Source organism: Lolium rigidum, chromosome 1 (assembly GCF_022539505.1).
Source record: "Lolium rigidum isolate FL_2022 chromosome 1, APGP_CSIRO_Lrig_0.1, whole genome shotgun sequence".
Classification (NCBI taxonomy): Eukaryota; Viridiplantae; Streptophyta; class Magnoliopsida; order Poales; family Poaceae; genus Lolium; species Lolium rigidum.
Window position 1 is genome coordinate 131,029,799 of NC_061508.1, and position 62,403 is coordinate 131,092,201.

General features: G+C 46.6%; 1 protein-coding gene and 1 long non-coding RNA gene across 2 annotated transcripts; one reads left to right on the top strand and one right to left on the bottom strand.

Annotated features, from left to right (window-relative positions):
* Window positions 1–7,713: 7,713 nt before the first annotated feature.
* Window positions 7,714–12,857, bottom strand: LOC124673724 (nitrate reductase [NADH]-like). Its single transcript, XM_047209795.1, has 4 exons — window positions 11,756–12,857; window positions 11,533–11,673; window positions 9,459–9,691; window positions 7,714–9,355 (listed from the first exon to the last, which is right to left on the bottom strand). The coding sequence occupies exons 1-4, from the start codon at window positions 12,762–12,764 to the stop codon at window positions 8,015–8,017; spliced, it is 2,724 nt and encodes a 907-aa protein (XP_047065751.1). The 5' UTR covers window positions 12,765–12,857; the 3' UTR covers window positions 7,714–8,014.
* Window positions 12,858–38,872: 26,015 nt separating this feature from the next.
* LOC124682395 lies at window positions 38,873–42,393 on the top strand. Its single transcript, XR_006996269.1, has 3 exons — window positions 38,873–38,985; window positions 40,642–40,724; window positions 42,280–42,393. It is a non-coding gene; the product is annotated as an uncharacterized LOC124682395 (long non-coding RNA).
* Window positions 42,394–62,403: the final 20,010 nt, after the last annotated feature.

Sequence of the window (62,403 nt, forward strand, 5' to 3'; positions counted from 1 at the left end):
ACTACATACAGCTTGTTAAAATTTGGTTTGCATGACTGTTCTCTAGAGTCTAGATATTTTCTGGTTAAGGTGTTTGAACAACAAGGAGACAATGTAAAGTCTTATAATAGTTACAATATGTTCATATGTAAGCTTTGCTGCACTATTTTATACTTGAGTTTGCTTCAAACAACCTTGCTAGCCTAGCCTTGTATTGAGAGGAATTCTTCTCGTGCATCCAAATCCTTGAGCCAATAACCATGCCATTTGTGTCCACCATACCTACCTACCACATGGTATTTCTCCGCCATTCCAAAGTATATTACTTGAGTGCTACCTTTAAAATTTCTATTCTTTGCCTTTGCAATATATAGCTCATGGGACAAATAGCTTAAAAACTATCGTGGTGAAGAATATGTACTTATGTGTCTTATTTCTTAATAAGTTGCTTGTTGAGCGGTAACCATGTTTTCTGGGGACGCCATCAACTCTTTTACCTTTGTTGAATATCATGTGAGTTGCTATGCATGTTCGTCTTGTCTCAAGTAAGGGAGATTTTCATGATCAAATGGTTTGAGTATGCATACTGTTAGAGAAGAACATTGGGCCGCTAACTAAAGCCATGATTCATGGTGGAAGTTTCAGTGTGGACAACTAATCCTCAATCTCTTATGAGAATATTAATTGTTGTCGAATGCTTATGCATTAAAGAGGAGTCCATTATCTCGTTGTCTATGTTGTCCCGTATGGATGTCTAAGTTGAGAATAATCAAAAGCGAGAAATCCAATGCGAGATTTCTCCTTAGACCTTTGTACAAGCGGCATAGAGGTACCCCTTTGTGACACTTGGTTGAAACATATGCTATGCAATGATAATCCGTGTTAATCCAAGCTAATTAGGACAAGGTGCGAGCACTATTAGTAAACTATGCATGAGGCTTGCAACTTATAAGATGTCTTATACATAACTCATATGCTTTATTACTACCGTTGACAAAATTGTTTCTTGTTTTCAAAATGAAAAGCTCTAGCACAAATATAGTAATCAATGCTTCCTCTCGCGAAGGGCCTATCTCGCTACTTTATTGTTGAGTCGGCTTTGCCTATTCTTTCTATCCCGAAGCAAACACTTGTATCAACTGTGTGCATTGATTCTTACATGTTTACTTATTGCACTTGTTATATTGCTTTGTGTTGACAATTATCCATGAGATATACATGTTGAAGTTGAAAGCAACCGCTGAAACTTTATCTTCCTTTATGTTGCTTCAATGCCTTTACTTCGAATTTATTGCTTTATGAGTAACTCTTATGCAAGTCTTATTTGATGCTTGTCTTGAAAGTATTATTCATGAAAAGTCTTTGTTATATGATTCGTTAGTTTACTCATTATCTTCATCATTGCTTCGAATCGCTGCATTCATCTCATATGCTTTACAATAGTATGATCAAGATTATGATAACATGTCACTTCAGAAATTATCTTTGTTATCGTTTACCTACTCGAGGGCGAGTAGGAACTAAGCTTGGGGATGCTTGATACGTCTCAAACGTATCTATAATTTCTTATGTTCCATGCTACTTTTATGATGATACTCACATGTTTTATACACATTATATGTCATATTTATGCGTTTTCCGGAACTAACCTATTGACGAGATGCCGAAGTGCCAGTTCTTGTTTTCTGCTGTTTTTGGTTTCAGAAATCCTAGTAAGGAAATATTCTCGGAATTGGACGAAATCAACGCCCAACATCCTATTTTTCCACGAAGCTTCCAGAACACCCGAGAGCCACCAGAGGAGGGCCCTGTGGGCCCCAGATGATAGGGCGGCGCGGCCAGGGCCTGGGCCGCGCCCCCCTGTTGTGTCATCGCCTCGTCAGCCCTCCGACTCCGCCTCTTCGCCTATTTAAAGGTCCCTGACCTAAAACCTCGATACGAAAAAGCCACGGTACGAGAAACCTTCCAGAGCCGCCGCCATCGCGAAGCCAAGATCCGGGGGACAGAGTCTCCGTTCCGGCACGCCGCCGGGACGGGGAAGTGCCCCCGGAAGGCCTCTCCATCGACACCACCGCCATCTTCATCACCGCTGTCTGTCTCCCATGAGGAGGGAGTAGTTCTCCCTCGAGGCTAAGGGCTGTACCGGTAGCTATGTGGTTAATCTCTCTCCTATGTACTTCAATACAATGATCTCATGAGCTGCCTTACATGATTGAGATTCATATGAGTTTTGTATCACTATTAGTCTATGTGCTACTCTTGTGATGTTATTAAAGTAGTCTATTCCTCCTCCACGGTGTAATGGTGACAAGTAGTGTGCATCGTGTAGTACTTGGCGTAGGCTATGATCATAATCTCTTGTAGGTTATGGAGTTAATTATTACTATGATAGTATTGATGTGATTTATTCCCCCTTCGTAGTGTGATGGTGACAAGTGTGCATGCTATGTTAGTACTCGGTTTAAATTGCAAAGATCTATTATGCTCTAAAGGTTACTTAAATATGAATGTCGAATGTTGTGGAGCTTGTTAACTCCGGCATTGAGGTGCTCTCGTAGCCCTACACAACGAATGGTGTTCATTATCAAACAAGAATATATGTAGCACAAAGGAAGAGAACTTATTTATTTATGTGATCAATGTTGAGAGTGTCCACTAGTGAAAGTATGATCCCTAGGACTTGTTTCCAAATACTGCAATCATCGCTTGTTTACTGTTTTACTGCATCTTTACTTCCTACAATATTACTACCATCAACTGCACGCCAGCAAGCACTTTTCTCGGCGCCGTTACTACTGCTCATATTCATTCATACCACTTGTATTTCACTATCTCTTCGCCGAACTAGTGCACCTATACATCCGACAAGTGTATTAGGTGTGTTGGGGACACAAGAGACTTCTTGTACTGTGATCGCAGGGTTGCTTGAGAGGGATATCTTTGACCTCTTCCTCCCTGAGTTCGATAAACCTTGGGTGATCCACTTAAGGGAAACTTGCTACTGTTCTACAAACCTCTGCTCTTGGAGGCCCAACACTGTCTACAAGAATAGAAGACCCGTAGACATCACGCATCCCGCTTGATCTTGATGATAACTCTTCAAGCTCTACTCAAACCGGAATGCCTCACTTGATCAATGTTGCTTAGTGAAGACTCACAAATGCTCCCCCATACACTATGATGGGAAAGCTCCATTGATGCACATCTTCACATGTCCATTATCACCAAATGGACGGCAATCTTCAAGCATGTGATCCACTCAAGATGCTCATCTTGAACTTGCCCAACTCAACCTTGTATCTTCTCATACTCACTTAAGATAGAGCATGGCTAATATTGAGTTCCACATAAGAACTCCATCTTCATTTCTTCTGCTTGATCATATCACATATATCTTCATACCGATGATCTTGATGCCAATACACAAGGTATACCTTTATCTTCATGGCATACATACTTGAATCCAACACATGGAGTACAAGTAGTACCTATGGAGTATTCCTTCATATAAACTCAATGAAAACATTAGTCCATAGGGGTTGTCATTAATTACCAAAACCACACATAGGGGCAATATACCCTTACAATAAGGGAGGAAGAACAAATAAGAGGAGGGACACCAAATTTCTCCAAGATCTAGATCTAGTGGATTTCCCTCACAAAGAGAGGGATTTGATTTGTAGAGATGTAGATCTAGATCTCCTCTTCTTTTTCCCTCAAAAAGATTCAATAAGCATATGAGGAGTAGATGGATATGGCAAGCTCTCAATGTCAACAATGGCGGAGAGCAAATGGGGGAAAAGCTCACAGCCCAAGGAGGAAGAAGGGGGCTTAAGTACCCCCTCCCATCGAAATATGACCGTTTGGGTAGGCTCAGGCCGGATTATCCTTGGCCGGATATTTGCAAATATCCGGCCCCCAAAAAACGGCTAAGGACCAGAAAAAACATGCCCCTGGATGGGGGGCGGATATTTGGCCGGATATTTTGTTTGGGCCGGATAATCCAGGGGCCGGATAATCCGTCCCAAACTTGGGCCGGAATATCCGCCCCCTCGAAAACTGGCATAAACAACAAACTGAAACGGGTATAACTTTAGCATCCGAACTTCGATTTTGATGATCTTGGGCTTGTTTTGAAACTAGGAACAAGCTCTACAAGATCATGCAGGGAACCATCATAGTACAACAAGATAGGATATAAATAAATGATGAAAGGTTTGACCTATCTAAAAAGGACATACCGGTAAAACCTCCAACCTTGAAAATGGAACAAGTTGCCCGTGCAAAAAACCATTCTCGATGAACTAGAGCTTGTCATTAGAATAAGCACAAGCTCTAAACCATCACATGGATAAGATCCAAATAACAACCAAGAAAGATGATGCAAGGATGCAAATGTTTGAGCTCTCCGAAGGATACGATCAAGTTACTCACTCGAGAGCCCTCTTGATAGTACGGCAACTAAACTATAAACCGGTCTCCAACTACACCATGAGACCGGTGAGAAAGAAACCCTATCAAGAGAAAATCTTAACCTTGCTCATTTCATTTGAGCTTGATGATAACGGTCTTGACCGCAACAAGATGGAACACCTTTTTTGAATGTGCTTGCTTGATGAAGTCATGCGAAATGCTCCTCCGTACTTCACTATGGGGGAGAGCTTCTTCTTCGACGCATCTTCACATATCCATGATTACCATATGGATGGCAAGCTTCAAGCATATGATCTCTTCGAGTTGGCTCATCTTGAACTTGCACTTCATTTCTTTATTCTTCATCATGTTGATATCCTGAAGTAACTTGAGGGCTCACTTCATTTTCATCCTTCATCAATTTCTTCTTATTTCAACCTTGAAGCCAACATATGGTTCAAGCATTGTCTATGGACAACTCCTACAAATATAACTCAATGCAAATATTAGTACATAGGGATTGTCATTAATTACCAAAACCGCACATGGGGGCTCCATGCACTTTCACTACCAAACAATTTAGAGAAAAATTCCCGTAAATAGCAACATGCGAAGAATCAGCAACTCCGCATATGTGTTATCAATTTCATTATCTAAACTGGGTAAAATTCGGTAATTTATTTGAGAACTCTAAAAAATAAAACTTAATACTATATTCTAATAGAGACATAAGCTAATAAAACAAAAAGCGAAATGAACTCATGGTTCCATTAGAAAAACTTAAAACTACATTCTAATGAATAAATGAAGCATATGAAAGTGCTAGATTATTCAAAGAAAAAGATATAATATTTGGCATGACAAGAAAATCATTAAAAGGAAGTTCAAAGTGGGTGACAAAATTTTATTGTTAAACTCTTGAGTTAAAATCACAATGGGGAGGCCTAAAAGTCATAGAAGAGGTTTACCGCTCCGGAGCCATTCGACTTCATGGAGATACTAGAGGTAAATCACTTGTTAATGGGAAACATCTTAAGCATTATATTGCATGTCAAAAAATCGTAAGGCTAGTGGAAGAGTTCCATCTCCAAAGTTCCGAGAAGGAAATCTCAATGAAATACAACCTGCCAGAAACTCAAAATCAATAAAACGTAACTTTTTTGTTCATAACTATTTCGGAAAGTCCTAAAACTTCTAGAAAGTTATTTTTATGGAAAATAAGCCGATAAAGGATGCAATGATGTGCAGTAGGAATGACACTGTAGAAATTACGGGCATGGAAAAGTGTACCCACCTATTATTTAATTTCTTGGTCGTAATAAAACAGAAAACCTCCGAAAACATTTTTTTTACGAAACACAGTACAATCATAGACGCTCATAAATACGTATATACACTCGCCTCTATGAAAGCATACATTTACAACCTATCCATATGAACACCTTCGAAAGCCTATGTCCAAGAAATCGATCATTTGAAGGGTCTTAAGATTGACGAAGTTATCACGTGCATCCCGCTATCGATGGGTTGTTGCTTTTCACTAAAAAACATTTCACCTTTATGAGGCATCAAATCTGAGATTTAAACGTTAATAGGTTTGGGGTGTCATTGCCCTCCTAACCGTCCAACCATAAGTTAATTCTCAACCTTTGAAAACATCCCTTTTTTGACAATCAATACCATATATATTCATAATAATAAATAGTACATGATAGAGATACACGAGCTGTCTCCAGCGATTACAAAATAAAGTCTAAAAGATACTAGCAAATCTTCGAGGTCTTCAAACTCTTCCTTCTTCCAAGACATAATCTTGTACTTTTCTGAAGGCAGCCAAAGATAGATAACAAACCATAGACCTGTAAATACCAACGAAGGTTCTCCCATAATTTTAATTTGAGCCGCAATGCCAAGGCTGCGTGCACGCGCGCAACCATTAAAATAGTCAATCAACATCGGCAAGAGTACCAACACCAGTATGTCGGGGAATAAAACCGATCTCGCCTTGTCGATGTTGATGGAGAGTCGAGAGTACGAATCACCATTGTCGAGGACGTAGCAACCGGGACAAAAACTGCGAGGATAATCCTCCTCGCGGCAACCATGAGAAAAGATCCAAGATCGATCTGGCGAAGTAAGATCTGAACACCCATACCTAGATAATTGTAATCTTTCAGCATCACCATTGACGTCGGGAAGGAGATCTCGTCGTCGAACGAAAGGCCGAAGATCACTTATTGCAGACGATGCCATCTCCATTGTGGGGAAATCAACAAGAAAACGGCGACCAAAAACCTAACATAGACTACTGAAAAGACTACTTTTATTGAAAACTCCACTCATAGATCGGGTTCCCCACTCCTCCCGACGCCGGCGAAGCCGGCCGGCGGAGGGGGAACCGATCTATGAAGGAGGCTGAGTCGGGGCGGCTAGGGCTTTTTCTCAAGAGGCGGCGGCTACAGGGACTCTTGAAAACATCCCTTACTTTTCAAACGATTTTATGCAATTTATGTCACCTTCTGCAGGAAAACAAACAAAAGGAAAACCTGCAAATGGGCCGCGCAGGAGCTCTTTGGGCTGAACTGGGCCTACTGCAACCTGGGCCAGCCGCAGAGGAGAGGCCGCATGCCCGCATCGTCACCTCGCTCGCTCGCACACGTTCGCTCGTTCCCCTCCTGGCTTGTCTCCTCAGACCTCGGGCACGCTCAGCCAAACCAGACGCCGCCGGCCGCCGGCCGCCGCCCCTGCTTGCCCTCCTTCCGAGCGGCCGCCAGCCAAGCGTGCGTGCGTGCCGGGTGACCCTCCTTCTCCTCCCGAATCCCCTCTCTCGCCCCTACCCCTGGTCTTCAACATCACCCGGCCGGCGGCTAGGTCTCCATCCGGCGAGGCGGCGATGATTGGGCGGTCGGGCCACTTCTTGGTGGCGATTTCGTGGTAGCAATGGGCATGAAGGGGAACAAACGTGCTGCTGCAAAGGGTAGAGGTAAAATTTCTTGATTGTGTGGTCAATTGGATAAATTATTGAATTTGTGAATTGTGACTTTGTGAGCCATAACCATTGTACTAACTGGTTATATTTAAGATCATACATATAAAATATCAATGCATCGAGACTATTTTTTTTTTGCGTCAATCTTTTTTACAGTACTTTAGAGTTTGTCGGACCATGATTTTTTCCATCCTTGCCACTGAGTGTATGCAAAGTTTCCACCACAGAAAAACACTTATGTGAGAGCATAATAATATAAAAATAGACAGACCATGAACATGATGTGTATGCTAATTATTCAAACAATTACCAATGCATTCCCCTCTCAAGGCTAACAAACCAATAACCTTAATTATTTACATACTACTCCAGTATACATGAAGATGAAGGAATAATCATACCCTCATTTGGAGCTGCATGAACACATCCAGACATCCTGAGAGCAAGACACACGCCCGACGTACTCTAGCAGAGGAAGAGTACATACTAGTGTCCAACCTATTATTAATGTCGTATACTCCTTATTGTTCCCCGTGCAATCATGTGTGGTTCTCTAACAAATACAGCACGTACGATATATACATACACCCAGATGTGTCGACGAAGTAGGTAGCTGCATGCCACTACGGTGTTTTAGAATGAGATGAAAGAATTGGCCATGTCGTACTTCATCTTCTCCAGGTTGGGCGATATGGCGAACTTGATCATGGGCGGCGGCCCGCAGGCGAGCGCGAGCGTGTCATCGCCGCCCTCCGGCACGTGCGCCCGCAGAATGTCCTCGGTCACGAACCCGACGCTGAACTTCCAGCCATCCTCCGGCCTCTTCACCTGGTCGATGACATACCACACCTTGAGCCTGTCCGGGTACTCCGCCGCCCACCGGTCCAGCTCGTCGCGGAGCAGTATGTCATCCTCCGTCCGGTTGGCGTACACAAGGTGCATCTCTGTCTCATCCTCTGGCTGGTCGCGCAACACGGCCTGGATCACCTGGTACATGGGCGTGATCCCGCTCCCGCCACAGATCATCGCTAGACGCCGTGCATGCCGCTGCTTGCCGTTGATCACGAAGTTGCCGCGGCCGGTGTACTCCACGTGTCCGAGAGGGCCCTTGACGTCGATGTAGGAGCCGATTTGAAGCGACTCCAGGTGTTGGGTCATGAGGCCGCCGTTGGGGAACTTGGGGTGCTCGTCCTTGAAGTAGACCTTGATGAGGAGCTCGAAGTGACCGATCTCATCCACCATGCTCGTGGGCGTGTAGGCGCGCATGCATAGCTTCCCCTCGATGGTCGCGCACACAAAGATGTGCTTGCCGACTGACAGGCCGAGCACTTGGTCGGAGGAGGGCAGCGCGAAGCGGAAGAGGCGGACGTCGTGGGAGAGCTCCTTCTTGTCGATGAGGCGGCATGGGACCTTCTCGCGCGGGCTGGACAACGCGATGGGTGCGGCCAGGGCCTTTGTGGCCTCGCGGATGGGGGCGAGGTGGGAGAGGTTGGAGCCGCCATGGACGGAGTTGTCGGAGTTGTAGCCGGTGCCGGTGGTGATGAGCTCGCCGATGCGGTACGTGTCGAGGAGCGCCTTGGCCTTGTCGGAGTGGATGGCGTCGAACTCCTCCGTGCAGTCGGAGCCGGCGTTGATGAGGATGCTGTCGGCGCCGCCTGGGTGGTCCTTGAGGAAGGCGGTGCAGTCGTAGACGTGGCCGTGGACGACGATCCATGCCGAGTCCTTCGACCCGTGCTTGCGCACCTCGGACATGGTGAACTGCTTGTCGAGAGCGGCTTGCAGGAAGGGCGTGGAGGTGCTGCGCTTGAGCCCCGGCGCGGCGGCCTCGGCCGTCTCCAGGTGCTTCTGCCGTGCCATCCAGCCGCCCGTCTGGTTACCTGGCTGTGTCGGGTGCTCGAAGACGAGACCGATCTCCCCCTTGTGTGGCCGGCACACGTTCACCTTCACCTTGAACCAGCAGTTGTTCATCATCCCCTGCCAGCACACAGAAAAACCCATCAGAATTCTGAACGATCAATCACATTTGTACATGCTTCGGCTGTATGCATTTGCGAATTACTGCAGCAGGGGTACGCACCATGAGATTCCATATGAGCTTCTCGGGCTGGGTGTTGTGCGTCTGGTCCCAGGCGCGCACGGCGACCTCCTTGGCGCCGAGGAGGTCGAGGACCTCGATCTCGACGGACCAGAAGCACCAGCACCAGTACCGGCCGTACTTGGTGGGCTTCTCCGGGATGTCCAGCGTGCACACCAGCCATGTCTCGCCGCCGTCCAGCGTCACCTCCACTCTTGTGATCTTCTTGCCACCACCTATACCAAAACACAACAACAAGAGTCGTCAAACTCGTGACCTCACTAGCTTAATTACCGCCCATTAATTACTGCAGTAAAAAGGCAGAACACGGCAGTTGTTAGCTTAATTACCACTTGCTAGGTTAATCTACCATCCACTAAAACCAACAAGATTCGATTTAGCAAGCGACCGTATTAGCAAGCGACACGCTAGTTCCGTCCCTAGAATATTCAGTATCCATGTTCCTGGATTCCAGTGGCCGCCGCCCGGCGCCCACTTGTCCATGATTGGCTGGCGAGTAAGAATCCCAAGGACGCATCATGCTTGTTTTTCTTCAATTTGAGTCGCTTTTGGTTTCCATGTTTGTCCAATGAGACTCGAGGTAGATGACAATGGCATCCGTTGGATTATTGGTGCCATTAGCCAAGGAACATGCATGTCCCCCTTTCTACCTTACATGCATTAGAATACTCCGATGCTGCTGCTCTACTTACTGCTAATGGTAAGACTAGCCCCAATGGGAGTATCATAAGTAGTATCATAGTAGATGCCATGTTGGCAAAAATCTGATGTGTCAGTATCAATTAAAGAGGTGAGAGATGAGAGTACTATCATAATATGATACTGTATCATGACACATAAACCTAGAAAACTTCATGAAAAATACATCATGTACACACATTTGCATTGAAATTCTACAAAACATTAAATATGACATAAATATGATACCATGTTATGAGTACTATGCATTGTGGATGTAGTATCACAAACTAGTATCATGTACATGATACTAGTGTATGATACTTCCCATTGTGACTAGTCTAATCCCACAGTGTTGAACTATTTGCCAGGGAAAAGATCTTCCTTGTGGCTGCGGCTGGCCACAGGAATTCAGGCTCCATCGACCAATAATGAACGGGGTTGAATTTTTCACCAGCTACTACAAGCATACAGCCATGGAGCGACCTGCTAGACTGGTCCAAGAGCAACGTTTCAGTACTGCTACTCCATGTCTCCATCAACAAGCAGCTCCTGGATGTCACGAAGCGCTAACGCCCCCAGAACCACCCGATTGTCCATGCTTTCCTCGGCAGGAAAGCGCACAGGAAAAACTACTTAAAGAACACATGGTATCTTGCACCCAGTTTCGGAGCTAGCTAGCCTAACATGACATGACGCATTTCATCTTTGTCAACGGTGGTGAAGTACTCCGCTACTACTACTAATTAAGAGTACAATAATCAGGAGTTGCTGCTACTTGCTTGGTCTTTTTGGTTGGTCATCCTGTAAGAAGGCCTTTGTTTAACTCCAATTGTAGATTTTCTAGTGTCCACAAAAGAATTCCTTGCTGTAGCATAGATATATTTCTAGGCACACAAGTAGTTCTTTGTGAATCTAGAACTAACTTAATTCCCGGTCTAATAATTTCATGTGCAATTTATGTGTAAACTGGATGTGCAATTGCACACCCATATACACAGTTCTCATTTACACAAATCACAATACGAATTTAGCGGTTTTATTGTTTGATGTAGAACTAGGAAGAGGGTGTTTTAAGATCATCAGTAGTGCATGGTTCAGGAGATATATGTTCTGAACAAACGAAATACTTACAGACTCGTAGATGGCTTAGCTACTACTACTATAAGCATAAACTATGCACTGCGTTTATGCGTTGTCCCAAAAGTAGATTCCCGATCCGTTTATAAGAAATCCGTGTGTGCTCCGGTTTCAGCGTTGGTTTTTTCAAAAGAGCACAACTAGCTAGCTAGTCTATGGCACAGCAAGCTGAAAGCGTGTAGTTAAACAGTTAAACAAGGTACGACAGCGTCAGCGTGGATGGAAGCCATGTACTCACCGGAGTAGGCGTATCCCTTCATGGTGTAGGCGCGTTGCGTGGTGAAGGCGTTGATGGGCAGGATCTCGTCGTGCCCCGGCGTGGTGATCACCGAGTTGGTGTTGAGCTCGTTGATGATGTGCTCCGGCTTGTACCACCACGCTGCACAATCCAAGCATTTCGTCAGACATCAATCCACTTAAACGGCCAGGACAATCTTGGCGTGTGGAGATGGATGTGTTACCTTCTGCGTTGGCGAGCTCGGCGTCGACGTGCGAGGGCAGCACGCGGTTGTCCTTGAAATGGTAGTAGTTGTCTGACTCGGCGGCGGTGACGATGATGCGCTTCACCCACTTGACCATGCGGCCGCCGATGCATCCGGGGATGATGGCGCGCACGGGGAAGCCGTGGTCCGGCAGCAGCGGCTCGCCGTTCTGCATGTAGGCGAGCATGATGTCCCGCGACGGGTCCAGCGCCCACTCGCGCGTGATGCTGGTGCCGTACTTGGAGCCGCCGCCGCCGGGGAGGTCCTCGGCGCCCTCGAAGCACACGTTCAGGGCCTGCCCCTTGACGCCCATCATGCCGCACCGCCGCAGCAGGTCCCGGAGCCGCACGCCGCGCCACACGGAGGTGGACACCCCCGCGGCGCCCCAGTTGAACCCCACCGTCTGCTGCACCATGTTCTGCTCCTTGCGCCGGTTCCCCGCGCACACCAGCGTGGCGGCCACCTCCAGGGCCGGGAACTCGGTCGCCAGCTCGTCCATGGTGAACCGCGCCGGCCGCTTCACCAGGCCCGTCACCTCCACGGTCCACGTCGACCAGTCGCCGCGCGGCACCGCGCCGTGGTTGCGCACGTAGTGCAGCGGCGCCGGGGTGATGAAGCCGTGGTGCATCAGCCGCGCCAGCGGCGGCTCGCAGTTGAGCGGGTGCTTCCCCGTGAGGCGGATCAGCGACGGGTTGCGCTCGATCCACGCGTCCGCCGTGCCCTCGTCGCGCAAGTCGCGCACCGACGGCTCCACCTCGAACTGCAGCTGCGACCCGTACAGCTCCCGCCAGTCCTCCTGCTCCTCCTCGTCGTCGTCCGACGCGTCGTCGTAGACGCGGGCCTTCCGCGGCGGCGATATCAGAGCGGGGAAGCCGCACCCGCGCACGGGGGAGTCGGCGCGGCGGCGGATGCCGCTCGAGGCGCCGCGCACCGGCGGGGAGACCGGCTCGAGGCGGCCGAACTGCCGTGGCTCGACAGAAGCGGCCATGTTAGCTGCTATGTTGCCGGCCGGAGAGAGGTGTTGGGTTCTAGGTGTGGCGGCGTTCTGCTTTGCGGTCGTGGCAGGCAATGAGGGAGCCAAGCCAGTAGTGGCGCGGAATTGTTGCCAGGAGAAGAAGTGCAGGGCAAGATATATATACACACGCAAAGCCGACCTCGCGGATGACATGGCGCCTCGAAAGCCAGCATGGCTCCACTCTTCTGCTACATGTGGCAAGATGTTCTTGGCGCTATGCTTGGACTTTGGAGTCGCGCGATTCAGCGCCACATATTTTGCTGATATTTTCTCTTTTAGGCTAGCCAATCTTAGCTATTAGTATCATGCATATTGGATCCACAAAAATGCTGATGTAGCAGTTAATTAAGGAGGAGAGATAAAATTAGAGTATCATAGTACCTATACGGCTATACCGTATCATAACGCATATAAAGAGAAAAGTTAATGCCAAATAAATCTTGTACTACATCAATTTGCACTGAGATTCTAAATAGTAATAAATATAGCATAACTATGATACTACTACATGATACTACCCACTATTAAGATAGTATCATACACATATATTATATGCATGATACTACTATATATAATACTAAGCACTATGGCTAGCCTTAGGACTCGCAAGTTCCACCGATTTAATACGACATACTACTTCTTATCTTCTCCACTTTGTGAAAATTATTAGCATTACCATTTCATTCTATTTGGCAACTGCTTGTAGTTTTCTTTCTGCAGGCAAACAGAAGCCCACATGTGTATTCTAATTGTCCAATTCAACGAATATTATATAGAGCCAACATTAAGATTTTTATTTGTCCAATTCAGCTCCTTTTCACTTATGCGTCATTCTGTTCACGGTATGGCAGCAACTCACTTTCAATTCAGCAATGTCATGCAAAAGATAGTAGTGCTGAAGAAGTAAAATGGCTTCAAAGATCAAGGGGAAAATTTTGCTTGAAGGTGATAACAACCAAATATTATCACTCGAAGGCAAGTGGTAGAAAAAGGGAAAAGATCCCAAATAGTTTAAACCAGGAAGATGGTTTGATTGAAGGTCAAGACATCTGTAAATTTATTTCACAATTTTCAACAAACAACTTTTGGAAGATCGGAACACTCAAATGTGTCTTTAAATTGCATGATAGTTAGTATATTTTCTAAGAGGGTATAGATTTCCTAACTCGGAAAATCATAGTGGAACAAATCAAAGAAGCTATTTTTGGAATGACAACTAGAAAGTTGGAAGAAATCATAAATTCTTGTATCTTTTTTACCACAATATTTTTCATTTAATTGAACCTTTCTATGAAGTAGACCCATATGTTTTTGGACATTAAAATACTTAACATGGGTGTAATCACTCTTGTGTGTAAGGGCACATATGTTGATCAAATTCAAAAAAAAGTAGACCCATATGCCTTTTTTGACATTGTTAACATTACTTCCAAGGTGCTAGTTAGCCGACTAATTCATAATGTTGGGGGGGGGGGGGGGGGATTTTAATTAGGGGCTATCAACATCCTTTTGTTAGAGGTAGGTACATTTTAGAGGGTGTTGGGATACTTCATAAAACCATCGATGATATGCACAATATAATAAAAATCAATGGTTTGACAAGGCCATTGATAAAATCAAATGGTCTTTTTTGCTTATAGGTCTTAAAGATGAAAGGGTTTCCTAGTAATTAATTGGTTTGGGTTTTAAGAATTGTTTCTAGAGGGAAAGTAGCATCTAAATTGAACAATTAAATTTTCCCTTATTTCTACACTCATAAAGGCCTAAGGCAAGAAGATCAACTTTCTCCTCTACTTTCTGACCTTGATACAAATGCTGTCTCCACCATCATTGACAGAATAAGACTTAACTATTATAACTGATTATACTGAAAATGGATGTGCCATTTGACAATATGCACATTCCACGATCCTTGTCATTCAATATGAGTTGGAGCAGGACAAGTAACTTAATGTTCTTATATTCTCCACTTTGCAAAAATTATTTGCATTGCCATTTCACTCTTCTTAGCGACTACGTCCAGTTTTCTTTCTATTAGCAAACACCAGTCCACAAGACTTAATGATGCCCTTTTGAACCTTTCTATATATGAAGGGAATCTGGACATTAAAAGCCTTAATATGGGTGTAATCACTCTTGTTTCTAACGGCAAATGTGCTGATCAAATCTAAAAATGTAGAACCATATGTCTTTTGAATGACATTGTTAAAATTATTACCAAGGTGCTAGTGAACCGATTAATCCGTATTATTTGGGGGATAATTAGAGCTTATCAACCTTCTTTTCATATAGCGAGAGATACATCCTAGAGGTGTTGTGATACTTGATGAAACCCTCGATGATTTGCACAATAAAAAAGGAATGGGTTCTAATCAAAATTGGTTTTGACATAGTCTTGATAAAATGAAATGATTTTTTCTCTTGTAGATCTTAAACATGAATTTCATAGTAAATTGAATGATCTGGATTTTATGAATTATTTCTAGAGGGAAAGTAGCATCTAAATTGAACAGTAAAGTTTCTCCTTATGTCTGCACTCATCAAGGCGTAAGGCACTAAAATCCGGAAACCACAAGTGTAGCTCGAGCTACACGTAGCTCGTTTTTTCAAAAAATTTAAAACAACATTTTAAAGTTTCAAAAAAATCTGAATTAAAATCTACATGTAGATAATACTGTGATCTACAAACGTGGAAATTTTCGATCGGAAATACCTTATATTCGGACCTGTGCAAAAATGAAAAATCATGATATCAATATTAGTGAACAGATTTCAAAATCTCAAAATCTGTCAGAATTTGTCATTTTTCTGCAGCCTAGAATATGAGGTATCTCGAGTTCAAATTTTACATATTGGTAGATCCCATCATTGTATACATCTGGATTTTTTTCCAGATCTTTTTGAAATTTTAAAATCCCATTTTCATTTTTTGCAAAAAAAGGAGCTACATGTAGCTCGGGCTACAAAAAATTGTCATTTTTCTGCAGCCTAGAATATGAGGTATCCCGAGTTCAAATTTTACAGATTGGTAGATCCCATCATTGTCTACATCTAGATTTTTTTCAGATTTTTTTGAAACTTTAAAAATGAGCTACATGTAGCTCGGGCTACAAAAATTCACTCTCAATAAAATCAGCTTTCTTCTCTACTTTTTAACCTTATACAAATGCTCTCGCCACCATCATTGATAAAACAAAGCCTACTTACAGGTTTTCCTACAAATCATATTGAAAATGGATGTGTCATTTGACAATATGAAGATACCGATGATCGTTGTCATTTTTTTGCGACAGAAAACTTATATTATTCAAAACGTCAGGAATTACAATCTGTAGAGCATAAGCTTACTATATCCTCTTGACCAGAGGCATGCCAAACTGCTGTACTAGCACTTGTTCTAGCTAAATTTGCCAAAGGAAAAATGACTACTAGAATTATGACATTTTTTAACGTGAGTAATTCAAGTCTGACGGACCTTTAGCAAGGTCATCGGTGCATAAGCAGACTGATAAATACCTTCACTCTTCATCATTTTCACTACCTCTAGACAGTCTGTCTCGATGATCAAAGGCGAGCTACACTATTGATAAGCCTTCATATACTAAAAAAAATCAGATTCTAGGGCATCTTTGCAATTGAGGATTTGGTGACATGCAGAAAAGACAATATAGCAACATCACTGCCTCTGACTAACATGCATGCGCTTGCACTTGCGTCATCGCCAAAGGATCCATCAGTATCCAGTTTACACCACCCAGAACTAGGCGGAGACCAGGAGATAATAGGTGCTTGTTCGTGGTCATTGTTGATCGTGTGAAACTTCTTCTCTTGTACATCAAGAATAAACTTCCTTTTCTCTAGATTCTCATTAGGATGGTGGTTAATTTGAAGGATCGACTCCAAATAGATGGAGAGGAATCAACCACATACCTCCAAGGACGGCGGTGGTTTATCATGCAAAACTTCATTACAGACATGCCACGATCTCCACAAGGCCACCGGAATCATGGATTTGCTCGTTTCGTGCTTTGTAACTTATTCAGCAACCATCCCTCCATATAAGTCCTTTTTTCAGAAGTTCCGGATCATGAGAAATTGCTTGCCAAGTCGACGATGCATTTGCACTGAAAACTGTATCATCCAGATTTTCATTAGGATAGGATTTGCTTTGAAAACTCGCGCGCAAAAGACTGTTGGGATTTTCCCGAGTAGATTCATTGATCCTGGCGGCGCTGACCATAGGAGCCTGTCGAGTTGAAATTTTCGGCATTGTTACTCTTCTCATCTTCTCCCACACTTGTACCATGTTTGGTTCTCTTCGGACCCCGCTTGATAGAGGGACTTGGAGGAATAGATGGGTTTGGGGTTCATGCTTGAAAGTTGTTCACACTATCCTTCACAACATGAATAATAGTCCTAGGTGGAATTGCCGATGGATCCACTTCCCATCTAGCTCGCGTTTCCGATTTGGGTTCACGTTCATGGGATCCTCCTCCTCTCCTGAACCCTCCTCAAAGTTCTCGTATTGATTATTTCCTTTAGAATAATGATCTGAATGGAACCCTCTACCTTGTCCATGACAAGAACCCCTACCACGACCTCTACCACGACCGAGGTTGTGGGACACCCAAGTATCTTCTAGATCCTTGAAAACTAGTGTCTCTGGCGCATGAATACTATCACCATGTACAATATATAGATGTCCAATCATCCAACAAACCGCACACCAGTCCGGGAGCCGTTCATATTACACAAGAAACAAATGGAGTTTCTTCTCTCTGACTATCGACACGCAATTTTTCAGTTGTTTCGTTACATCACACCAGATCCTAACTCTGAAAAAATTCCCAAAAATGTTGTTAGACATTGGCTCTGAAGCTATCTTCTCTCCAACCTTTGCTGCCAAGGCCCCAATCATGGGCTTGAAATCATCGGGGAGATCATGTATTTGGATACATATCTTGAAAGTGTCCCGCTCAATTTCTGAGGGTTTAGTAAAACCATCATAAATCACGATGATAACCGGATGCCCTAAAAAAGTCCATGGACCTCCCTCCATCACCTTATCCCAATCTCCTAAGCAAGGAAATTGCATAGTATACAGATCATTATCAAGTGATGTGATATTCACCTCTTCAGCTAGATCCCATGCGGTTCTTGGATTTTTGTAGAACCAGAAGTTGCTGAATTAGTGATCAGTGTGAACCCTAGCAATGGCGAGCCATCTTGGCGCCTCCCCTGGAAGTAGAGATTCATCCCCATACACCACATCGTCTAGGTCCTCTTCCCGGAGTCCAAGTTTCTCATCATCACCTCTAGATCATCCTTGTCATCCCTTGCCGAGGCATCGACGCTCAGCTCCGCCATACAGAAGCAACCGCGGAAAAACAAGAGGGATCGGGACTACCCCAAAACCCTAGAACCCTCCACGACACCCCAAGGTCGGGCAACAACGCAAGGTTGCCCCTTGATCGGCCCGAGGGAGAGAACACAGCAGGAGGCAGGGACGGGGAGGCTGGAGATGGTCTCGATGTTGACGAGGTCGGCGAATGGAGAGGAAACCCTATCGAGAACATTCATATGAGTTAGTGTCCTACTTCATCGTCATTTATGAGTTGGACTAGGACACTAACTTAAAATTCATGCCATGCTTGTTTGAACAAATGTTTGGGTTTAAGATAAATTTTCACAAAAGTGGAGCTTATTGTACAAGATAAGCAAAGACTAGGTATAAATATTTGGTTTTGAACAAATTTCATTGCAAATTTGATTAATAACTATAGTACATGAGTCTGACAATGATAAGCGGAACAAGGCTTCACATTCATAACCATTTCCAATAATTTGTCCCTACTTGGAAATTACAACTTTATTATTGGACTAAAAAACTAACTTAAAACCATCTCAAAATAAAAAGAGATTCGCTAACGAGATTCTTATTAATGGAGGGAATATGTTGCACATTCTTCGGTTGTACAGTCTTCCCTGAAGTAAATTTCAGATTTGCCATACTAACACCATGAACAGAAGCACATTAGCCATTTTCGATCAGCACGAAAGAAGTCCTTGCGACCTGGTAAGAGGAAAATATGGAAATATCAAAACATACATGTGTATTGGCTCTCGTGTCTATCCACCATTTAGGAGAATGACATATTGAAAGGATAGTAGGAAAAATACTGTACCCAACATCCTTCATCTCAGTATCACCAATTACAACATGAGCGGCCTTGCCGTTGTTTCCATGTTGATGCTTCCCAACGCGATTAGGGCATATAGGAGCCCAATTATCGGGACGACCACAGATGCAGCAATCCCCTTTCTTCTTATAATTTTTCTTCTTGAAGTTGGTTGAGTGTGAGGCCTTGTTCTTGCCATCAAACTTGTTCTTGTTCTTGAACTTGTGGGATTGGAATGTTTTTCTTCTGCACCACATTGACACGTGTGTATTTTTTGTCGCCTTTTTTCCACATGAAGAGACCCAATGAGTTTTGTAACAGAAAACTCTTGTCTCTTATGTTTCAGAGAAGTAGCGAAATTCCACCACGAGGAAGGTAGCTTGGCAATGATGCCTTCGACAATAAACTTGTCTAGTAACACACACTTGAATTGCTCAAATTCTTTGGCAAGTGAGTGAATCTCATTATCTTTCTCAACGGCGGAGCACTCATCAATCATCTTGTAGTCATAGCGTTGCTCCATGACATACAACTTGTTGTTGTCATTCAAGACGCCAAACTATGCCTCGAGCACATCTCATGCGTCCTTGCCATTGTCAAACAAAATATACGGGTCAACAATGTTGTTCGCAAGATAACTGTGAACCCAATCTTAAACATGGTATTAGCTTTCTAGAAATCTTCCTCCTAAGCAGGATTAAGCTCTCCCTCATGTTTGTGAGTGGCACTATAGCAGCTCAGGTATTGAAACCAGAGAATTGCTCTCGCGCGCCATATCTTATAATGCATACCATGAAAAAAATGTGGCATTGTAGCCGTGGCAACTCCAGTTGAGTTCGCTTGCCTATTATCAGGGTTTTGGGTTGTTGAAAATATAGGTAAATTACGATATGATGTAATCCAAATAAATTATTGATATAGCATGATCATATTAAGAACAAAAACTAATCATGCAGATTAACGAAGTGGAAGAACATATAACATCTTAACAAGATAAAACTGATAACATCTTCTCTGATTGCTAGAACAAGAAACCCTAGCAAGATCTGAAAGAGAACATAGAGATCACGTGCAGCCTGAGCAGTGGTAGCAACGTTCATGTTGATGTTGTCGCCCATGTTGAGATTGCCGAAGAGATCGCTGACGTTTGGGATGAAGTCGTCGTCACACGACGTCGGGTTGCTAGTAGTCACGCTAGAGCTCTCCCCGAAAACTTGATCACCTCTCACCCATACATGTAGACGATAGGAGGGGTTCCAAAGGCCTACTGTCTCGTCCTTTGGTGTACGCTAGAAGAAGGGACGAGGGAGATGTGAGCGGCAACGCAAGTTTCTGGAGGCAGATAATCTCATGTGTCGTACTGATAGGGTTCGTGTCAGCGTTTATATAGTACATAACGGGGAGGTCATGGGATGCAGCCTATGTTCGAGGCACACAACGCAATTGTTAATGATCACATATTAATGCGCAATCAAGTTCCCGAACAAAAGAACATAAATGAGATGCATAGATAGGAGCTTGGGTCATTCCCGCAACCTGTGGTGTGTCATGGTGAGACGAGTGGGCGGCGGAGAAGGATTGTGCGAGGTCTTCTTCTCTTCTCACATCTTAGTGGGAGTAGAAAAGCTCACTTATAAACCACACCAACTCTCTTCCAACTAGTAATATGGATTAAACTTTAGTTCCACCTAGTCCATGCATATAGGCCAATAAAAACTTCAGAATTTGTATTGGCCATGGGTCTAAAGCCCAACAGCAAATTCCAACATCTTTCTTTACTTAAGCAGAGGCAAAATGCTACAAAGATTTATGTACACGGTAGAGTGATTGTGCGTCAATGTTACATATATGTCCTGGAATGTTGGATGAATTTGACACCAAATGTTGACGTATTGGTTTTTTTTTGTTATAAATCGTGACACGATTTATAATTCTTTTGGCTACAAACAAATGGTGATTTGGTACGCACTGTACTTTCTTTGCTACATGGGAATGCTAGAAATGCTGTGAAAGTTCTTTACTACATTCCGTAAGTTTTTACAGATTTTTAGGAAAACATTAGAAAGCAATGTAGCATTGTTACAGAAAGATTGTCAAGTTCAGGATTCTTTATAGCATCCTGTACGCAACAGATCTAAATAAACTTCTGAACGCGACAAGATTTTTGCAAGAGCGACCTGAAAACCAACCATGCATGTAAAAGTTAAACCTGGTGTAGCTACACGTGACTGGTGGCTAGCGGTTGCCATAAAAACAAACTGAACAAGGAGTAGATTATTTCAGGTAGAACCGTACAGGAGGTCGCTAGTACTTTCATTAGCATCACTGCCATTAAGCCATCAAATGATTGACAGGTCGTCGCGGCTACAAGTCGTCGTGTTCAGAAGTTTATTTAGATTGCTGTGTTGATTCAATCCAGACTCGAAGGCCAAGCTATTCCTGCCTCGAGAGGCACTACGGCCTACAGGTGCTTCCCGTCGCCGGGCCTAGCTGCCCCTGCGTATGAGGTTACCTCGACAAGACCCCAAGAAACCCAACCGGAACCCCCTGCCCAGGGTGGTCGCCGGCGAAGCCAGAACCACCGAAGAAACCACACGTTCGGCCATCCACGGACTGACCACCGGGATTTCTTTAACTCTGGCGAGGGAATCCAATCGAGATCCGCCGCTGGCTAGTAAACCGTCCGGCAGCAATTCAGTTTTCTAGCAGTCCAACCACCAACACCGGCATCTAGATGCAGCGCGGATCGGGGGAGGCGAAGGGCTGGTCTCCCTGCGAAGTGGCGCCCGGAGAGTAGCAATCTGCCTCGCCGCACGTGCACCTGCTCGACCCTTGGCGCGCGACAAAGAGCCGCCGGGTATGCAGAGACGCGGCTACCGCATGCTGTGCTCCGCCTCCGCGCGCGCCGCTAGTTTTCAACCCTCTCCTCTCCGCCGTGCAAATTCTCCATCCGGAACAAGAATTCCCAAAAAGAAAGAAAGAATTCCAGATCTCCCGCGGCCGTTGTGGGAAACGAGATGACCAGTTGCAACTTGCTGCTGCAGGGTTAAGTTTTTACCTGGGCCGAAGTACGAGCGTTCCTGAAAACGACGCTAATTAAGGTCAGCGAGGGATATTCATATACAGATGCAGCTGACTTTGCTCCCCTTACTTCAAGTAACTGACGTGTGGACCCCGCATGCCATTGACTCAAAGCCACATGACTTTGGCTTTCGTAGAGTTAGCCAATCCTTGCCCGTGTATGCATGGATTTTTGCTTCAGTGTTCCCCCTCTAAATTTTGGTCTCCTGTGGATGGCTAGAACCCCTCGATATCTCTTTGTGACCTAATTTATTCCTTCAACTTTAGTGGTGGATGGGATGTAAGGGGAACACCGATGCACACCGTATGCACAAGGAGAGTAAAGACGAGAGCAAATTGCATACGGTGGCGACTAACCCAGCTTGTGCTTGAAATATGTGAACTTTGTTTAGTAGCAAAGCATTTTTAAAATATTTTAGCAATACTGTAGTTTTTCAAAATACCACAGTTTCAAATAATTTGATCGGTTTGGCTGAACTGAAGTCTGAAGACTGTCTGATCGAAAGTTAGCATTGTCGTTTCGTCGCTTTAGATGGCCAATGGTGCTATCTAGTGACCAAAAACATTGTCGCTGGTGCTTCTGCATTTTAAGTACGAGGGACGGTAGCACCCTGCTAGGCTTCAAAAAGGAATCTGCTTCCCCTGTTGGCGTGTCCATGCTGCAGTTCAACGTCCAGATCGCTGATCTGTAGTCTATGATCCGCCTTTGACTACATCCCAAACGCCTACTTTATGTGCTTTCGTTTTATTTCGGATTTAAGCATATGAGTCAGGGATTATTATTCCATAAGTCCCATGGGATGTTTGAACTTAATGTCAACCGAACCAGTCATGTGTCTCAAGACACGCGTGGAGGCGGAAGGCGACTGCGAGGGCGAACGGGCCGGCGACCGGAGCTGGGAGAGGGTTCCCCCTCCGCGGACCGCCCTCGCGCGGAGGAAGCGCGTCGCAGCTCGCCGGGAGGCGTCGAGAAAGGCGGCGTCCAACTCCTTCGCGGTCCTAGGGGAGGACGAGGAGTTCCCGCAAGAAGATCTGGAGGAGGCCGAGGCGGAGGCTGACGGTGCGTGCCGTCGTTTTCCGTGCTTGGGGGCGTTCTTGGAGGGCGCCCTTGGCCGTCCGGCCGGAGAAGGGCTCCCGCCGGCGGTCCTCGGGGTGGCGCTGCCAGATCTGGGCGACGGGGAGAGCCGGCGTTCTCTGGTGCACCTGGACTCGGAGGCGGAGTTCCCTCCTCTTCCCCAGCGGCGCGGATCTGCAGCGTCTCTAGCTGGGCAGGTGGGGAAATCCCGGTGCCGATCGTGAGGGAGGCGGCGGCGCCGTCGTCGGAGGAGGACGGGCGCGTGCTGCTAGGGCTCCCTGTGTTGGGCCCGGTCGGTGCGGCTGCTGGGGCGTGTTGGGCCGAGCCCACGGCTATTGGGCCTGGTGGGGTTAGGCAGGCTCTCCAGCCCAGGTCGTCTGATGGAGCGTCGGATGAAGGACACGTGGCCCAAGGGCAATTGTGTGCGGCTAGGATGGACGCGTGCCTCTCGGGCAGTGAGATGGACGGTTTTACCCCTCCGCGGGAGGTACTTAACTGGTGGTGGCTACCGGTGGGAACCCTAGATCGGGAGTTAGGGTTTCCTGCAGCCGCTAGAGACATCCACCGCCACCGTTTCCGTGCGAAGAGACTCATCTCTGTGAGTGGGAGCGGCTCCAACGCGTCGGTGCTGAAGCTCGTGAGGATGGAGAGGGAGAGGAGGGGGAAGCGCCCGTTCGAGCATGTGGGCGGCGACGAGGGCAGGCGCAGGGAGCTAGATCTCCGCCAAAGGTTGGAACGGGAGCAAGAGGAGCAGCGCCGCCATCAACTCCAGTGGGACAGTGAAGCATCACGGCGGCGCGAGGAGGATGGGCGTGCCAGGGAGCGCAGGGGTCGAGAGCAACAACGCCGTTTCCACCAGCCTTCGGCCCAGAACCTGCGGGGGCGCGATTCGGGCCGGGCTCCGCCTCGTCCCTCGGGACCCGCTCACGGGGAGCGGGGAAACCCGAGCCGTGCGCCGACGGAGGGAGGGACGCCGGCGTCGGGCGAGACTGCTCACATTGTCTGCTACCATTGCGGGAAGACGGGGCATATCCAAGCGGACTGCAAAGATGAACCCTTCTGTGTCAAGTGCAACCAGAGCGGCCATCTGTCGGCCATGTGCGCCGCTCTGTCCAAGGCGTCTGAGCCCTTCTGGGCTGGGTATGGCGTGGATGGCAAGGGCTTCACCTGTTGTGATGTACCAGAAGAGGAGCTGCTACCCCCTGCGCCGAACGCGGCGCTCGTAATCCTGGAAGGTGGAGACTTGTCGGCGGCCCAGATGGAGGAAGAGCTCAAAGACTTGGTCGAGGAAGATTGGGATTGGCGTGTGCAGAAAATCAATCGTTCGGACTTCTCAATGTTCTTCCCCTCAAAGGAAAGTCTTCGTATGGCCATTAGGGGCGGGGGCCTTACCCTCCCTTCGAGCAAGCTGCATGTGATTGTCACCTCCAATGCCGGGGCCCCCGCGGCGGCGGAACAGCTGGAGGAGTGTTGGATCAAGCTGTTTGATGTGCCTCCCCCTTACAGGCAGGCGGTGCGGATTCTCTTGGCGGCCAGGGAACTCGGTCGTCCCATTGCTGTGGATGCCCAATCGCTTGAGTCTCCGCTGGACCCGGTGAGGGTGCGGATCGGCTGTAGGGCACCGATGCGCCTTCCCCCTTTCACCGTGCTCTTTGTCAACTCCCAGGGTTTCAAGGTCCGCATTGCTAGGGAGGACGGGGAAGGGGAGGTGCCATCTGACCCTCCGCCGCCGCAGCAGCAGAAGTCGTCGGATGACAGAGAGGAAGACGTGGAAGAGTCTGAGGGGGAGGGTTGGGATGGAAGAAGGGGCAAACATCTCAAGAAGGACAAGGGTGGGTCTTTGGTTGGGGGCGGCTCAGCCTCGGTGCCCAAACGCAAGTCTGTCCCCACCTCGGCCCAGGCGGTCTTGCCAGGGGGCAATGGCGCGAAGCTTCCCAACTCGGTGTTCAGTCAGTATGGTTCTAACTTGACCGAAGGTGGTGATATCTTCCCAGTGCTGGGGGAGCTGCTGCGTCCGGCCTCGGCCCCGGTGGAATCTTCTGGATCTCCATCGCTGATTTCTTTCCAAGATTCCCCGGTGGCGGGTGGTGAGTCGGTCAAAAGTCGCCCGTCTCTCTGGAAGGCGCAACAGTTACCGGAGGAAGACCGTATTGAGGCAGGCATCTCCACCCCTGTGACTTGGGAGTCTGACCCGCAGGCCATGCGCTCAAAAGAAAGAAGAAGCAAGGCCAATGCCGATCGCCCTTCTCTTGCCCTCAAGGTGGTGGCGCAGCAGCTGGCGTTCTCGGAGGGGGAGGCTCCGGCCCCGGAAGGAGGGGAACAGCGTAGGATCGAGGAGAAGGCGCTTGAAGGGGAGCTCTGGGCGGATGGCGTTGCGGTGGCGGAGCTGGCGGCCCCGGTCAGCAGGGCGCCTAGGAGCAGGGCGTCGCCGGTGGCGGCGGCAAGGACCAGCACGCGGGGCGCGGGTTCGTCAGCAACACCTATCCTGGAGAAGGCGATCCAGCGCGCCAAGGAGAAAACGCCAGGTACGTCCAAGTCGGTTGATAATTTCGCCATTTTGCAAGACATCCCCGATGCCTCTCTCTTGGCGGTTGCCCGCGACAGTTGCGTCGTTTTTCCCTCCGCGGCGGGAAACCCCGCTCCTTTGTTGTCTATGTTGCGTGCACGCGAGCTGGCTCAGGCGGAACTGGCACTGGCAAGGGACCAAGCAGTGGCGGAGGCGATCCAGAAGAAAGAGGCCGCAGACAAAGTCGAGCTCAAGCAGCCCAGTGACACTTCCTCTCCTCCAGTTGGGTCTGGTGGGAGCCGTGCGAAGGCGATTAGGCAGGTGAAGAAGAAGAAGATTCAGAAGAAATCGCCGGTCCCAGTGAGAAGGATGCTAACCCGCCAAGCACGGGGTCGGACAAGGGTGTTACAATGAGAGCCCTTTTCTGGAACATTCGCGGGTTCGGTGTTAGGGGACGCCGGACCTTGCTTAAAGACTATCTCCGGAAGCATAGTATTGACATCGTTTGCTTGCAAGAGACGATCAAGCAAGATTTTACGGATCAGGAGCTCAGTAGCCTTGAGGTTGGAGAAAAGTTTGTGTGGTGCTGGCTCCCTGCTTGCGGCCATTCAGGGGGTATGCTGATGGGTTTCCGCGATAGCACTTTCGATGTTGGGGGCATCGAGAGGGGCCGTTATTTCATCTGCACCGACATCATCTGCCGTGCGGATAAGCTTCGTTGCAAGGTCATGGGAATTTATGGCCCGGCGGATCATTCTCGCTCCGCGGAATTTCTGCTGGAAATCTCCAACAAGGTTGAGACGTCTGCTGTCCCTATCCTCATGGGGGGAGATTTCAACTTGATCAGGGCCGCCCATGACAAGAATAATGATAGGATCAACTGGGCCAGGATTGACTTGTTCAATGAACACATCGCGAGCTGGGGCTTGCGTGAGATCCCACGCACTGGGGCACGTTTCACTTGGAGCAACAAACAGCTTAATCCAGTCCGCTGTGTTTTGGACCGGGTCTTCATCTCACCAGCGCTGGAGCTACACTTGCCGCTTTGTTCGGTCTCGGCGGAAACTAGCCTGGGTTCTGATCACACCCCCTTGATTTTTGACTCCGGGGAAGGGACCCCGCCTAGGAGCAACCGGTTCTTCTTTGAATCTAGCTGGCTTCTCTTGCCAGGCTTCCAGGACTTCGTGGGGTCGAGGTGGAACTCCCTGTCCATTAACGTGGGCGGCAGAGATATCTTGGATTGGTGGAATTTCATGAGTGGGGGGCTCAGACAACAACTCAGGGGCTGGAATGCTAACAAAGGGAGGGAGACTAGAGTCCTGAAAGATGGTCTGTTGTCTCAGATCAAATCCTTAGAAGAGAAAGCGGATGTTGTGGGGATCGATGAAGAAGAGTGGGCGCTCAGGTACCACTTGGAAGACCAGCTTCTTGAGATTTTTAGAGCGGAAAAAGAATACTGGAGACAACGAGGCCGCGCTCGTTGGGTTTTACAAGGAGACGCCAACACCAAGTACTTCCATGCGTTGGCGAATGGGCGCCGCAGGAAATGCTGCATTTCTTCGCTGGTTGCGGAGCAAGGGGTTATCACGGACAAAATCCTCATCCAACAACATATCTATGAGTTCTATAGAAACCTCTTGGGGACGGAAGAGGCCAGGGTGTGTGGGCTGCACCCCAATGCCTGGAGTATCGAGAACCGGGTGTCTCAAGAAGAGAATGACAACCTGATGAGAACCTTTTCGGAGAAAGAGTTGGAAGAGTTAGTCATGAGCATGAAATCTGATTCGGCCCCAGGCCCGGATGGGTTTCCCGTGTTTTTCTTTAAGAAGTTCTGGGGCTTAGTCAGGCTCGGGATTCTCCACATTCTCAATGACTTCATCCTCGGGAGGATTGACATAGCGAGACTTAATTTTGGGGTGCTCTCGCTGATCCCTAAGGTCCCTGGGGCGGACAAGATTACTCAGTTCCGGCCAATTGCTTTGATCAACGTGGTGTTCAAGATCGTGTCCAAAGCCCTGGCCTCTAAGCTTGACCCTATAGCGAATCGCATTATCAGCCCCAATCAAACTGCGTTTATCAAAGGCAGGTTTATCCTGGACGGTGTCCTTGCGCTCCACGAGATAGTCCACGAGCTGAAAATCCGGAAGCAAGGGTGCTTGCTGCTTAAGTTGGACTTTGAGAAAGCCTATGACCGGGTCAACTGGAACTTCCTGCAAGAGGTCCTTCGGGCTAAGGGCTTCGAGGCCGGGGTGGTGCATCGCATTTCACAGCTTGTCATGGGAGGTCAAACGGCGATCTCTATTAACGGAGAAGTGGGCCCTTTCTTCCGTAACAAGAGAGGGGTTAGACAAGGGGACCCCCTCTCTCCTCTGCTGTTTAACTTCTTGGCAGAAGCTCTATCCATCATTCTCTCCTCTGCGGCTGCAGCGGGGCATATCGCCGTGGTGATTCCTCACTTGATCCCGGGGGGATTACGCACTTACAATACGCCGACGACACCCTGATCATGATTCAAGACGATGATGAGCAGATTGCCAACCTGAAATTCTTGTTGATGTGTTTCGAAGATATGTCAGGCCTTAAAATCAATTATCATAAATCTGAGGTGGTGGTTATGGGTGCTTCAGAGCGCCGCAAATAGCAAGTGGCTGATTGGCTGAACTGCAAGCGGGGGAGCTTCCCCTTCATCTACTTGGGCCTTCCCATTTCCGACAGGAAGCTCACCATGGAACAATGGCTTTTCCTGGTTCGTAAGCTGGCTGGCAGGGTTGAACCGTGGTGGGGTAAGTTTATGTCTTCGGGTGGACGGCTTATCCTTTCCAACTCGTGTCTGTCCAATCTTCCCCAATTTGCTATGGGGCTGTTCTTGTTACAAGATGGGATTCATGCTAAGTTTGACTCTCACCGGGCCAGATTTTATTGGGAAGGATCTGGTCCCAAGAGGCGCTATCACCTAGTCAACTGGCCGGCAGTGTGTCGGCCTAAGGATTGTGGAGGGCTTGGGCTCCTTAACTCCAAAAAGATGAACATTGCGCTCATGCTGAAGTGGGTCTGGAAGTTGTTCCAGCCAGAGAATCCGATTTGGGCGCAGATTATTCGTGCTAAGTATCCTTCAGCTAATAACATCTTCGCAGGATCCGGCCGGGGGGTTCCCAATTCGGCGAAGTTTGCATAAGATCAAACACTTGTTCAAATTAGGGGCTAGACACTCGGTGCAGGACGGCAACCGCACTCTGTTTTGGATGGACAGATGGTGTGGGGATGTGGCTCTCAAGGACAGGTTCCCTGCTCTATTCAGTATCGCCAATGCGCAAATGATCACGGTGGGACAAGTGTGCAGAGACCGGGGTGCCCTGTCCTTCCGCAGATCGCTTGACCACCCGAATGTCGCCGACCGGCACCTCGCTGAGATCCATCATTGATCAAACTAACCTTGTTCCGGGCCAGGATAGGGTAACCTGGGCGTTGGAACCCTCGGAGTTGCTTTTCCGTCGGGTCTATGTACTTGAAGCCGGCGCGGGGTGCCTCCATTGCTCACTTTCGGGATGTTTGGTCGGCTCGGATCCCTCTTAAGCTCAAGATCTTTGCCTGGCAACTTGTGCTAGATAAGCTTCCCACGAGCCTCAACATCTTGTCCCGTCAGGGGCCCGGTAATGGCAGTTGCAAACTTTGTGGTAGACCGGAGGATGCAGCGCATATTTTCTTCACCTGTTCCCCTGCTCTCTTTGCTTGGAGCGTTTCTCGCCGGTTGTTGGGATGCAACTGGTGTCCCGCTAATTTTGCGCAACTGTTCGCTATCATCTCTAGTCTCTCGGGTAGATTTAGAAGATGTGTTTGGCTTCTTTTCATGGCCCAATCTTGGGCTTTGTGGCTTTTTAGAAACAAGATGACCATCGACTCGAAGTTTATGAAACATCCCGCTAATATTATCTTTAAAATGATGCTCTTTCTCCAGATGTGGAAGCCCCTGGCAAAGCCCCAGGACCGGCCGTGGATAGATCACGCGATCGGCGAGCTCAAGCTGCTACACGACGAGGCGGCCCCAAGAAGGGATGAGCAAGACGCATGAGCGCCGGCGTCGACCCTGCTGTTTGCCTTTGTGCTAGTTCGTTTGTTTGGCGAAGCTGTATGCCGCAGCATGTAATACCTTTAAATCTGTACGCGTTGAACCTGAGGGCTTTATTAATTTAAAGTCGGGCAGTCCATGCCTTTTATCTAAAAAAAATTATTATTCCATAATGATCCATCTCATATGTTTTCTTTTCAGGGACTGATACATCTCATCTTTGATAGAAAGATTAATTGAGTAAATCTTGATGTTAATTAGGACACAATTTCCATTTTTGGTGAGGTTTTTATTATATGTCGTTTTGATTTATATTCAAGATTATTTTCGGTTTGTGCAGGATCAGTATGAGTAGCCATAAAACTGTGTTTTAGAGAGATATTCCAATTCTGATTGTTAGAGTATGTAACCACTACGTGTACGTGTCCGGAGACCGTACACGTACAAACCATTTATTGCTATGTAGGGGGCTTTTTCCTACCTATATAACACGCAGCCGATGGCACGAAAGGGTATGCATCGTTCCACGGACATTGACATGGTATCAGAGCGGTTCTCTTCCCCGCTCTAGCTGCTGTCTCCAAAACCCTAAAAATAAAGCCGCCGCCACAGCCTGTCGCCGCCGCACTCTGCCGCCGCCGCCTCAAGCATGTTCCCAAACAAAACCCACGACCAAGCACGTATGCAACCCAAAAACTACGACCGATCTACAAGCCAAAAACCTACGATCTAAAAACCCTCAGCCGCCGCGTCTTGCACCGCCGCCGCACTCTGCCGCCGCCGCCTCAAGCACGTTCCCAACCAAAACCCACGACCAAGCACGTATGCAACCCAAAAACTACGACCGATCTACAAGCCAAAAACCTACGATCTAAAAACCCTCAGCCGCCGCGTCTTGCGCCGCCGCCGAGTCAAAAACCCACGCCGCCACAGCTGCCGCATCCTCGTCCGACGATCGCCATGTCTTCATCAATATTCGCCAATTCCGCTACCGTCCTCGCTGCAGCCCTCGGATCTTCTCCGTCGCAGTTACTCACGCGGGACAACGAGCTCATCTGGAAGGCGCTAGTCATCCCAGCCCTCTGAGGTGCCCGTGTCCTTGCCCTTGTTGAGGGCTTGGAGGAGGTGCTAGAGAAACTCCTAGAGACCGAGGACATCAACAAGAATAAGGTCACGATCGAGAACCCGAAGTACGCCTCCTGGATCTCTCGTGACTAGCAGGTGCTTCGATGGATCCTGAACGTTCTCTCCACCGATGTGCTCGTGCACGTCGTCGGTCTCGAGACATCTACAGAAGCCTGGGACGCCATCAACGAGCACATCTCCTCCACGTCAAAATCCCGTGTTCAACAACTCCGATCTGCCCTCAACGACACCTGTAAGAATGATCTCTCTGCTGACAAGTATTTTGCAAAGATGAAGTGTCTTGCTTCTAAACTTGCTGCTGTGGGCAAGCCTCTTGATGATAGTGAACTAGTTTGGTATGCCCTTCATGGGTTTGGGAGACACTATAATAACTTACGTACTGCTGTCAATGCCAATCCTGATACTACTTTTTCTGATTTACTTAGCCAAGTTCAAGCTTTTGATCGCATGCATAAAACCGAGAACATCAGTTTCTCCTCCTTGGCCAATGTTGCCCGGCGTGGTAACCCTCCTCGACCGCGCACTCCTGACCGTCCGCGCGAGGATGATCGCCCCCGGTAGCCACCATATGATGATCGTGCACGCTATGAAGATCGTGGCAGTGGTGATGACCGCGGTCGCCAGACTACCACGACCGCCGTGATGACCGCAGTCACCGCGATGACTGGGGCCGCCGTGATGGAGGTGGTCACCAAGGTCGTCGTTATGATGATGAACGTCCTTGTCGCCGTGACGATTGCGATAGGCGTGATAATGGTGGGCGCCATCGTGATCGTCAGCCCACCCCATATGTCGACACTAAATCTTCTTTATTCATGGGCATCCTTCCCGTGATTGTTGGTGGCGTTATGGAAATGACCGTGGCAAAGATGGATACCGTGGAAATAAGGGTGCAAATTTTTGCTAGAGTTGACACAAATTGGTATTATGACACTGGCGCCACCGACCACATTACCAGTGAGCTGGATAAGCTCTCCACTCATGACAAGTACAATGGCGAAGATCGTGTTCGCACAGGTGAAGACATAGGTATGCATATTAGTCATATTAGTCATTCAATTTTGCGCATCCCTCGTAATTCTTTTAGTCTTCATGATATATTACACAGGTTTGCTCGTTTCGATTGGAACAAAAAGTCCGTATTGGTATTTCTTGGTATTGGTAGCTGCATGTTCCTAGTGCATCTAAAAATCTTTTATCAGTTCATCGATTTACTCTTGATAATCATGTCTTTATTGAGTTTCGCACTTTCTTGTTTTTGATCAAGGACCAAGCAACACGACGAATTCTGTTTAAGGGCCCTTTCTATGGAGGTCTCTATCCCTTGCTTCCCATCACCACTGAGTTCTCCAAGCATGCTTTCATCACTATAAAGTCGTCATCCTCTACATGGCATCGTCGCTTAGGACATCCCTCTTCGTTTATCGTTCAACAAGTTCTTAGAAGAAAGAAAATAGCTTACACCCTAGAAATTACTCCATATGTTTGTGATTCTTGTCTGTTAGGCAAGAGCCACCAGTTGCCACATCCCAGCTCCACCAGTTCCTCTAGAACAAGTTTTTTCTGATGTATGGGGCCTGCTCCTCTTTCTATTGGGAAACATGCATACTATGTAAGTTTTATTGATGATTATAGCAAGTTCACATGAATTTATTTTCTTAAGAAGTGTTGTGATGTTTTATCAAGCTTTCTTAATTATCAGCAATATGTTGAATGCAAGTTTGGTAGGAAAATTGTTACTATGCAAAAACTAAATTCTTTCTTTCAAAAAGTTGGTATTACACATCGTGTGTCATGTCCCCATGCCCACCAAAAAATGGTTCCGCTGAACGCAAATATCGTCATATTGTTAAAATTGGTCTTGCATTGTTTGCAAATGCATCTATGCCTCTCAAGTATTGGGATGAAGCATTCCTTACTGCCACATTTCTCATTAACTTACTCCACAACAAAGTTCTTGATCTTCAGTCTCCCACTGAACATCTCCTTCACATTACACCCAACTATGATGCACTTAGAACTTTTGGTTGTGCTTGCTGGCCCAACCTTCATCCTTACAACACCAGAAAACTTGCTTTTCGATCTCACAAGTGTGTGTTTCTTGGTTATAGCCCACTCCATAAAGGTGCTAAATATCTACATATTTCCATGTGACATGTTTACATATCTCGTGATGTTGTGTTTGATGAAAATGTCTTCCCCTTCGAGGCTCTCCATCCCAATGCTAAGCCCTCCTTAAAAAAGAAATTCTTCTTTTACCATCATCAACTATTCCTGAGGGTGCACATAAAATTAATGATCATATGACTAATATTGTGCCTATTTCTGTTACTCCTAATTATGCTCCTCAGTATCACACAGCTATAGGTGAAAATTTTGTTCAAAACGATGCTCCTACGGCTCCACAATCATCTGTTGAAATCAGTGTGCAAAGTGACAAAAACTGCCTAGAAATCGAGGTTGATTCAGGGGAACATTCCCCTACCAGCGTGCATCCCCGGGCGGATTCTCCCGCCTCTGGGGAGCCACGCCAGTCGACGTCGCCTCCGCGCGGTACGCCTCGAACCCGTGTTTCCCACGGTCCTCGCCATGCCCTGCTCCAACCCGGCATCGCCACACGTTGATGGGTCCCCTGCTGGCTCCTCCGACAGTAGCACAGGCAGCCCTAGCACCTCCAGATCCTATGCGCCCGCGTCGCCTGTGGCCGATGTTGCAGCATCCCCGGCTGGTTCCTCGAGATTGTCTGCGGCTTCGACAGTGTAGCTGATATTGCTGCTACACCGCCACCCACCCCTCCAGGACCTCTTACATGTTTGCAAAAAGGTATCACTCAACCCAAACATTACACTGATGGCACCGTGAGATACGGGATGCTTTCTTCTATAGGAGAGCCTCGCAGTTTGCCCGCTGCACTCAATGACCCACACTGGCGATCTGCTATGCAAGATGAGTATGATGCTTTGATGATGAACATGATGGGTTCGTTGCATAGAAAACAAAAAAATTCTACCGTGAATAAGAACAAAACCAAGATCCAATCTAGGAAAAGCCAAGATCTAATCTATGAAGATCGGAGCAACGAGAGAGATGAGAGACTAACCCTCGAAGATCCAAAGCCTTAACGAGATCAGATCTCGTGGTTGATGTAGTCGATCGTTCCGGTGCTGCAATTCGGCAGCACTTCCGTACTCGGTCGTGTGTACGGTGTTGATGAAGTCCTTCCTCTCCCCGTTTCAGCGGGCAGCAGAGGTGTGGTAGATCTCCTCGGAATCCCAGCACCACGACGGCGTGGTGGTGGTGGTGGAGGAGAAGATTCTGCAGGGCTTCGCAAAGCCGGTACAGATTGCGGTGGAGGAGGGAGAGGGGCGGCTAGGGTTGGAGGGTGAGGGAGGGCTGCTCCCCCTGCCCCCTCCCCTCTTTATATAGGGGGGAGGCCGGCCAGGGTTTCCTTGGCCCCTCCTACAAGCCCTATGGACGGCGGCCAAAAGAGGGGGAGGGGAGAGAAAACTCTCCCCCTAGGGTTTTGGGAAACCCTAAAGGGGTGGCTGGCTTGGGCCTTGAGGGGCTGGTGCGCTTGGCCCATTAGGGCTGGGCTGCACCCCCTCGGCTCATGTGGCCCCTCCCAGGGTCGTGGGCCTACTGGTGGACCCTCCGGAACCTTCTAGAACCTTCTCGGTCTTCCACCGAAAAAATCCCGAACTTTTCCGAACCCCAGAAATTAACTTCCCTTATATGAATCTTATTCTCCAGACCATTCCGGACCTCCTCATGATGTCCTGGATCCTATCCGAAACTTCTAAAAACATTCGTTCTCCATCTCATATTCCAAATCTACTTATACGACATCGAACCTTAAGCGCGTCACGCTACGGTTCGTGAACTATGCAGACATGATTGAGACTCCTCTCCGATCAATAACCAATAGCGGGACCTGGAGATCCATAATGGCTCCCACATATTCAGCGATAACTTAGTGATCGATTGAACCATTTACATACGATACCGATTCCCTTTGTCGCGCGATACTTTACTTGTCCGAGGTTTGATCATCGGTATCTCCATACCTAGTTCAACCTCGTTACCGACAAGTACTCTTTACTCGTACCGTGGTATGTCTTCTCTTGTGACCTTGTCACATGCTTGCAAGCTAATTAGACGATATTCCACCGAGAGGGTCCAGAGTATATCTATCCGTCATAGGATGGAAAAATCCCACTCTTGATCTATATGCCTCAACTCATACTTTCTGAATACTCAATCCCATCTTTATAACCACCCATTTACACATTGACGTTTAATTAAATCAAAGTACCCATCCTGTGTAAGTGATTTACATGATCTCATGGTCGAAGGACTAGGTTACTATGTATCGAAAGCTTATAACAAGAGGAACTTGATGATTTGATCTTATGCTACGCTTATTATGGGTGTGTGTCCATTATATTATTCACCCAATGACATAACCTTGTTATTAACAACATCCAATGTTCATGATCAGGAAACCGTGATCATCTATTAATGAACAAGCTAGTTTAACAAGAGGCTTACTAGGGACTCTTTTCTGTTTACATAACACACAAGTATTAATGTTTTCGGTTAATATAATTATAGCATGGGATGCAAACATTTATCATAAATACAAAGATATAATAATTACCACTTTATTATTGCCTCTTGGACATATCTCCAATAGTCTCCCACTTGCACTAGAGTCAATAATCTAGATTACATGGTAAGGTACGTAACACCCATGGCGTTCTGGTGTAGGTCATGCTTTGCTCTAGCGAGAGCTTTAGTCAACGGATCCGCCACATTTAGATCTGTGTGTACTTTCCAAATCTTTATGTCACCATCTTCGACATACTCGCGAATCACATGAAAATGTAGCTTCATATGCTTCAGCTTCTTGTGTGACCGCGGCTCTTGTGCATTGGCTATGGCACCCATGTTATCACAATAGATGATCAATGGGTCCAATGCACTAGGAACCACACCAAGCTCAGCAATGAACCTCTTCTTTCATATCGCTTCCGATGAAGCCTCCGAAGCCGCTATGTATTCAGATTCAGTTGAAGATTTCGCCACCACGCTCTGCTTGGCACTCATCCAACTTATTGCAGCACCATTCAAAATAAACAAGTACCCAGACTGAGACTTAGAGTCATCTGGATCAGTGTTCCAACTAGCATCGGTGTAACTGGTTACAGCGAGCTCTTGGTCACCTCCATAACAAAAAAAACATATCCTTAGTCCTTTTCAAGTACTTCAGGATATTCTTGACCGCTGTCCAGTGTTCTATTTCAGGATCACTTTGATATCTGCTGGTCAAATTAACAGCATGTGCGATATCCGGTCTAGTACACAACATGTCATACATGATAGAGCCTACTGCCGAGGCATAGGGGATCTTGTTCATCCTTTCTCTTTCTTCTGCTGTAGTCGGATCTTGAGTTTTACTCAAGACCTTACCTGGTAATATGGGCAAGAGCCCTTTCTTTTGTCATGCTTCAGCTTTAGAAAAACTTAGTTGCCAAACTAGGCTGTAATGTGATTGTTTGGATTAGTTATTCCTTGGTTTGTTTTCTGGACCTTTGCTGCACTGCATATTATGTGGCATTAGTATCTAAAGGTATGATTGTTGCACCCCCATGGGGCTCTCACAGCGTTTTGAGCTTCTCAGCCGTCCGATCTTCCTGACAGGCTAATCTGGGGCGTTGATTTTTGGCTCAATTCTGCTAGCAAACCTCATGCAACAGCCAACTGTTACCCGCCTCCGGCTGCCATGTGGGCCCCACCTTTGCCGGCCCCGCAGGTCAGCGACCGTGGCTGGGATCTCCGTCGGTGCGCATTAGCGTCGGGCAGGGAATCTCCACCCCGCAGGGGTATTTTTGGTATTTCACCGCGGCTCGTATAAAAGTGAGCCCCCAGGGTGAAGAAAACCCTAGCCGCCGCCCCCGCCCCTGCCCCCGCATTGCGCCCCCGCCTCGCGCCCCCGCCCTGCTCCGCCCCCTCCTCGCGCCCCCGCCCCTTCCCGTTCTCGTCGCCGGCCGTCGCCGCGGCGGCGAGCGTGCGCCTGGGCGACGACGGCGACCGCAGCGGCGAAGGCACTCCCGGCGACGGCAACGGCGAGCGCGCGCCCGGCGACGGGGGCGGCCGGCGAGGAGGCTGAGTTCATCGCGTCCCCATCGCCGGAGGAAGTGCAGGTCATCGCCGACCTCTCCTTCCGCGCGGTAGGAGGCCGAGGAAGGCGACGACTTCGAGCGAGCCGAGCAGCCCGACTACGGCGGCCGTGGCCGGCGAGGCGGCCGGCGAGGGCGCGCGACCTCCTCCATCCCCGCTCGACGACCTCGTCCTGACCACGACGGAGCACAGGTCGCCGGGGTGGGTGTTGCAGCGGCTCGTCTTCATTTCCCCGCTGATAGCCCCGTCCCTCTGCCTCCCATTTGGTTAGATTAACTGGAAGCACAGCCCTTGATCTCAGGTCTCTGTCTCTGTCTCTCTCTCTCTCAGTTTACTTTGATTAGCATATTATTACCTACAGAATGTTTCAGAGATTTCAGCCGTGTTTGCCTAAACAGAAGCACTTGACTATAGATTTAGATGGTGGGATTATTAAACTTTATAGATCTATTAGGTTATAATTAGGTCTGGTTATACTAATTTAGCAAAGTGTTTGGCTTATAGATATATGGATTTGGATGATAGTGGATCTATGCTTGATAGTCCCTGTAATATAACAACATGGTAGCAAACCCCTTACTCGATTGCTTCTCATGTGTCCCTCATGGCTCCCTTTTATTGTTTTCACGTGCAATGCGTGCTCCAGACTTGAGAATGTGAGTAAATGATATGTTTGGGCAATGGTAATATCTATTCAATTTTTTTGCTACATGCGATGAGTTATTTGATTTAAGTACAAATATATATCTTTCTTAGCTAAATATGTTCTTAGTTGTAGAGATTCTGCTATTACTTTATTCAGCTTCAGTTAGACGTGTTTCTCAGATTTCTTTTTATGTTGCTTCTTTGTGCAGGTTGAGTTAAGCAAGGAAAGAGAATGGTGGATTTCTCAAGTTTTACTATGTATGCTCGCATAATTTTATTCTATGTTTATGAATCGTCATCTGCTCAACATATATGAATCCCTAGGAGATCCCGCGCTTCAGTACTCAACTTCGTTTGGTTCCTTCCAGCTTATATTCCTGAAAGATTCTAGCTACATTCTTTTGCAGAAAGCAAACGATCATCTCGCCGATATTTTTCTAATATTATTTCAAAGAGAGATGCTCAGTTTTGTTATCAGTATTGGGTATATGGAAGAGGGTGTCCACGAGTATGATCAAGAATTCAAGATATTCTTTATATCAACGATAATGGCCCCTATATATTTCATAATTTCAGTATGTCTCCTCCGTATGTATTTCTATCACCTGAGCAATTCAGTGGGTATGAATGTCTCTTCTCAGTTTATTTTTTTGATTTTTACTTGCACATCAGATAGTGACAGCCATCTTTTAATGTCTGCATATACACGTCATTCTGTCTTGGTGTGTTTATTTGGTTTGGTTAAGGCCATATGAATTTTTTTCTTGCAAATCCAGTTGTCCGTTATTTCTATCTTCAGATAATGCAAGACGACCGGGTGATAGATGCCATTAATTTAAGCTCATGACTGAAACCTTCTCTAGGACAATCCATCTTCTCCTTGTTCCATTTTTCAGTTGAATACATGGTTGCTTAATCATATTTTAGAGTCTTGGTGTGGAGCTTGCAGCTGATGTGTTCGACATGTATAATAGATATTCTGCCTACCGTATTTTATTTTATGTTGCAGGCTGCAAATTAGCCTACACCTGGCACATCAAGAACATTTTGATATATGCGAGCGGACAAATGTTTCAATGATTTTCCCCATTTTTTCAGATTATCCGGTGTGCTAGAAGGTTGATCTTTAGACCGGATGCCATGGCCACTCTACTTGTCTTTTTGTGTCATGCTCTTTGGAAGGTTGATCTTTTTTGTCATGGCCTTTTGGTGATCAGTAGCAGGGCGACGAGGCCTCTAATGTGTCATGCTCAACCCCAACTTGTCTCAAAAATGACACCGGCCAGCAGCCCAACTTTTTGCGCGTTGAGCCCTAGGTGAGTGTACTGTAAACATGAACAAGCAGTGATGTTATTTAGATGAGCTCCAGTTTATTGATATTTGGGTTCTTGTTAAACTAGCTAGAATATCCGTGTTGATTTTGCCAAACAAGTGTAGTACAATAAATTGAAATAGCTAGAAGCAAGCGGTGATGTAATTTAGATGAGCTTAAGTTTATTGATTTTAGATCCTTGTTAGACTAGCTAGAATATTTTCCCTGGTTGGAAAACTTAGATGTCCTTGGTTAGCTGGCTTTGGTTATGCTCCCTAAACATTTTTTCCTGATGCAGGTCGTTGGGCTCCGGTATGGATGCACGCTCACCCTGTTCAGCACCTCTGGTATTCTTGTCTCTTTTGTTGATCATCAACACAGCGTCGGTGCGCTCTGCCCTCGCGCCGGATACCCGGAGCTCCCCGAAATGCCCCGCCACTGGCCACTGGCCCTATTATTTTTTAATTACATGTGTCCCAGGTTGTGCTTGTGATCCAATGTGCCCCTCTGCATCCCATGTGCTGCCCCCGCTGTACTTGCTAACTATTGCAGCTGAGTGCACCCTCTCCAGCTTGATTTGTTGAGTCAATTAATATGAGTCCGAGGGAGTACTAAAAATTGTAATGAAATATTCTACTTTTTTGTACACTTTCTACCACATGCTTAATTAGATCTGAAATTGACTTCATATATTTTTAGTTAGCGATATTTGTATTGCTTTATCAGCCCACATAGATGAAGGGAAATTTTGACTTTCCTTTTAAAGATTCAGACATAGTTAAAATATCTCATGTATTATGCCTAATTGTATGCAAGGCCATGATATAACGGAGGTGTCACAAAGTTCAGGTGAGATCCAAATACTTCAGTACTTTGATTGTTAGTGATTTTACTATATTCCTTACTGGGAAGAAACAGAGGGAAAGCTTGAAGGCATTTTATTAAGGAAAATTTGCATGCTCTAATGCACGATCAGGGTTACTAATTAATTGTGTTTGCTTCATCTTCTCCTATGTGAGAATTCCTCTCTGTTTCTAATTTGTCTTCTTTCATCCTTTTTCTGGATTTTTTCACCTTTTCTTGCTCAAACAGAACCAATAGTTGACTTCTCTGTTTAACATTAATATTGTTTACATTTATATTATTTCACTTTGATAGCTATTAGCGTCGTGGGTTCCACCTGGTGGACCTCAGTATTTTATTTCAGTTTGCCTTGCTGCAGATCCCCTGCTTATTGCTTTTTAGTTTGTATGTTTCATTACAATAGGATTTTTAAAGGAAGTTGGTTTGTTTGATGGGAAAAAAGATGTGTTCTGCCAATGGAGATGGTTCAAGATACATCCTTCATAGTTATGTTTCAAGAATTATTTTAGGTCACCTCTAAAAAAATAAAGAGAACGCAGACCATGGTAACATTCAGGTCGACCATTCAAAATAACCACCTGATTTGAGCTTTTTCAGCAATATAGTTCATATCATGTTAATTTCCCAGCAATGCATAGTCCTCGCCATGTTTTTTCTTCCAACAGCCCCAAGCACTTTCCTATTTCAAACAAAATGCCAAATCTTTTGATCTGTTGTTTTTTCCACATTTGTTTTTGCAATTGAATCATCTTAAGTTTGATGGCTTTATTTGATAAATTTATTCCTCATTTGACAGATTTTAAGCATCTACATATCCATGAACATGCCCTCCTAATTTTCACTGACGATGTCATATCTATGATCTGCTATTGCAAGAAGGTAAGATATGATATATGATTATATGTACATGTTCCGCTACTCAATTTTATTTTGGCATCTATACATGATAAGGCCTATGCCCCTTTTATAAGAATAAACTTAAAATATGTTCTCATCCATAACTAATCAGGTGCTATATTGTTCTTCAAGTCTGATTGTACATTTTCCTTGCTGCATGTATTGTGCCTGCTGCAAACTATGTATTTTCGATGCTTATTTCTGATGGTTGGTGCCACTGATTGCATTGCATTCCTTATTTTAGTCCTCTTTATATGACTATTATGGACAAGCCCGTGAATTTTGGATGCTCCTGCATCACTATCCTGATGTATTTGTTTGTTCACATAACCAAAATTGTTTTTCTTACATTTATTAGCACTACCATGTTAGTGGTGTCTTATAAAGAACCTTCTTTCCGTGATTATTAGCAAAGTTCAGTTTTCTTTGCAAATAACTTATGCGTTATAATAGGATCATTGAATTTAGTGAGAATTACTGATTTCTAAATTGCTGGGAATAAGTTGGAAGAGAAGCATGATTTAATACTCTCATTTATTTATTGATGTGGGAATGATTAAGGGCTTGGTCATTGAGGATGGTTGCGAGCAATTAATTATCCTGTGTTAGCTTGAAAAGTCATATGCAAGCATAGTCATTGGTAGCCTTGAATTACTGCAAGTTTATTTCCGACAAGTGTGCATTTTAATTCCTAGAAATAATTAGCTTATTATCAAGTGTATTACAAAATTGTTATCAGTGCGAAAGACCAGGGTTGCGAGCCAAAGAACGCATAGATCAAAGCGTTTATAATCTTGGCTAGATTTGCCACAAGATCAAAGAGTTTATAGTCCTTGCCACATGCTCGCTTTAGTGCTCGTTATGAAAGGCACTCCTTTCGTTATGCCTTAGTATTCATCATCTTGGTGAATGGTATGTTCTTTCTCTTATGATAGCATATTTAGTTTCTAGAACTTGACGTGGCTTAATTTATCTTAAAATGATTATGCGAACTTGCTCAATTGTTCACTAGATCTGTTTCATTTTGATATGTGCAAACAAATTAGGTTTTTTTTCTATGTTGCAAGTGGTCATGTATTCTTACACTTGAAGCACAGCCGTTTATGTTCATCAGATAACATGCCAAATTAACCAACTCCTTTTGATCCATACTAAGTGTCGTGGTTTTATTCAAATTTGAACTAAAACCATGACAATTATTATGGATTGGGGAGAGTACTATATTTTAAAAATGATATTGTGGTACTTCCTTTCTAAAGTCTGTAACCAGGGGATCTAGGCGGCAAGGGGAGGGACACTAGCGGGCTATGTTTATTTTGATGGTCATTGTCACAGAACTGTCCTTTGTTTGCCCTAACGTATGTTGTATGTATCGGCCATGTAGTGCATCAGTGTCATGTATTGTGTTTTCATACCAACTTTCTGATTATGCCATGGGTAATTTTACTTTCATGGAATAGTACCATACACCATAAGAAGCACTATGATATAGACCTCAGGTTTTATTTGTGCTGAGCTGTTTATTACATGTTTGCAGACTCACAAGCAACGATGAGATCTTCCACGTGAGGCGAAGTTTAGTACTATGAAGCTTGCGTTAATTGAGTGTATGTTTTTTTACGTAAATTCATTTATGAACTAGGATTATTTATCTCTGTCTAGCAGTAGTATCATGTCAGTATTTGGTGCCTTATAAAGAACCTGCTTTCTGTAATTACTGGCAAAGTTTCGTAATGATCTTGGTTGTTCTTTGTCAATAATTTCTGCCTTATAAACATCTTTGTTTGAGCAGGTTCTATTCTTTTATCTATGCCTAAATGGTGACAATCATGCTGGGGAGGGTTAACCTATGTCATATCTTTGCCATGAATTCCTGAACCAATTAGGATATAAAACTGATGCTCCAACCATGATTTTACTTTCTAATGTTTTCTTTGCATTTGTGTTGACACAGCCTTAGATCATAGAGTTATTTGGCTTAGGAGTCATAGAGTAATGCAGCATGTGTGCTCGCATGATTTTCATACCTAACGAGACATCTCGTGCTGTTGCCTTACAGATGGAACCTCAGTATAACCTTGACTTGAATTTGCACAACTGCTATTGCATTGTTGATACATCCCGGATATCTTCCTTCCCACTCAAGTTACTCCGTTGACCAGCAGCGTAGCCTACTATTATGCTTGCTTTGGTTTTGTACAGAAAGTTCATGGGTTGCAATTTTTTAGATGAATATTGAAATTCTTGGAGAACTATACTGGTATTGTTTGTATCTCTGAATTTTGGGAGCTGTTAGTTTTGTCTTTTATCAAGCAGAAACTATGAAAAACTCCAGATTGCCTTGAATCATGTGTTTGCAAGATGGCATCTACTTTTTTTTTTTGCGTTTTTGTTTAACTTCATGCATCATCTCACTTTGTCCAAACCAGTACTACACCAATCATGCCCTGTAGTTGTCACTTATAAAAGATGAAAGAGCTCAGTTCAGTAGCATATTTTTACAACTGATTCACAAAAGATGAAAAAGTATTATCACTTTTCCATCTATACACGAGTCCCACGGGATCGTGCGCCAAGGCGCACTTTAAAATCTAGTATGTAAATATGTTGCACATGAAGATCTAATATTGAATTGACCAGATAACTGGCCACCGTATATGTCAAGTATATGCTTGCAGCTACGTGCATACACGTCCCAATCAACCTATCTATCACATCAGCAGCAGATCCTCAACGAGATGGTTAATTCCAAGCTCCCGGCCAGGCTTGTCACCGTCACCGAAAAGCCATCCCTGTCTGTCTGTCCTCCGCCGCGCCGGTCGCTCTCTCCCGTGCAGCGCCCCCGGCGAGACGAGACGAAGATCACGTTTCCATCGTCGGTCGATGGCAAGCGCTAGGCAGTAGCACATCGATGGAGTGAACTCTGGCCTCTCCGTCCCGATCCACCAAACATACGTACACGGCCTGGTCGGCCAGCACACTCCGTCGAGTGTGTGACGCACGTTCCCCGGCGATTGCCGGCCACGCGCCTCCTCCCGGCCGCCACGCCGCGCCGTGCCTCCTCAGAAGCCGGAAGGGCCGCGCGCGGCCGTGCGCGCTCGCCTGCAGGCTATAGATAGCTAGGACGCAGGCACGTGAGGAGGCGCCATTGTCTGTCTAATGGCCGGTCGGTTTACACTCCTGGCGCCGGCCTGCCCATGCGCCGACTACGTCCGATCCACTGCGTTGCGACTTGAAAGCGCCAAGAGGCAAGAGCCATTGCCCAATTAGGACGCGACGTCGTGCCAGTTCTTGGATCTTTCGCAGATAGTCTATAGATATTTCCATTTCCAGCTGCCCTGCTACATAAAAGTAGGGCGCTGCAGGTGTGAGTAGCGGCAGAAGCCCAGCCACCAGTTGAAACCCTTCAAACTATATATTACAAGATTGGGATTGACAACTGATAAGCAATGCGCACTGGCCATGCAGGGCAGATGCACCATCTATATATCGATCAACTTGTCTTGCAGTCTTGCTGGATCTCGAATCTCGATCGACTTTCTGGTTTCGAATCTGACACTTACTCGACCCGTGATCTCAAGTGCCCAATGGATGGCCTCGATCTGACCATCGCTCAGTACCGCGCTAACGATCTATGTTAGATTCACGCATGACACTATGAGTATATATAAGGCATTAGTTTGATCTTTCAGAGGCAGCTGATGCATAGTCAACAACAGCTGCCAATACCGTATGTGGCCACATGTACATGTACACATAAACTGCCAATGCACGTGGACGCATCGAGACGACAGGCTTCCTAGCTAATCGATCTCCCTCAGAGCTGTAATGTTGTAATTTTGCCTCACAGAACCCACTCCATAAAACCGGAAGGGCGAGCTCATCTGGTTTCAACGTTTCAGATGGCCTCATTGTTTTACATGGGGCCGGGCAACCGATGTATTGTATCAAGCTAATGCGTTACCGTTAACTTTAATTAGATGCGTTGCATTTTCTATGCAAGTGTCACTCATTAGGATCACGATCTTGCTAACTTCCATTTCGTTTTTGCCATTTTAGATTTCCACACACTTGCTTCAGTAAGTGCATGTCTCTGTCCATTGATTTTCTAGCTACATCTTACCACAAAGTATTCAAGGCCTAGTGTGATACACAAGTACTTTTGTGGACAAATCTAAGTTCAAATATATTGTATATCAGTTGCACCACTCGACTTGTCCAAATCTCTGCCAACGTAGTAGGCACCTGATAGAGACTTGACCGTCCATATCGTATCCCTGATAACATATATTTATATGTATTATAACTTCCTTGACCCTTATCTAACATAGCATCTCCTCCTTGACCCCCGTTGCTCCAACTCATCCCTATTACATGCCCCAACCTCCTTCGCCCAACCCGCAAAGGCGGACTAAGACAAAAAAAAATTGGGGGCAATTGAGATGAGTGAGGACACTTCTAGTAAAAAAAATTAATATATTTGAAACTCTTCCTTCAAGTATGAACGAATCACGCTGAAATTTAAAGCTTGACCGAGAGTTAGCTCCCACTCAGTTGTATTTAGGTCTGCCCATGCCTACCCGAGTCACCCCGCAACAAACTGAAGTACCTCCTCCAGTGTTGAACTATCATACGGAGGTTCGACACTGGCAAGTGGCAACCCACCAAACAATAATTTCCATATGACCCTAACTTCAACTTCATCTGAGAAATCGTCATACTGGCCATGGAGAACAAAGAGTTATTGCGGGGACAGGAGATTTTGCCGAAGCACGGATCACATTATGCATTCCTAGGCTTCCCGGCCAACTAATCTTAGCAAACTCTAACACTCACTTTTATATCCCAAAATATTTCTGGGTTGCATACTCATTCGCCCTTGAATTTTCACAAATCATGGTCAGATTTCTAAGTCTTCATATCAACATCCAAACATCCTCGTGTCCAAAGTTGTACATATATATAGTATGTAGATTGGTAGAGGTGCCTAAAATTTTCCAAAAAAAAAATCAAAAGAATTGTGAATGTAATTCATGCTGAGACAGAATTAACCAGTAAATTTTAAAAGGAAAAAAGCATCACTATCTGTAGTCTGAACAAAAAAGACCGGTAAATCTTTTAAAATGCAATATTATCTACTCAAAATTCTTTTTTTAGGAAACGATAAAATATGTATTGCTTTTGAAATTGTACAAGTTCGCATTTCATAGCATCAATTACTTTCACAACGGATTTCATACTTTTGAAAAATTGGGTTTGGCTCAACCGGTATGGTGGGGTGAGCCCACACACACATGTTCATGTGTGAACATCTCATGCATGACCTGCAAGCAAAACATTGCACTAACATTACTATAATTATAAACACATATAGAGTGAAACTTTAGACTAGGTATTATTTTTCGAAGAAGAGGATAAATTAAACCCCAGACCTCTGGATCGGTTTATACGGCTCCTATATTATTCGATCGCTATTCAACAATGCCTAGCAAAGAGCAAAGCCTTCAAGAATGGTTCGACGCATGTGTACTGATGATGACTAGTCTAACCGTGGTGTCTAGGGTTTCCTTCACCGTGTGTTAGCTTAAGCGGATGGACACATGGTGTTATAATTGAGATGCACAATAAACGAAGAACGAAAAGTAAAACACTGCAGGGGACACGAGATTTTAACGTGGAAAACCCTTGCAACACACAAGGGAAAAACCACGGGCGCCAGCCAGCAAAACTTCACTATTTCGGTGGTGTTTACAAACGCCGTGGGTGTACAATGATGCGATGATAACCCTAGCGGCGGCTTACGGGGAATATAAATAGGCGGTGGCAACGATCCGTACCGCGGGGGCCTGCCGCCCCCGCACCCCCCGCGAGCGTCCCCGTAGGGCACGACATATGGGCTAACTTCGACTACGCTACGCTTCGGCCCAAGCCTCCGGCGACGGGCCTCGCTCCGCTCGTCGGAAGTTAGCCTCCCTTTAGTATATGAATTTGGATCACAAAATAACAAACTCCACCTTGAGACAAATTCCTTGTAGCATGAACTTCAACAATCACCTGAATCAACAAAGAAAACACTTGCCGGCGCCAATAGCCACTTGGGCTAAACGAGTTATACCAACCAAGCTTGAGCAAAGCTCAAACTTGGACACAGGGACGAGCTTAGTCATCATATCGGCAGGATTATCATGAGTACTAATCTTGCATACCTTCACTTTACCTTTTGCAACCACATCTCCGATTGCGTGGTACTTAATATCAATGTGCTTTGTCCTATCATGGAACATCTGATCTTTAGTAAGATAAATAGCACTTTGACTGTCCACCGAACAACTTAATGCAAGAATTATCTCCACAAAGCTCGAGCATATAACCCTTTCAGCCAAACAGCCTCTTTACCTGCCTCAGCAATAGCCATGTACTCAGCCTCGGTAGTAGATTGTGCAACGGCATCCCGCAAAGTAGCCTTCCAGCTAACAAGACATCCACCAACAAGTAAACACATAACCTGTAAGGGACCTTCTCTTATCCAAATCGCCGAGCATAATCTGAATCCACATATCCGGCGAGCCCCTCACCAATCCTCGCCAAACCTCAAGCAAGCTTTTGATGTGCCGCGAAGGTACCCGAAAATCCACCGAACAACTTTCCAATGTTCTTTACCAGGATTAGCCATGTATCGACCGACCAAACTCATAGCATATGATAGATCAGGACGTGAACAAACCATGGCATACATCAAGGAACCAACAAGCACTAGAATAGGGAACTCGAGACATGTACTCAATATCATCTTTAGAGCTAGGACATTGCAAAGTCGACAACTTGAAATGAGAAGCAATAGGAGTAGTAACTGACTTTGCATCATGCATATTAAAACGATGAAGAACTTTCTCAATGTACTTTTCCCGACTAAGAAACAACAAACTAGACTTTCCGTCCCTTTTGATTTCCATGCCTAGTATTTTCTTAGCGGGACCAAGATCCTTCATCTCAAACTCACTACTTAATTGATTCTTTAAAGTAGTGATCTCTTTCATGCTCTTGGCAGCAATCAACATATCATCAACATATAGCAAGCAAATAAATAGGTGATCCATTAACAAACTTGATATACACACAACTATCATACCGAGATCTCTCAAAACCATGTGTAAGCATAAATGAATCAAACCTTTTATACCACTCGTCGTGGCGACCGTTTCAGCACCATAAAGGGACCTCTTTAATTTGCAAACAAGATCCTCCTTACCAGGCACAACATAACCTTCAAGGTTGGTCCATATATATATCCTCCTCCAACTCACCATGCGAGAAGCAGTCTTTACATCTAGCTGCTCAAGCTCAAGATCATGCATAGCAACAATACCAAAGAAAGCACGAATAGAACTATGCTTCACAACCGGGGAGAATACATCATTATAATCAACACCTGGAATTTGACTCGAAACCTTTTGCTACTAACCTTGCCTTAAACCGTGGAGGCTCATTAGGAGACAAACCTTCCTTTCTTTTGAATATCCACTTGCAGCGGACAGCCTTCTTTTGTTTAGGCAAGTGCACAACATCCCATGTGCCATTCATCTCAAGCGATTGCATCTCTTCTTGCATCGCACCTACCCACTTCTCTTTATCAACCGAAGCAATGGCTTCAATATATGTAGCTGGTTCAATATCATGCTCCACCTGTTCAGCACAACTCAAAGCATAATCAACAATATCACATTCTTGAATTAATCGGGTAGGAGGTGTAATATTTCTCTTAGGGCGGTCAGCAGCAATAGACCGTCCTTGTCGCCGAACAAAAGGTGGTGAGGGTGGAACATCATTATCATCATTGTTGGTTTCAGGAAACACATTTTCATTCTCCTTTGCGTGCTCCACCCGCACGCCAATTTTGTGCTCGCTCATCATCGAAACATCAGGAGAATCAATAGCATCGTAAATATCAGTAGACGGACTATCATTAAACATAACCGCCTCATTAAAAACGACATTCCTGCTCAACACAATTTTCTTAGTTTCAGGATTCCATAATCTATATGCCTTAACTCCCGAACCATAACCAAGGAAGATGCACTTAACAGCCCTTGGCTCCAACTTTCCATTATCAACATGAGCGTAAGCGAGGCAACCGAAAACTCTCAAATCTGAATAATCAGCAGGCGAACCGTACCATACCTCAATTGGAGTTTTCTTATCAAGTGGAACGGAAGGTGACCTCGTTGATGAGATAACATGCGTGGAGGCCGCTTCAGCCCAAAAACCTCTATGCAACTTTGCATTAGACAACATGCAGCGAGCCCTCGAAATAATGGTCATGTTCATGCGTTCAGCCACGCCATTCCGTTGAGGGGTGTACGGAATGGTATGATGTCTTACCATCCCATCATTGCCGCAAAACTCATCAAATTCATTTGAACAAAATTCCATACCATTGTCGATGACGGAGTATCTTAACCTTCTTTTCAGCTTTGGGTTTCTACCATAACTTTCCACTTCTTAAAAGCATTAAAAACATCAGATTTATGTTTCAGAAATATGGCCACACTTTTCTTGAGTAATCATCAATAATTGTAAGCATGTAATTAGCACCACCATTAGAAGTTCTACGGGACGGACCCCAAACATCAGCGTGTACATAATCTAAAATGCCTTTGGTGGTATGAACGGAAGCATTAAATTTTACTCTTTTATGCTTACCAAAGATGCAAGGTGCTCACGTGAACTCAAGATTACCTAAATCACAGCCATCAATTAGCTCTCTCTTTGCCAATTCTGCCATGCCAAGCTCACTCATATGTCCAAGACGCTTGTGCCAAAGGTTAGTCTTACTAGTTTCATCGAACTAACAGCAAGCAAGCAATACCGTGCAAAGTGCTACCTCTAAGGACATATAATTTCGCGTAATTCATATCACCAATCATAATAATGAGAGAACCTCGATGATACCTTCAAAAGTTTGTTCCCACCTTTGTACTTGTACCCGTCACAATCAAGGGTACTCAAAGAGATCAAATTCCTCGCCATGGAGGGTATGTGTTTCACTCTCGTCAACGTGCGTGTCATCCCATCATGGGTCTTGATCTCGAACGTAACCAATGCCAACAATGCCGCACCGGTTGTCATTCCCCACACGCACAAAATCTCCACTCGCTACGTACTCATAAGAACCGAACCAATCTTTGTTACAAGCAAATATGAAACGAACATGCAGTATCAAGAATCCATTCATCATCACGTGAAACACATGCAGCCAAAACAGCCTAAGCAATCTCCATCGAACTATCACTACCAAGAACAACAAGCAGCCTCACCCTTACCGGTGACAACGGCAGCCTTACCATTACCATCATTATTTTTCGGTTGGTAAGTTCCGTTCCTTTTCTCCTTGTTCTGCAGCCTTCCAACAATCATCAATATTGTGGCTAGATTTCTTACAATACCTGCAGTAACTTGTCACGTCCTTTGGACTTTGAGCGACCTCTATCGCCCTTGCTCTTATCTCTCGTTGTTGTGGTAGTAGTTATCTCGCCGCTCGATCCCGCCACGGACCTCTAACGCCTCCGCCTTGGAGGACGAACTTTCAGCTCGCACCATAGATTTCATTTTCTCCTTTTGTTGGAGAGCATCATAAACTTCCGCGAGAGTTAGTTTGTCGCGGCTCAATAATATGGTGTCACGAAAATTACCGAAAGAATTTGGCACGAGCATAAAAGAAGAAGACCTAAATCCTCATCCTCATACTTAACTTCTATAGACCGCAAATCGAAACAATCTCTTTCCGGGAAGATAGGTGATTCATTACCGAACCTCCCTCTTGCAACTTATGCGAGAACGACTTCATCTTCACGTGCAATCCGCCCGTGAGATCCTTGGACAGTACGGATCTCCTCTAGTTTGACCCATAACTCGGCGGTGGTTTTCTCCGCGAGCACTTCCTGCAGAATATTATTGGACGAGATGGAGTTGAATCAACGATAAAGCCTTACGGTCTTTCCGCTTCTCCGCATCGGTCCGAGTATCCTTCGCTTTCTCGCCGAAAGCATCGATCGCTTCATCCGGATCCGAAGATTGGGCGAGAATCGCCCTCATCTTCACTTGCCACAAAGCAAATCTCGTGGTGTAGTCCAGACTGCGGTAGATCGAACTTCGGTGACGACATCTCGTAAACCCTAGATCCAAAGAACACGGGCTCCGATACCACTTGTTATAATTGAGATGCACAATAAACGAAGAACGAAAAGTAAAACACTGCAGGGGACACGAGATTTTAACGTGGAAAACCCTTGCAACACACAAGGGAAAAACCACGGGCGCCGACCAACAAAACTTCACTATTTCGATGGTGTTTACAAACACCGTGGGTGTACAATGATGCGATGATAACCCTCGCTCCGCTCGTCAGAAGTTAGCCTCCCTTTAGTATATGAATTTGGATCACAAAATAACACATGGCGTGATTTCAACAAATGCGATTGCTTTTATTTACTTATGACTATACTCAGACTTTCCAAAAGAAAGATTGGTCGTGGCGCATATGTTCATAAGCGACGATTACCACGTACTCTCCAACAAATGAAGCCTCCCCCAGTCCAATCAACTGGAGCACCGAAGAAAGCGCCAAAGCCCCGGGCTGGGGCAAATCTCTCACCTAAACCCACTAACGCCCAAGAGATAAACAACAGAGCAGTAGTACTCCCTAGAGATGCAAAGCTCTAAAAGGGTATCCTTGGAGCACCAATGATGCCACTAGAATATTGCCGTCAAGCTTGCGGGCTGCGACATCGAAACCATGAGTAGTGATGGATCGAGCGTCTTGTTTACATTTTTTACATGACAATAATCCATGCAGAGCAAATTTACAATTGGCCGCCACTACTACGAAAGCAGGACGCGCGCGCGCGCCCGCGGAGAAGGGGGCCGATGGATGCACGGCCGCGCGCGGCGAGGCGGCGTATGGGGCGCGCAACGGTCGTGCGCAGGAGCAGCCTAGCCCGTGGCGTCGCGCGCGGCTCCGTCTCCTGCCGAGGGCCAAGGGCCGGGGCAGACTAGTTTGCAAGGAGTCTCTCCAGCTAGCTACCGGTCTCTCCTCTGACCTCTGTGCGCCGTGCAAATTCGGGGGCGGCGAGCTAGCGTAGCACCTCCCCCGGATGCGGGCAAACCAGCTGCTTGCCACAGGTCCAACAGTACCGGCGGCGATCTGCTGCCTACGCACAGGCTAATCGAGCCAAGTCGCTAATTTCTGCGTGCGTGTACTCACAGGCTCACAGCCGAGAGCGATGCGGACGAAGGAGACTGAATTTGCTAGCCTAATCACGTTGCTCACTTGCATCTGCTGTGCTCTTAAGCCTTAACATGTCTCCGTTGTACGGGAGGGAGATCAGAGCGGGCATACATATACATCTTGCTATAGTAAGTGATGCATGTATACTGCAGCCGTACGTCCTTAATTTGCACATGTTGAAGTATGCTATTATTCTGCTTCGAATCATAAGATGCTCTACTCCCTTTGTCCAAAAAAAAGGTTGAATATTCGTCCAAATTCAGACATATCTATACAGTAAAGAGTGTTCATATATATTTTGATTTAGATAAATTTGCGATATATATCCTTTTATGCATAGAGGTAGCACTTTTTTCTAGAATTGTATGTATGTATCTACATGTATTTCCGTGTGTTTGTTCATTGCTTTCAATCCGTACTTAGTGCACATTTCAGTGAGTAGTGTACTTCGTTGCGTAATGTTTCTGTGATAGATAGGGGATACGTCGTTCCATTCTCAATGCTCTGAATCATGACAAACTCTTGTCCCTGGCGAAATCCATGAATCATCTTGCCCGCGAAACTTAGAGCATCTCCAACAGGCGCGCTATATCGCGGCGCGCTAAAACCAAGAATCCGCGCGCGGTAAACAGATATGGCGCGCTGTGCCGTTTTTTCCTCCGCCGGGCGCGGCAAAATACAGCGCGTGCGCGCGCAGGAAAAATGGTCCTCCGCCGGGCGCTGCAAAATACAGACGCGCGCGGCGCGGAAAACAGATTTCTAGTCTATTTTGCATTCACAATTCATGAAAGAAATGACACAATTCATGAAATAAATGACACAAAGTGCAACAACATCACATAGTTCAACAAGGACACACAAAATGACGTAGTTCAACAATGACACACGACATATGGTTCAAATGGACAAAGTGAAACAATGCATATCACAAATGCATATCACACTTCCGCATTTTCCAAGTCAACACCTTCTTCTTCGTCCTCGTCATCTTGGGTTGAAGGAGGAATAGTAGCATTCATGGAAGACACGAAGCCTCCCGGTGGTGCTCCCATACTCCCGTACACACCACTCACGGAGCCTCCCATGGTCCCTCCAAACACTCCTCCATAGCTTGATCCTCCCATGCCGGCCATGCCTCCATAGCCTCCCATGCCGGCCATACCTCCCATGGAGGGCATGGGCATGCTTCCCATGCCGGCCATGCCTCCCATGGAGGGCATGGGCATGCTTCCCATGGAGGGCATGGGCGCCTTCGCTTTCTTCGGTGGCGCGACGGCGGCGGGGCCGACGTGAGGCCGTTTCGCTGACCGGCGCCTTCCCCTCCTCGGCGCGGGCCGCGCGTCGCGTGCCCCGCGCGGCCATCCGCGCCGCGGCAGCCGCCTGCGTGTAGTGCCCCGCGCGGCGGGACGAACAGCCGCCGCGCGGCGCAGCCGTTGGGTTCCCGGCGTCGGCGCCGCCGCTAGGGGTTTGGCGCCGGCGCGGCGGAAGCGGCGGCGGCGGCGGAGGGTGTGACGAGTAGGGAGGGCTCGGCGGGTTGCCGGAGGGGTCGTCCATCGTCGGGATCGCCGGCGGCGCGCGGAGACGACGGATTGGGCTCGGGCAGCCGACGCGGGGAGGAAGTTTCGGCCGCGGGGATTTTTCGCGGTTGGACCGAGCGATGCCGCGCGCCGTAGCCGACGCGCCGGATATGCCGCTCCGGATTGTGCAAAACGCCGCGCGCCCTAAAATTTCTACGACGACCGCGCCGTTCACCGCGCCTCGCCGGAGCGCCCGATCTCGTCCCGCGCGCGCTATATCGGACGTTTTTATGCCGCGCGGCCTATATAGCGCGCCTGTTGGAGATGCTCTTAACCACTAATGTTACATCTGTACGCGACATCACCAGACGAAATTAAAGCTAGGGTTTCTAAAGGTCAGACAATAAAAAATATCAACACCAAAAGTCCTCGAGCGCCATATCTATTTCATATGTTAGGGTATACCTTATCCTCATCACTACGGGAACCAGTCAAGGTGCCGACGGCCAGATCCTGTGCCGACGGCAAAATATCGGGGCCGTCAGGCACAGACTCGTTCTCGGCCGGGCCAGCAAGTCGGCCCGTCGAGCACGAGTAAACCGTCGGCACATGAAGGTCTGTGCCGACGGCAACCGTCGGCACAGTTTCGGCCGTCGGCACAGCCTCTCCGCCGTGACGGCGAGCTAACAGCGTCAGGCCTGTGCCGACGGCAGCACATATTTTAGCCCTGTGCCGACGGCAAAGCCGTCGGCATAGCTATTTCTATTTTACCACATTAATCTTCAAAAAGTCATAACTAAATCATTATAATTCAGAAAAATACAAATAATATATCAAAATTTTCAGAAAAATAAGTTCTATCTTGGAAAAATATCAAACTTAGAATATTTAAAATATCTCAAAGAACCTTCTCAAAAATGAGCTATCATATCCGATGTTTTATGGCTTTCACACAGAACAACCAATGTTATGGATAGAATCGCGGCATAGTTTGTGATAGTGTGCCCATATTGTGCACACATGTGCATCTTGGGATGTATTACGATGTTGCAGGAGGAAGTTTTCCATTTCATCGCACGAAAAAACCATTTTCCATTTTTGAGGTGTCGAAAACAGGGTGTTTTGTGAAGCAACCACCAAATTAAAGTTTCACATTGGTACCAACACATTTTTCAAAAATACTAGACCACATAAGATGGAAAATTTATTAACCGGTGTATCTGGAACCTTTCCGTCCACCCCTCATGAAAAAGACAAATTCCTGCCCTATCGGTAGGAGGCCGACCAGATTTGAACGCTCCATAAGAAACACCAACACATCTTCTCGATCGCTCCATAAGAAATTTCCATTTTTTTTCTGAACGTAGTTCCGCGTTGTGGCGGGTGGCCATCCACAATATATGCGCTCATAGATAAATTTTGTGCCTCTGGACCATTCTTATTTTTCAGACAGATCGCCAGCTTAGAGGCTCCGTCAAGCTGGCTGTTCTGCTGCATATGCTAAAACTTTGTCTATCCCACCGTAGCCAGTAGTTTGGTCTCTCGTGTGGACCTTGTGGTCTCAAAATGGACGTGGACGTCAGCCCAATTGTTCTCTCGCCTTCTTGGTCCGAGTGCTATATTGGCATGGAGCCAAGATCCGGATCATACATATGGTGTGTTCTTACTTTCGAAATATTGTTGCTGTTTGTCTTCTTCCTCATCTTGGACTCTGGAGATGTTGATACACCCACCACTCCTCCCAAAAAATAGGGGCAGAGAAGGAACGGTTGATGGTGCTAACCTCATCCTTTGGTGGGGCCAAAAGTGTGAAAAGCGGAGAAAGAAAGAAAAATCTACCTATTGAAATAAAAAAGATCTACAACATGGTAACATAGTTAACGACAAATGGTTTCATATTGCAAAATATTTAGAGTTTGTTTCAGTTTGAACTGTGCATTTGTGATATGGCAATTTCAGGTGACTTAGATTTCCAAAAATTTAAGTGCCTGACTCGCTATGTCGATTAACAATCGAGTTGCATACTCGTATTACAATACACCAAAACATATCCCATGAATTGTGGCATGACCTATTTATATCACACTCCTAGCTATACTCTATTGCTCAATTAGATGCCAACCACTCCAATTAGTTCTGGATTTGAGAACTTATAAAATGGCAGCTTATTTGTGCAGGCGGTTTCAAACTCGATTCACGAGTAAAAGTCAGAATCCAAAGTCAGAGCAGGAGTGGATTTTCTATTGTCAAGTCCTGTAAGCTTGATGATGAATAGAGTGTCCGAGTCAAAGTCAAGGGCATACTCTTAAATCATAAGGGGTCTTCCAGCTGTTGCGCATGATTAACTTAGGTTTCTGCTTCGGCTAACTTGAAATATTAACATTTGAAAGCCTAAATTTGACTTTTGCTAGCTAAACTTTTAGTAGTTTGGCGTAATCGATAGTCTGACGTAAATGAATCTAAAATTCAGTTTTCAATTGGAAGAGAAGTAGTAATGGTTAGTTTTTTTCTAGTTGGGAGTACAATGCATCTGTCTGACTCTCTAAAGCAGAAAATTCAGACATGGACAGTTTGCGTAAAATATTCGTTAGACTATAATTCGTGTACAGTACAAAAAATGTAAATGTGTGACTAACGCGTGTAGGATATCTCGATTGAAAATTTCCCCGATCATCTGACCTCTGTTAGTACGGTCCGTGCAGTTCATTGTTTTCTCTAGCTCGTTCTGAAATTTCTTCTGACATAAGTAGGAATGCTATTGATTGTTTTGCCAGCTTAGATATTCGATGAATGCAACAGTTGTGTTATAAAACCACTGTAATTGTTGAAACAATCAAACTCAACATCTGCAATTAGATGCAGACAAAACCATGGATGATCATGTCTTTTATATAGCCTAAAAGTGAGTGATAGTACTTGATTGACGACGCCGGAACTTGCCTTACACTACGGGGAAGACGCCGTGGGCCGACGGCCCCGCACCGTCGGCACAGGTAAGTCCACCGTCGGCACCGTCTCTGCCGACGGTGACCGTCGGCGTACCGGCGTCGGCACAGATGGCGTCGGGGTTCGCGCGGGCACCGTCGGCAGTAGCACGACACCGTCGGCACAGGCGTACGCCGACGGGCTGGACGGTGGCCGTCGGCTCTGCCCATCGTCGGCACGGTCATCTCGCCGTCACGCCGGCTGCCGTCAACGTGCCCACTTGTGCCGACGGTGACACCGTCGGCACGGTTTCATTTTTTTTTCCCGGAACCGGCGGGAAATCGTTCGATTTGAACTCGGGAAAAACGCGCGGCTGGGCAGCAGCTGTGCCGACGGTGTCACCGTCGGCACGTACCCTGCCATTTGGCACAGCTATGGGCTCGTGCCGACGGTGACACCGTCGGCACAGCACTGCTGCACATTTTTTTTTAATTTGCCCGATTTTGCTCCATTTGCACAAGCAATTGCATATAAAATAGCGAGTATCATATACGAATTGCACACATATAGCTCACATCACAGATATAGCACAAATATGGCACCAAATCCCAAATTTAGTACAAATATAGCACACAAGCAATACGGTACATATAGTCATCCTACATAGATCATTCTACACATATAGCATGTGTCATGTAGCTAGTACAATGTATGGTGGTGCACCACCCGAGTGACGATCTAGCTACGGTGACGAGCTAGCTCCGAGTCGGTGAAGTGAGGCCGCTGTATCTCGACGGTGCTCGGGGAGGTAGAACCACGACGAGAGCCACCGGAACCGGAAAAATGCCGAGGTTCGGCGAAGCACCGAGGAGAATGGCGACCGGGGTGCATCGGCGTACCACAAGGAGTGTCGTTCCCGGATTCTCCCAATCCCTACATGTTGGAGGGAGTTACAACTTAGCCATGTCACACCAAGTTAGCAACTTAGCCAAGTTAGCAACTTACCGGGTCAACCGACGCCGACGCTTGTACATGATATAGAACTCCTCCTTGGACGGGAACACCGGCGTCGGCCCCGGATGAGGTGGCTCTGGGAGTGGTTCCTCTCGCACTCCGGTCATCATGAACCGAGTGAAACTCGCAAGAAACGGGAGAGATAGCTCGGATTCAAACATGGGGACTTATGATGTTTTGCAACCATAGAGATTGAAACTTACCGCCATCCGGTTGCTCGTCCACCGGACATAGGCATCTTTCACAAGGTCATGCTCCTTAACCTTCTCGAGATACTCCTCGTAAGCTACCGCATATGCCTCCTCGAGCCGAGTCTACAATTTCGGAAATAATGCGTCTCATCAACATAGCCATTCGGGAACAAGAGTCAAAACAGAGGATGAAAGTGTGGATGACTTACATCTACCTCTACCCGAGAACGGCATGTAGTCCGCGAGGAGGTAGCGTAGGCTGCCGGAGGGGAGGGTAGCCTTGATCTGCGTGAAGTTCCTCTCGAGGCTTGAAACCCCCGACAAGGCGGTGCAGGACGTCCATGCGGCTGGCCGTACCCCGCCAAGCATCATCGCCACCTCGTCGACCGGCTCGGTCATCGGGTCCTCCACCTCCGGATGGAGCTTGGCGTACTCCTCGCAGTATCTTTCCTTGCTCTCTTTGGCCTTGCCGTAGTACCTCTCAGGCGCGGGCCGAGGCTCGTTCGGACTGGGCGTCACCAGCTTCATGTGCGTCCACGCTTCCATCTCACCAACTTCCCTCCCGAGCTTCTTCCCCTGCATCACAAAACAAATGTTATGCATATCATCGAAAATCAAAAAAAATGCAGCTTGTTCCATTTTTATATGTACCAGACGCTCCCGATAGCGATCGGTGCCGCTGCTCCCCGCACCGTGTGTTCCCCGGTTCCCACGGTTGGCCTTGTTCCGGCCGCTCACGGCCTTGAAATCGGGGTTTTCGCCGACCCAATTCTTGACCAACTCCATGAAGGCGGCCCTCTTATTATTATCAGCCCAATGTGGTACAACCTCGCAAAATCAAAACTCATTTGAAGAACAAACAATATAGTTGCAAGTTAGCCGCGAGTACATAGAATCGCATTGACAATTACTTACCGACATGAATTGCTCTATCGTCATAGCCGGGGCGAGTCCCCGCACAATCTCGGGCTTTGTGTACCTTACGCCCTGCTCAGCATAGAAGTGGCCGATGCACGTGATCCTCCGGTTGTACCACCGCTGCCGTGTCAACTTCCGACACATGCTACGGAGGATCACGTCCGCCCTCTCCTTATGCTCGGGCCGCCACCCTATAATTGCGCTGCAATCAAGCATAACGAAAGTGTGAGAGGCATGAGTTATCACGGTGGGGTTATCAACTACATATGAACGAAACCCAAAGAGTATGCATTACGTACCCAAAACTTCTTGATCACGGCGTCGGCGGCGGAAGTAAAGCCGGGGTAAGGCGCTATCTCAAAGTCTTCCCAAGTGTAGGCTAGCTTGGACTCGCCCCAAGGACCGGAGTGTACATCCCCGGCCGTACTTCCTAATAGCAGCTCCAATCGTACTCCCTGGCACGCGGACATTCCCCGTGTATGTGAAATTCCTGCACAATTATCAAACATTAGAAAATGCTAAGTGTCATAACGAAAATGAAATCACCTTACTACTTACTCTGTCTTTCCTGGGACAAGGAGCCACTTCTCATCCTCCGTAGCAGGTTCCTTACTCTCATCGGGAACCTGCGCTTCCCCACGAATCCGCAACTTCTTCGGAGCCATCTCCGTCGAAGCCTCCTCGTCCCTAGACTCCTCCTCCTCCTCCCTAGTGTCCTCCTCCTCCTCCCTAGTGTCCTCCTCCTCGTCCGAGCGACCGTGAAGCCACCGAGCCGAGGCGGAGGGAATGTCGGCTAGAAGGAGCCGTGCATTCCCCCTCGTCCTCCGGCCTCGTCCCTCCCCTCGTCCTCCGGCTCGTCCTCCCCCTCGTCCTCCGGCTCGTCCTCCCCTCGTCCTCCCCGTCCTCCGTCCGCGTCTTCGTAACGCCGGGTGGGAATAATGGGTCTTGCACTCCGTCCGGAAGCACCCGGCCACGGCTTCCGCCGATGCATCCGATCAAGCAAGGAGCTCGATGATGCCTTCCGTCCGCTCATATTGGGCAATTACCCGCATAAGAAAAAGAGAAAATAATTAATAAGCATGTTGAAAATTAATAAGCATAATGACAAATATAGGTACTAAGCATAATGAAAAATGTAGGTATTAAGCATAATGACAAATGTATGTATTAAGCATAATGATAATGTAGGTACTAAGCATAATGACAAATGTATGTATTAAGCATAATGATAATGTAGGTACTAAGCATAAAAGACCCTCACCATTCATCACCACTCTCATCTCTAGGCATTGGGTTCTCAGCCTCACTATCAAAATCAGTATCATATGAGTATTCATGGTCGGCATTGGGTTCCGGTTGAGTCTCGACAATGTTGTCTTTGCTCGCATGGCGCTTGGTGAGCATAGCTATGTCCTTCAGGTCCACCACGGTCTCACCACGCATTTGTACATCGTTGTGGAGATCCCGAAGACCTATGTCTATTTGAAGAGCCCCGAACCGCTCTTCCTCTTGATAGAAAATTCCCTCATATGTTACCGGGTCAATGTTGTTGTAATCGTCCTCGGAGGGGATGGGTAGCTTACCATGTGGCGATACCCGGAACACGACTTCCCAGCCCATGAGTTCCTCATTCGACATGGGTAGGACAAATAATAAACTTGCTTGGTTTGGTGAGCCACAACATAGACGTCGGATCCGTCGTAGGTGGTTGTAGGCCTAACTTCAACTAAACCAATGGAAGGGGTGCTTCTCATTCCACCGTGTGGGTCAAACCAATGGCATTTGAACACAAAGAGCTTGAGTTCTATGTTTGCGTTGTTGAACGTCAACTCGTATACCTTTTGTAACCTTCCATAGTAATCAAGATCATCGGCTCCGCGGGTGTAGACCCCGTATTTATTGTTTTTGCATTAGGCCGGTTCTTCCGGTGAAACTCCGTATGGAAGCGATACCCATTTACATCATACTTCTCATGCGTATGGACTCTACGGTTAAAACCCCGGGAAACGCATCTCAACTCATCTGTCATCTCAACGTTGGGATCAGCTCCCTACAAGTTCGGCTCGAGATTATTTTGTGCATTAGTTACGTGTAATAAGACAAGTCACGGATTGCAAAGTAAGAGGAACATTTGAGAAATTACTTTTTCATGGAACCGAGTTCACGAAGCTTTTATTTAAGGGCGGGGCACCCTCTTTCGTAAGAGTGTACCACTCGCGTGGGAGTGGGACCATTTCTTCCCGACCACATTTCATCATGGAATTGGCTGAAAGGAGAAAATACGTATTAGACCAAAACCAAGTTACTGGTTGCAAAGTAATTGGTTCATCATTTTACCTCATGAAATCGACCACTTCCTCCATGTTCATAAGCACGTAAAGCATTATGCAATCCTTCTCTTCTCGGCGAAATGTTCTCCACTTTTGAGGCACCGGCCTTGCCACCGGGATATTTGAAGAGCAAGAGCTTTGGGTCACGGTTGGGCTCATCGGAATTGTACCGAGCGACCGGGTTATGCTTAGTGGGCACATCATTGGCATAGTACATTGTCGTGGCGTCCGCCATCTCATGGAGGAGAGTTGCCTCAGCTATGCATGCTTCAATCTTATTTTTGTTTCCACATTTGTACCGAATATATTTGAACTCCCTCTCAATACAAAACCGCCAACGATACCGCACCGGTCCCCCCAAGAGTGCCTCGTTGGCGAGATGCACGATGAGATGTAACATCGGAGTGAAGAAGCCTCGGGGGAATATCATCTCTAACTTGCATAGCATGTCCGGCACTTGCTCGCCGCAGCTTCTCAATCACCTCGGTACATATCCGCTAGCACAGCACCGTGCGGAAAAAATGGCTCACCTCCGCAAGCACTCGCCGGACATGATCGGGGAGATACCCTCGAAGCATCACCGGCATCAGCCGCTCAATCCATATATGATAGTCGTGACTCTTGAGCCCGTTTATTTTTCCCGTAGCAAGATTGACTCCCTTACTCATATTCGAACAATAACCATCGTGGAACATCACGTCATATTTGAGCCACGTAAATGCCTCCTTCTTGTCGGCGCTATCAAGACAAGTACTTGGCATGCGGCTTTAACCAACCTTTTCGATTGCCCTCGGGAGGCTGCATGTGTAGAGCCACCCTGTCACATATCTCCTCAATATCGACTCTAGCTGAAACATTATCCCTTGACTTGCCCGGTATGTTGCAGCGAGGTGTTAAGGAATGCCTCCCCACAATTCTTTTCGGTGTGCATCATATCGATATTATGGGGAAGTTCAAGGTCCTTGTAATACTCGAGCTCGTTATGCCCTGCTATGTGAGTCCAAGTTGTGCGTTTTACCATATCCCTCAAATTGGTGGCCGGGTTCCTTACTAGGCCGGAGAGCACGTAGCTCAGCATCAACAGTTGCACCATTGAACTTTGGTATTTCTTTATGTTCAAGCACAACTACGCCTTTCGTGAAGTTTTTCTTGTCGGATCCGAACCGATGCCCCGGATCGAGGAACTTGCGGTGTTTGTCAAAGGCAACATATTTGTGTCCAGCTTTTAGGTGCCTGAATTCTAGTTCGTGCTCGCACACTCGGGCATGGAAACTTACCAGCTGTACTATGCCCACAGAATAGGGCGTACCCGGGTAGGTCATGCATCGAATAGTGGAACCAAACTTTCATGATGAAGTTTCTCTTTGATGCTCTGGCCGTATGTCAATGTACCGTGATGCCACGAGTGGTGCAAATCATCCACAAGTGGTTGCATTAAGACACTCAATTTCTTCCCTGGATATTCAGGCCCGGAAGGATCAT

Excerpts from the sequence above, each read along its gene's own strand:
- LOC124673724 (XM_047209795.1), bottom strand. The coding sequence starts at position 12,764 with ATGGCCGCTTCTGTCGAGCCACGGCAGTTCGGCCGCCTCGAGCCGGTC. Across the intron at positions 9,692-11,532 it reads GAAGGGATACGCCTACTCCG|GTGGTGGCAAGAAGATCACA; the intron begins GTGAGTACATGG and ends GTTTTGGTATAG. Across the intron at positions 9,356-9,458 it reads AGCTCATATGGAATCTCATG|GGGATGATGAACAACTGCTG; the intron begins GTGCGTACCCCT and ends GTGTGCTGGCAG.